This window comes from Budorcas taxicolor, chromosome 20 (genome assembly GCF_023091745.1).
Source record: "Budorcas taxicolor isolate Tak-1 chromosome 20, Takin1.1, whole genome shotgun sequence".
Lineage (NCBI taxonomy): Eukaryota > Metazoa > Chordata > Mammalia > Artiodactyla > Bovidae > Budorcas > Budorcas taxicolor.
Window position 1 is genome coordinate 74,511,066 of NC_068929.1, and position 61,320 is coordinate 74,572,385.

Consider the following 61,320-nt stretch of genomic DNA (forward strand, 5'->3'; position numbering starts at 1 on the left):
CTGGGTGTTCATTGGAAGGACTGATGTTGAAGCTGAAGCTCTGATACTTTGGCCACCTGATGAGAAGAACCAACTCATTGGAAAAAACCCTGGTGCTGGGAAAGACAAAAGGCTTAAGGAGAAGGGGGCAGCAAAGGATGAGATGGTTGGATGGCGTCACTGACTCAATAGATATGAGCCTGGGCTAACTCCAGGAGATAATGAAGGACAGGGAAGCCTACTGTGCTGCAGTTTATGGGGTCGCAAAGAGTCAGACACAGCTTAGCGAGTGAACAGCAACAATATTAAACTTGGCACAAAATGGATGTTTATTCCTTGTGCGCTTTTTGCTAAGGGACCCTGAGCAGGTGGTGCCTGCAGACCTGGCAAGGCCACCACGTCAGGCGTCCGGTGAGACCCGCAGGGCCCAGCCCCAAAGGTCCTGGGCCACGCGTACTCTGCGTCTACCCAGCATGGTGTCTGGGGCAGGGGTTCCCCGTGGTTCACGTCACCGCAGGGGCAGGACCCCAGCCCCAGCTCGATGGCTGACGGCTGGCAGCCTGGGGTCCCGGTGCAGGTGGGGGCAGGGCCAGGGGCTCACTCCGCCTGGAGCCTGGCCGCAGGTGAGCAAGGCGAGCAGCCCCTGGATGCACCTGAACAGCAGCGCCACGCAGGGCAGGCTGTCCCCAGGGCCTGGATGCCCTGGGCCAGGCGGCGCGCAGACGGGAAGGGCAGGACCCTCCACAGCACCGGGCAGCATCCCCAGAGAAGCCACACCCTGCTGGCTCCCAGGGGCAGGCTGGCCCTGCAGCCTGGGCACAGAGCCTGCCCGGGGAATCCCTGCCCCGGCCCAGCCCCCTCCCCTTCCTCGCCAGGCTGCCCTCTAACAGCCGTGTCTCTGAATCCAGACTCCCTCAGGCCAGACTCAGGCTTGTCCCCTTACTGGGGCTGGTCATGAAGAGCTTTGACCCTAAGCCCCTGACCACAGGCCTGGATACGGCAGACCAGCGGGCACCACGGCATTGCAGCTGAGCCTGGGGACGGGAAGCTCCCCTCCTCGGCCCAGCGGGGCCTGGGGCCTAGGGCCGGGACCGCAGCCCTGAGGGAGCTCGCTCTGCTGGGGTCAGGGCGGCAGGAGGGGCACCCGGGCCTGGGGAGGCTCTGGGGGCCCCAGGGCATGCCCTCTGCTTCCCAGGCCCCACGCCAGGCCCTCTCTTCCGCCCGGGCATCCTGGGTACCCCCTCCAGACGTGAGCGGGCGGGTGGCAGTGCGGGTGGGAACCGCGTTCTGGACCATCCAGGACATGCCAGGCCCAGCCTGAGCTGTAGAGACAGCGGCTGCCGGTTCCGATGCGGGAAGGTGGGGGCCGGCTGGCACAGTGCCCACACCTGTGACTCCGGGGACTTGACTTGTGGAGAGGGGCATCTCCCAGACCCACTCACTTGTCTTCTAAAAGCACAAGTACAGGCTGCCCTAGCCTGGAGCAGCATTACCCAGCGACAGTGACAAGGCACAGAGGCAACAAGGCGCAGAGGCAACAAGGCGCAGGGATGGTGACAAGGCCGCAGGGATGGTGACAAGGCCGCAGGGATGGTGACAAGGCCGCAGGGATGGTGACAAGGCCGCAGGGATGGTGACAAGGCCGCAGGGATGGTGACAAGGCTGCAGGGATGGTGACAAGGCCGCAGGGATGGTGACAAGGCCGCAGGGATGGTGACAAGGCTGCAGTGAGGTCAAGGGCAGAGGTCAGCCCAAGGCCTGCCGGGACCCCACAGGCCAGCCCCAGCGGAGGGTGCTGGTGGGTCACCGCCTGGGCAGGCTGCCTGCCACCTCCTGTGGCCCCCACAGCCTCCACTGTGGGAAAACCTCGTGCAGGCTCCTTGGGGTCAGGGTCACCCAGTGGCGGGCAGCAGGGCTGGATTTCCCGACAAGGCCCTGGCAGCCACTCCTGCTCTGGCAGGACAAAGTCACATGCCTGCACCACTTTCCCGGTACCTGCCCGGTACCTGCCCAGAGCTGCCAGCGGCCGTGGAGGCTGAGCCTGCGGGAGCCAGGAAGCAGCCGTGGGACTGTGGGAACATCCCACCTGCCCCCCTCGGGGTCCAGGGCTGAATCTGCAGGGTGGGGAGGGTGGCCCTCATGGCCTTGGGGGGTGCTGGGAGGCGGCAGCCCGAGGCTCTCTTGTTCTGGGCCTTCGTGGGGCTGGGGGCCCAGGGACAGGAAGGAGGCCTCTGTGGGTGGCTGGGGCTGCCGCCCGCCCGGGAAGGCCGGCTCTGCACATCAGCTACAGTAAGGCGGCAGGTCCCTGGGAGTAGCCGGCGGGTGGCCGTGCCAGGCTCTGTCCTGGAAGCCCTGTGTCCGATCGCTGAGCTACAGGCACTGCGCCTGCCCACCCGAGTCCAGGCAGGAGCCCCTCCCGCCGTCAGGAGGGGGCAAGCCTCCGCTCTGACAAGCTCCCAGCCCCGCCGCTTTTCCTCGCTGTTCGAACGACACGATGTCCAGCTCTGTCAACTGCTCCTGATGGCTCATCACTGCTCCTTGCTGATGAGGTTGCCATAGGCCACTCAGGGCCCAGGGCAGCACAGAGTCTTCGCAGAGCAGAGGCTTCAGGGCTGCGAGGGCAGGGGTGTGGCCAGGTCACAGTTCTTGGGGACGGCCATCACTGCCCCACACCCTTCACCCCTTAAGCACGGCCCTGACCACACTGGCTCTCAGGTCTGCTGGTGACAAGGCCCCAGCGAGTGTCCCCAGAGGAAGGTATGAGGCCAGGGGAGCAAAGCCCCTGGGCCCCTGCCTCCTCTTGCCCTGGCCCCACAGGCTGACAGCCCACCCACCTTTCAAAAGGCCAGCCCGGCCCCCTCCAGGCTAAGGGCCTGGACCAGACCAGGGAGGTATCACCAGCCCAGTGTCACAACCCTGCACGGCCTCAGACCATCGCCAAGTCCTGCTCATCCTCAACCCTAATGCATGTCCTGTCCAGATAGGACAGTGCTTTCTTTTCTTACTTTTGTTATCTTTTAAAATTTTTTAAGGCTTAATTTTTCTAGAGCAGTTTTGGATTCAGAGCAAAATTGAGGGGAAGGTATCTTTTTTGGGGTGCCTCCTGCTCTAACACCTGCCTCCTCTTCGAAGGGGGCTTGGCCAGCTGCCCCCCCCGGGACCCAAAAGTAGGGAGCAAGACTAGGGCCTGGCCCTCTCCTGGGGCCTGGGGGCCCATGGCGGCGTGGTGGGCCTGGCACACTGCTTTCTCTTTCTTTTTTTTTTTTTAAATTTATTAGTTAATTTTATTTGGCAGATAATTACTTTACAATATTATTTTTGCCATACATCAACACGAATCGCCCACAAGTATACTCATGTCCACCCCATCCTAAACCCTGTCCCCGCCTCCCTCCCCATGCTATCCCTCTGGGTTGTCCCAGAGTACTGGCTTTGGGTGCCCTTCATGCACCAAGCTTGCACTGGCCATCTGTTTCACATTTGGTAATGCACCTGTGTCAACGCTATTCTCTCAAACCATTCCACCCTCTCCTTCTCCCACTGAGTCCAAAAGTTTGTTCTTTACATCTGTCTCCTTTGATGCCCTGAAAATAGGTTCCACGTTCATCCACTTCATTAGAAAACTGACTCAACTCAAATGCATCCCTTTTTATGGCTGAGTAATACTCCATTGTGCCTCTGTGCCTCAGCTTCCGTATCCATTCATCTGCAGATGGACATGTCTTCAGTTCAGTTCAGTCGCTCAGTCGTGTCCGACTCTTTGCGACCCCATGAATTGCAGCATGCCAGGCCTCCCTGTCCATCAGCAACTCCTGGAGTTTGCTCAGACTTATATCCATCGAGTCCGTGATGCCATCCAGCCATCTCATCCTGGGTCGTCCCCTTCTCCTCCTGCCCCCAATCCCTCCCAGCATCAGGGTCTTTTCCAATGAGTCAGCTCTTCGCATGAGGTGGCCAAAGGACTGGAGTTTCAGCTTTAACATCATTCCTTCCAAAGAAATCCCAGGACTGATCTCCTTTAGAATGGGCTGGTTGGATCTCCTTGCAGTCCAAGCGACTCTCAAGAGTCTTCTCCAACACCACAGTTCAAAAGCATAAATTCTTCAGCACTCAGCCTTCTTCACAGTCCAACTCTCCCATCCATACATGACCACTTGAAAAACCATAGCCTTGACTAGACGGTAATGTCTCTGCTTTTGAATATGCTATCTAGGTTGGTCATAACTTTTCTTCCAAGGAGCAAGCGTCTTTTAATTTCATGGCTGCAGTCACCATCTGCAGTGATTTTGGAGCCCCAAACAAATAAAGTCTGACACTGTTTCCATTGTTTCCCCATCTATTTGCCATTAAGTGATGGGACCGGATGCCATGATCTTTGTTTTCTGAATGTTGAGCTTTAGGCCAACGTTTTCACTCTCCTCTTTCACTTTTATCAAGAGGGCACATTGCTTTTCAACTTGAACCCCACAAAAAACATGCGACTCCACCAGGACAGTAAAACTACAGCATTGCACCATGATTCCCCACAATTTACCCCCAATTTCAATCTATCTGCAGCTGAAGGGATGGGCACTGTGGGGTTCCGCAGCCGGGTCGAGATTGGGCTCGGCCCTGCCCAGACTCTGCCCCCACTCAGCCCAGGTCCCGCCCACTCGGCCCAGGCCCCGCCCTCTCCTGTGGCTTAGGGGGCGTTTCTTAGGGGATGGAGAACGGGGCCCTGAGAGCCCCCAGGACAGGGGACAAAGGGTCGAAAGGCTGGCACAGCAGCGCCTGGCTGACTGAGGGCACCAAGCTCCCCGCACCCTGGGCCTTGACTTGACTTGACCGGGGGAAGCCTGCTTGTGATGGGCAGGGAGGGGTGGTTTCCAATGCGCCCGTTGTCCCTTCTGCTGCCCCAGACCCCGGGTCTCATTGAGCTGATTCTCAGGCGGGGACGCCCCACCCTCCGAACTTCACCTCTCCAGCGCCCATGGCCCCCACCCCCAGCTCCAGCCTTCCTTCACCGCCGGCTAGAGCCAGCCTCCTCATCCGACCCCCGCGGAGGCCCCTTCGGACTCAGAAACAGGCCCCAGCTCATCCGGGGCCCCAAAGCCATCCCAGGTGGGGCTGGTCCACACCTGTCCCCCAGGTGGGCACACCCCGGGCCCGGGTGCCGCCCGGGACAGCTATGGACAGCGGTCCAGGGACAGGATATGCCTTTGGACAGACTCTCCAAGCCTGGGGCCTGTGCTGAGGCCATGCTGCGGACCCCATTGTGGTCCTCATGGTGGGTAAGACAGGTCTGGGTTGGCTCCCGAACAGGCGGAGGGAAGGGCAGGCAGGAGGTGATCTGGGCTGAGCTGGCTCTGGACAAGAAGAAAATGGAAGGTGTGTAGGTCAAGGCTGGCCTCTGGGGGTCCCCTGTGGCAGGAGGACAGAGGGCAGGAGACGCAGAGGGAGCCCGGAGCCCACGCTGAGTCTCAGAGATGGGCAGGGGCTGCTTCTCCAGCTGCAGGGCCTGGGAGACTGGCCTCTGGGCTCCGTGGGGACCCTCCCCAGTGCTCCTGCTGCTTTGGAGGGGAGGACAGGGGAGTGGCCAGGGTGGGGAGGGGGCCTCTGGCCTGGACCAGAGGGGAGGCTTTGTGGCCTGAGGGGCCATCTCTCCTTGGAAGCTGCTGTCCCACGGTGGACGGTGGTCTGAGCCACCCTCTGCTGTACACATTAATTAGCAGAGTTAATACGTAATCCTGCACCCCGTGGGTATCTCACCAGTGCTGGCACTATTGTTTGATAAGGATTTAATGAGAAGGAGGGAAAACACCTGATAAGAGCCTCCTCTCATTGTGAACCTCACCAAGGTCAAAAGGAAGGTCCAAAGGGAGGGTGCAGACTTGCCCCCCGGCCACCCACACGGGGCCAGGCACAGGGGTGGCCGGGGCCCCTGTGCTGGGACCCTTGGAGCTGGGACCCCGGGACCCCTGGCACTGAGATCCCCCCATGCTGGGACTCTGGAGCTAGGACCCCTGATGCTCCACCAACATCTGTGCCACCCCTGGGGAGCTGTGGGGCGATGCCCCCATGGCCGTCTGTATTAAAAGCTGAGGTTTCCCTGTTCTCACTACTTTGCGCCAACGGCTGCCCCAGGCCACAGCCCCGACGAGGGGCCGGTCACTCAGGTCACCCCTGGGAGCCCAGGCCTTCCCGTCTCCACGGGCTTTTCCCTCTTGGCTCACAGACAGCAGTGCTGGGAAGCAAGGCTGGGGTGAGAGGCTGTAAGGTGACCCATCGCCCTGCAGGCAGCTCCCTCCCGAGCGCGTCCCGGCAGCAGGTCGTGCAGAGCGCGGACGCCGGGGCTTCAGCAGGAACATGCTGCTCAGCAGGCGGGCTCAGCTGCGCCTGTTCCCGGCTGCGTGGCCAGGGGAGGGGCCGGTGACTGAGTGCCTGCTCCTGCAGCTCCCAGGTGCTCCTGCCAGTGGGTGCAGCCTCCTGGGGCACCTCCGGCCCTGCCCTCCACCCGGGGCCTCTGCCGTGTCCAGGCCTCACCTCCACCCTCCTTCTCGGGGCACACCCTGCCACCACCCTTCTCGGCGCACGTGGGAGGGAAAGGAGGCACGCGTGTCAGAGGGCAGTGTCCATGAACTGCTCTCAGGGGGCCCAGACACCGTTCCAAGTCTCCGAACACTCACACTCACACACACACACAGCTTTGTGGGCACGCCCAGCCCCGGCCGCGGGCAGCTGTCCGCACAAACGTGGGGGGTGGCCAGCACTGGGGACGGGGGCATCCATGCCACCGCAGAGCAGCGTGGCCGGCCCCTGTCCTTTCTGGTTCGTTTCCATAGATGCCAAACTGTGTTAAATAGAGGATGTGCGGTCCCAACCCAGAGGGAAGCTCAGGGGACTGAGGAACTCCCCACAATGTCCAGCCTGTGAGCTGATCGTGAGCAGATGGCATGCATTTGACACAGTGTCAGAATCGCAGGATCACTGAGAAAATACTGTCAGCGTCCACTCTTGTTCTCAGGCAGGTCACAGGGGAGGTGAGCCGGCTGGGAGGGGGCTGACCTGGCAGTTCTTCAGGAGGACCCTGAGCGAGCAGCCAAGAAAAACAGCCTTGTTTTCACAAGCTGAAATGCAAGAGCATGAAAGATTGATTTTTGAAAATATTATTCCTGAAATCTAAACTGCAGCTGGTGTTTCCTGGCAGTGGCTGTTTGGGCATCTCAGGTTTGGGGTACCAGGGTCCACCCTGGGCTTGGCTGGAGCCGGTCGAGGAAGCAGGCTCAAACTGGGGAAGAAAACCTTGAATTTCCATCCTGTCCCCAGCATCCCAAATCTAGGCGGTGACCTCTGCACCCAGCTTGCCTGGCTGGGGGGCTGCAGGAGGCATGGGGAGTTGCCTTTCCACACCCTCTCTGGAGCCACTAAGCATGACTCAAATAGTGCTGTTTTCCCAATTCTTCCACAGAATTACACACCATAAACCCAGCAAGCCTTGTTTCTGGAAAGAAGTCCCGTGGCCGTATCTCCTTTACAGCCCCCAACTGACCTCGGCCCAGCCAGGGCCGGCCCAGGATGGCCTGACCCACTGGCGCCCTCACTGCCTGGCCCTGGGCAGTGCCCAGCCCGGCTCCGGGTCAGGGGGTGCCGATGAGGATGGAGCAAGCCCTCCCCAGCGAGCCCCCAGGGAGGGGCCCCTGAGCTAGTCTGAGCTGCCTGAACCCGTGGAGGGCCGACGGCGCCCACCCCCGAGCTGCGGGCGGCAGGAGGGCCTCTCTGGGCGCTTCTCAGGTGAGCCCCCGAGATCCCGGGACTCAGCCCAGGGGTGTCGGCTCCCGCCCACGGGGCAGCCTGGGGCGAACCTGTGTCTCTGCAGCCTCCCTACCTCTCGTCCTCCCTGGAGCCACATTCGCCCTCGTCTCACAAGTGGGGAAACCGAGCCACCAGAAGCCCACGTGCCCAGCAGCGCCCCAGCCTCGTGAAGGGCCTGTGTCCCGGGAGCCTTGCACGCAGGGCTCCCGGCAAACCTTGTGCCCAGAGCCAGTCACCGGACACGGGCAGGACGCACTGGGGCCGGGCGGCGCCGCAGAACGCGTCCCACAGGCCTGGGAGGATGCCCACTGCTGGGCGGCAGGCCGACCTGCTGCCTTGGGATGCTGGCCTCCACCAAGGGCAACGTGGAGGCTGTCCTGACAACCCTGAAGTGGCATCCCTGGAGAGTCCCTGGCAGAGGTGACAGGTGATGAGGGTCCCGGGCTGGGATGCCTCAGGCCCTGAGTGGTGGTGCAGGGGAGGCATCTGTGCCCGCCGGGGCCCTAGCTACAGCCGTGCCACAGCCTCACTCAGGACAGTCCTGCGGGAGACACACAAAGGCAGGTCCTGGCTGACCACGGGGCCCGGCCAGCTCCCACCTGGGCTTCGGTGTCCCCCAGAATCCAGCACACCCCCGAGAGGGCAGCGGCCTTCCAGGGCCGAGGCAGGGGCATCTGGGAGCCTGGGGACAAGCGTTTGGAGACTGAGGGTGCCCTGCCCACCAGCTCCACCCCCTCACCAAGGGGGCCAGAGGCCCCAGCACCCCCCACCCTGTCCCTGTGGCTCCCCGGCCTGCAGGGAGACACCAAGGGCTTCAGGAGCCAGGTGGCCTTCCTGGGTCCTCTTCCTCCAGTGGGGCAGGCTCCTCCAGGAACCTCGTTTCAGTTTGGGGGGTCTCTCAGGGGATTCTGGGCCAACAGGGTTGGCCCCCTCAAAGAGGCCACAGGGGTCCCCAGACCCTGGGCTACGTGAAGTGCTTGTGGCCTGCAGCATCTCTACAGAGGACTGCCCCCTCAATGGCCCCCCTCCTGTGACCAGCGCAGATTCTGGGCCAGGACGCTCTGAAGGGTCCAAGGACTGGGTGCACGGTGGGTGCCAGGGCTGGGGTCTGCCTCCTGCCCGGACACGGATGAGTGCCCCACTCCATGCCGGCCCCTGCCCGCAGCTGGGGTCACGGCCTCTCGGAGGGTCACTCGGGACACCACGGGCACAGTGTGTCCCGGCCTCCCTGGGCAGGGCAGCAGCACGTCTGTCTTCAAAGCACCAGCAGAGGCGTCGGCCTGGGGGGACTGGAGCTCACGCGGCCTGCCCTGTGCTGACCGTTCATGGACAGCGCCCTTCGTCCCCCCACCATCCTCCCGGCCAGGGTGGAGAGGCCGTGTGGGGGCTGGCAGGGCCGCGGCCGTGCCCCGGACACCAAGGCCCCCAGGAACCTCCCTGTGCCGAGCAGTCTTGCGTGAGCAGCCTCGCCATCTAAAAGGCTAATTTGTGCAAATGAGTGTCCTGCTCACCGGCCTCCTCCTAGGAATGCACCTTCCCACCACGCCGCGCACATTCCTCTCCAGAAAACTTTCCATCCTCAGCCGGCCTGCTGGGGGCCCACAGCCGGCCTCAGGGAAGCCGGCTCCCTGCGTTGGGTCTGTCTGCCCTTGGGTCGCCGGTCTCAGGGAAGCCGGCTCCCTGCGTTGCTTCTGTCTGCCCTTGGGTCCAGGCGGCACCAAGGCCGATCAGGGCCACTTGACCAGGCGCTAGGGGGAAGGAGCAGTTCCGAGACCCAGGGAAGCAGGGCTCCAGGGTTTCAGGACTCAGACTCTGCTCACTGGTTCTTCCAGCGAGTCCCCCCTGAGCCCAGAGGGGGAAACCCCCACAGCAGAGCCCGTGGCACCCCTGGTAGTGGGTCAGTCCCACCGGGGGTGGTCCCAAGCTCGCCGGGATACCAGCCTGAGCCACAACAGGGGCACAGGGGTCCGGTCTTGTTCCCAGCGCCAGCAGCCTCTGCCACCTCAGGCCCCGCCTCGGGGGCCGTGAACTCCAGGCTCACAGAAGGCCTCTGACTCTGAAGCTGAAGCTGGCCACGCGGACGCTGCTCCCACTCAAGGATGCGGCCGCAAGGGCAAAAGCACGACCGTGTTCACAGGCCGCTCCCCCAGCACGCCAGCAGGCGTTCTGAAGTCACTCCCAGACGAATATCTCCAGGTTCTTTTCTTTCTCCTGTTTTTGGCCTTGCTGTGTGGCTGGCAGAATCTCAGTTCCACAACTAGGGACTGAGCCGCCCCCCTGGGGGTTTTTGAAGAACTGCTATCAGGAGAGAAAGTGTTTAAAAAGCTGACCCTTAGACAGAATGAAGGCAGAAAGAGAAACACCAGTACAGTATATTAATGCATATATATGGAATTTAGAAGGATGGTAACGATGACCCTACATGTGAAATGGTGATAGAGACAGAGATGTGAAGAAGAGACTTCTGGACTCTGCGGGAGAAGGCGAGGGTGGGGTGATGTGAGGGAACAGCGTTGAAACATGTATATTACCAGATGTGAAACAGATCGCCAGTCCAGGTTTGATGGATGAGACAGGGCGCTCCGGGCCAGCGCACTGGGACGACCCTGAGGGATGGGATGGGGAGGGAGGTGGGAGGGAAGGTCAGGATGGGGGCCACATGTACACCCGTGGCTGATTCATGGAAATGCGTGGCAAAAACCACCACAGTATTGTAAAATAATTAGCCTCCAATTAAATCAATAGATTAAAAAAAAAAGCTGACCCCTTCTCAGGGAACGGGGCTCATCCCCAGAGCGTGCGAGCTTGTGGCCCGCAGAGCATAGTGGCCTGTCTGGGAGCATGGAGCTCTCTTGGAGGGGACGCCAGCTCTGAGCCCCGGCCTCCCAAGTCCTCCGCACACGCACACACCAAGCCCCTGGGACCAAGCCCAGCTGGCCCGTCCCGCCATTGTCTCCTGGCCTTCCCGGCGAGGGTTTGCGCTAGGCCTGGGCTGACACTATTGATTGCCGGGCCGGGGGTGGGGGGTGGGGCTGAGGGTGGGGCCAGGCAAGCAAGGCGCTGAGGCCCAAGGGGCCCTGGTCCTGCGCCAGCAGCCCTGGGGGGCCCATGGGCTCCGGCACCCACGGCCGCCTGTGCCACATGCGGCCCTGGGAGGTTGGAGGAGCCATGCACGGCTGTCCCACCTGCCGCCATCACCGTCAGCTCCTGGGACAGGGGCCCGCCGTGGGGCATGGCGCGGGGTGCAGACACGGCAGGGTGTTTACTGCTGCGCTCCGGGCAGGAGGCCTCTCCGGGGACTCGGTCTGCTCAACACAAATAAGAGCTTGCCTGAGGCAGGTGGGGTCTAGGCCCAGCCGACCCCTCCCCCCCCCCAGGCCTTCTGGTTCCAGGGAAGTGTGAAGGTAGAGACCTCAGGAGCATCCCGGTTCCTCCGCCCCAGAGGGCGGAGGCACGTGGGGAGCACATCAGGGCCGATGCACACTCAGCCAACTCCTTTCCTCTTCAGTGATGTCCAGGAGCCGCAGTGACCAGGCCTGGGAGGGCAGAAGCCATCTCGAGCAGGGCCCAGCCCCGTGTGACCTGCAGGATCAGGCTGGCAGCTGCCCCCAGCCATGTTGAATGCCCTTTCACGCACGGTGGGCACAGCCCCATGGCCCCAGGGCTCAGCACCACGCTTCCTGGAGGATCAGGCGCCCTGCTCACAGATGGACTCCCAGGAAATGAATGAGTCCCCAAGGCAGGAGAAAACATTTGTGCGCACGGAGGCGTTTGAGCTAAGCCTGAGCAAACGACAGAACAGAGTGGAGCTGAGCCCCGGGTGAGCACTGTGGTGGCTGAGACACGGACGCCTGCTGCCCAAGCGCGGCAGGAGGCCCTCTGGCAACGCCTGGGCCCTGACCCACAGCAGCCGGTCACACACTGCTGGCTACAGCTACGTGCGTGAATGTAAACCCCGTCAGACCCGACGAGGAAACCAACGCCGCGCTCGGAATATAAAGACACAGGCTGAAAGCCAAAGGAAGGAGCAGGGTGCTCCACGCACACATTATCAAAAGCGTCTGCAGGGCGCCAGAGGAGACTCAGGCAGGAGCGTTAGCAGAGGAGGGGGCCTCCCCCAAGGACACAGCCGTCCTGCAGCACGGCTTGAACGGAGAGCAGAAGCTGACAGACTGATACACAGGCAATTCGCCTCCAGAGAAGAAGGTTTTAGCATCTCTCTCAGGTCCTGAAGTTAGTAAAAGTACAGACTTGAAAAACACAACTAATCAACTTGACCAAATGGACTAATAGTGGAATGCTACATCGTTCAACTGCAGAATCCACACTTTCATCAAGCGTCCGTGAGATGTTTACCAAAATAGCCCAGACTCCCAACCACAGACAGAGGCCTAGCGAATGCAGAAGGGCTGAGACGGCACAGTGTGTGCTCTGGCCATGCTGGGGTGTTTATCAGATTTCAAAGACAGAAAGACAGCAGGAAACCACCCTGCCCCCGAATATTTGGAAATTTAGCAACTGCCATGTGAGCCTCACACGTCTAAGTAGCCTTTGTCAAAGGAGAAATGACAGTGGAAATCAGAAAATATTTTGAACTGATAAGGAAAAGCGCAACATGTTAAATCCACCAGAATGCAGAAGAGCAGTTATCAGAGGAAGCGCTGCAACTTTTTTTTATTGGAAAAGTCATACATTAAAAAAGAGAAACACTGGAAATCAGTGAACCAAGGTTTCAGTTTAAGAAGCTAGACAGAGAGCATCAAGGAAAGTCAGAGAGAGAAGGAACGTGACAGCGGTGTCTCTGCAGCAGAAGGTGGACGGCAGAGAGCGTCAGCAGGGCCGGAGCCCAGGGCGCCGAGCAGGCCCTGGGTGTGGACAAGCTCCCAGCAGGACTCACCCCCACGAGGGGGGAGACGGACGTCACTAGCGCGAGCAAGCGGAGCGGCACGTCACCTGGAAATGCGCAGACTTAAAAGGGATCATAAAACCCGATGGGGCTCCCCAGTGGCTCAGCGGTGAAGGGTCTGCCTGCCAGTGCAGGAGACACGGGTTCCGTCCCTGGTCCGGGAAGACCCCACAGGCCGTGGGGCAGCCAAGCCCGAGAGCCGCAACTGCTGAGCACCGCGAGTCCTGGCGCCTGGGCTCCACCGTGAGAAACCGGCGTGCCGTGACGAGAGAGCAGCCCCACTGGGCGCGACTGCCAAAGAGCCCACGTGGCAGCTAAGGCCCGGCACAGCCGCTAATAAACCAATACCTTAAAAAACACTGCTGTGAGCTTTGCATCAAGTAAACACGATACTTTTGATGAAAAGGCAAAATCCTTGAAAATTCAATTTACCAAAATGGACACAGACGAAACACAAAGTCTGAACAGTCTGAGATTCATGGGTGAAATTAAATCTATAAAGCTTTTTCGCCTAGAACAGTCCCCGGAGCGTTCTCCCACAGCGGCTTGCGTATCTTGCACGTCTGGATTTTTCCCTAGGTATTTCTTATGTTTGATGTTGTGTAGATAGCACTTTTCAATTGGCTTTCACTCCCTACAGAATTTGCTGCTGGGGGCAGAGCTGGAGGCCGTCTGCAGCCGGCAGCCTCGCACATCCACTGCTTAATTCTAACCGTGTGTCCAAGTTCTTGGGACGTTGCCTGTGGGCAGCAATCTCACCTGCCAAGAGGGCCAGTTTGCTCTCCCCCGCTATTCCTAGCCCTTCTGTTCTCTCTCTGAAGACAGCGGGCAGGTGCCCTTGACAGGTCCTGGCCTCTCAGAGCTTCTCCACTAACAGTTCAGTGATTGCAGATATTACTTGCGATATCAGATGAGCAATGAAACTCACTCTGTTCTAAGTCTGCCAAGCTTTTCTTCTTGTCTTTCTCGGCCAGAGTGGATTTTCAATTTTAGGCTATTTTGGCCTCTGTTGGTGGTCACAGGGTGAGTCCAGAAGTCAGGCTGTCCTGGGCTCCGTGGGCCTCGGCGGGTGCAGCTCTGTCCAAAAGGCCACTGGGCTGGCCTGGGGGCTGGGAGGGCAGGTCACCAGGCATGAGGTCCAAGCGTGCCCCCAACCGAGGGGTTTTTTGAGGTCCCAGCAGCACGAGCTGCGGGCAGGGTCCAGGGTCATTTTTGTCCTCCAGGGAGTGGGGCGGATTGGCATGGCCCCTGGTCGAGGTCACGGTCTGCACTCAGCCCAGCCCCCGTAGCCCGGACTGTGCATTGCCCTGGGGGGCCCACGACCGCTGGAAACTCCATCCCACCCTGGACCCCGGCCTGTCAGTGGGACCTGGCAGTGATGGGAGTGTGAGTCCGACCCCAGGGCTGGGGACAGAATGTGCCTGCACAGATGTCCGAACGCCCCTTCCCTGCAAGCTTGGCCTGAGGCCAAAGGCTCCAGGCTCAGCCGAGGCCGCAGAGGCCGGCAGGCAGACCACACGGGTCGAACAGGACAACACACGCGCAGCTACGCAGACTTGGCCTGGACAGCCCCTGGTGCACGGCAGGCACTCAGCAGGCAGGCAGGCCGCGCGGGAATTACTGGGCAGCGAGACCTCCAGAGGAGCCAGCGTGCCCGCTGAGATGCGCGGGTGAAGCCTTCCACAGCCTCCTGTTTGGCCCTGGGCCTCTGCTGCCGCACGGCTTCCTCTAGCTGCAGCGAGCAGGGGCAGTGCCCGCGTCGGTGGCGTCTCTTGTTTGGAGCAAGGTCTAGGGCACACAGGCGTCAGGAGTTGTGATACACGGGCTTAGGTATGTGGGATCTCCCAGACCAGGGATCAGACCTGTGTCGCCTGCATTGGCAGGCGGATTCTTAACCCCTGGACCACCAGGGAAGCCCCCCTCCCACATCTTACAGTCACATCAAAACAGGACTCTCATCCCGGCGTATTGTCAGCAAAAGCGTAAGCCGGCGCTTCTTCATTCATAAGGTGCCTCTCGCCAGCCCTGTGAACGAAATTCGTAACCACAGGTACCACAGTGGGCTGGACGCGGTGCTCCTCCTGACGTTCTCACTTCGGGTGTCCAGGGTTTGGGCTGCTTCCTCGCGTTGCTGCCGCATTTCCGGCTATGCTGCGTGGCTGTGGCTCTGCCATGGGCGTCCCGGGCTGAGCCGCGTCCTTCCCCTCCAATTCCTGCGCTGCAGCCCCAGCCGCCCGCTGCGACGACACTCAGTGAGGGGGCGTCAGGAGGCAGTCATGGTGAGGTCACAGGACGGGGTCTTGATCCAATGGGGTCAACGCCTTACAGGAAGAGAAAGGGAGCGTGCTCCTCCGCTCCAGCCTGCTCAGAGGACAGGCCACGCGGGGGCTTGTCACCAGAACCAAGCCCCGTCGGGCTTGACCTGGGACTCCCAGACTCAAATTCTGTGAGAAAACAGGTTTCTGATGATTACCCCATCCCATCTGGGGTGCTTCTTTCTGAGGCCACGCGTCTGCAGGCAGACCCCCTGGTGACCCAGGCCGGAGGGGGGACGGAGGGGAGGGGGGCAGAGGGGGCGGCGGGGGGGACGGAGGGGAGGGGGGCAGAGGGGGCGGCTCACGGCTGTCTGAAGGCCGCTGTGAGCAGGGCGGTCATCACGGTCCTGAGGACACTTCTCAAGACGCCCCCCACCAAATGCAAACAGCCCTCTGGGTGCGCTTGGTCTTGCCACTTGTCCCTCTGTGGATGGCAGCCTGGGACCGGGGTAGGCTACAGCCCTGCCTGAAACCACACACCCGGTTAGAGGCTTCCCACCCACCCACGGCCGCAGTCCAGGGGGTGACGCTCGAGAAGTGGTCAAGGCAGCTGGGCGCGGGGTCGGGAGGGGTCAGGAGGGGACGGTGCACACCACACACCGTGATGCTGGCCAGGCTCGCTGGGGAGGCTGGCACAGTTCTCAGACCATCCACCCTGGAGACGCATTCATCGTGCAGATGCCCACAAACGCAGCCACGTAGCCAGGTTCCTCGCCCGGGCGCTGCCCGCCGCACGAGACGCCCCAGGGCTCACCCACCCCTGCAGGGGCTCGCGTCCCTTCCTCTGTCCCTGGCAGCCTGTGGTCACCTCTGCAGCACCCTGGCCGCGGCCAGCGGTGGCACTGGAGAATCCGAGTCCACACAGTGACGCTCTGCTCTTCTGCCCTTTGAACGGCTCCGTGGGTCTCAGACCAGCCCCTCTCAGGAGGAATGCCATGAGTTCTTAGGACGGGGGACCAAACCCCAGGGCTGACAGGACACGCGGGGCACGCCCCGTCCCAGCAGCGACGGGAGTGTTCTGTGTGAGGGGAACAGGCAGAGCCCCTCTTCCTGAAGGCTTCACCTGGAGCCCCACGAAAGGAACGGTGTGGGCTGGGCCGCAAGCACCCTGAGCTGGTCTGGTGCCTGTCTCTGGGACAGGAGGCTGAGGGTGGAGCTGGGGACAGACACACCGATATGGCTGAGCCGCCACAGCCCAGTGCTCGGACCGTGCTCCTGCTGCTGGGTGCCGCCCCCACCCTGCGCTCACAGCAACCTTTGAGGCTGGCCTTCTTCCCCCTGCCAGGACCCCCAGGCTACCTCAAAGCAGAGGGACACCCAGGGAGCACTGAGGCCCTCAGCAGCATCTTCCCAAAGAGCCAACCAGCTTCACCCACCGTTCAGAGCTCAGCCACTCAGCAAGCTCCCCCATGGAGCAGAATTTGAACTCGCTTTCTCTCCCCCACACCACTGGTGGCCACTTCCCACCAGCCAGAAACAGGAGAGGACCCAAGGATAGTCACGGTGTTCGAGTTTCCTGGGACCCTGACACAGACTCAGGTATTAAAAGATGCCCCCGCCCACCTCTGCACCCACGCATCTGCCCACCCGTCTGTCCTTGCATCCAACCAATCTCTCCTGGGGGCTCTGTGTGTCGGGCAGTTTCAGGGCCTTTTTGGAGCCCTTCACTCGTGGAAAGACGTTCCTACAGGGATAGCAGCCCTGCCCGGAGCCTGGAGGAGGGGAGTCCTGAGTCACCCCTGTGAGCTGAGATTAGCTGCGGCAGGAGGAGAAGGGCACCTCAGGAAGCGGAGGGGATGATGATGGGGTCCCCAGGGCAGGCACTGAGGAGCTCAGGGAGGGGCCAGGGCCCGTCCTCTCAGTGGGGGTGCCCACAGGAGCTGAAGGAGGCGCAGGGCTCTGAGCCGCTGTGGGCTGGCCACAGGCACTGAGCAGCCGGCAGGCTTGAGGGAGTTCTGAAGGTGCTGTGGACCGGAGGCTGGGGGCCTGGAGGCCAGGGGAACTGGGGGCTGAAGGACCAGAGGCCAGGGGCCCAGACAACTGGAGGCTGAGGATTGGAGGCTGGGGGCCTGGAGGCTGGGGGACCGGAGGCCAGGGTATTGGAGGCCGGGGGCCTGGAGGCCGGGGGACTGGAGGCTGGGGAGCTAGAAGCTGGGGGACTGGAGGCTGGGGGACAGGAGGCCGGGGAGCTGGAGGCCAGGGGATTGGAGGCTGGGGGACTGGAGGCCGGGGGACTGGAGGCCGGGGTATTGGAGGCCGGGGGACTGGAGGCCGGGGGCCTGGAGGCCAGGGGAACCAGGGGCTGAAGGACCAGAGGCCAGGGGCCCAGACAACTGGAGGCTGAGGATTGGAGGCTGGGGGACTGGAGGCCGGGGAACTAGAAGCTGGGGTATTGGAGGCCGGGGAGCTGGAGGCCAGGGAATTGGAGGCTGGGGGACTGGAGGCTGGGGGATTGGAGGCCGGGGGCCTGGAGGCTGGGGGATTGGAGGCTGGGGAGCTAGAAGCTGGGGGACTGATGGCTGGGGGGACTGGAGGCTGGGGCCTGGAGGTGGGCGCCTGCCTCTGAGTCCCGGGGAACTGCTGGCAGAGGAGCAGCGGTGGGCTCCGGGGGAGAGGGGGTCACGTGTGCCTCTCTCCGGGCCAGGTGGGCCATCCAGCTAGCAGCAGAGGCTGGCCGGGGCTGAGGCCTGGTGGTGGAGCTGGTCATACCCTGGGGGAGAAAGGGCCCCAGAGTTCCTCCACTGGAGGTCCAGGGGTGGGGGGCAGCGCGGAGCTCCCAGGTCAGAGGGAGGGGCCCTCAAGAAAGGAGGAGGGGAGCCCCCGGTGGGGAGGGCAGAGGGGCTTGGTTCTGCCCACCCGAGGCTCTAGGGGGAGGCCCGGGTTTTTCGCCCAGGGGCTCCCGTCTGGAAACACAGGTTCCAGGTGGACACAGGCAGGTGGCTGGAGGCCTGGCTCCTGCCGACGGGCAGGCTGCCGGGAGGCTCCGGAGGGCCCCTCGCCCAGCCTGGAGGGCTAAGGAGCGCCCACAGTGGTGCCCACAGCGGCCCGGGCACCTCTGGAGGCCGGTCAAGGGCCGCCGAGGGGCGCTCAAGGCACCGCGCCCCGACCTCGCCGCGGGGATCCCGGGCCCGGCCCCCAGCCCCTCCCGCGCTGCCCTCCCCCTCAAGGCGAGGCGGCCAGCGAGGCTGCGCCCTCCACCCGGGAACTAGGAGGGCGGGAGCAAGAGCCCGCGGGGCGAGGACCGGGCGGCGCCTGAGGGGCCGGGGGTGCGCGGGTGGGAAGCCGGGCCCGGGGGCCGGCCGGGCCGGGTGGGTGTGCGCCGGCGGCGGGCGGGCCGGCGGGGAGCCGGCGGCTGGGTCTGCGCTCGCGTGAGCGCGGGGCGGGCGGGAAGGCTCCGCCCCGGCGCGGGAGGGGGCCGCCGGATTAAAGGCCACCCGGGCGGGCGGGGATCCGGACAGCAGCCTGAGCCCGGAGCGCGCTCCGCTCCGCTCCGCGCAGCCCCACGCGCGTCCCGGAGCGTCCCGCCGAGCGCACCAGAGCTCCCGCGTCATGAGCATCCGGACAAGGCGCTGAGCGGCCGCGGCGATGTCGGGGCGCTGGGCTCCGGGCCGCAGGTGGGGGGTCCTGCTGGCGCTGCTGCTGGCGCTGGGCGAGCTGCCGCGGGCGCGGGGCGTGGAGGAGGAGCCCGGCGGCGCGCACGGGGAGGCCCAGGGCTTCCAGGTGGTCACCTTCAAGTGGCACCACGTCCAGGACCCGTACATCATCGCGCTGTGGATCCTCGTGGCCAGCCTGGCCAAGATCGGTAAGCTGCCCGGGGCTGCGCGGGCGCGGCGGCTGGCTGCGGACTCCGCGGGCCCCCTCCTGCGCCCCCAGGGAACAGCTGGCCTTCCGCGCCGCCTTCTTCCCGGCTCCGCCGGCTCCGCGGTCTTCCCTGGGGAAGGGGAGCGTCTCGGCCAGCTTCCGGGAGGTCAGGTCGCGGACCGCAGCGGCCAGTCCCGGGCCTCAGGTAGCGCAGGCAGAGGTCAGAGACCGGCGAGCCTGGCCGGACCCGGAGCGCGGTGCGCGTGGCCGCCGGTAACCTGGTCCTGTCGGCGCGGGCGCAGCCTCTTCCCGTCCCTGGCTGCCCGGTCTCCGCAGTCCCGGCTCCTTCTGCCCGCAGACGTCCACGGTTGCTCCGCGCTGGGGCTCCGGCAGCCAGCTTTTCTGTGTGTTGGGCTTGTCTGGGGCGTTAGTGGAGGACGGAGGGAATGTCCTTGCCTTCCAGCGCTGGAGCACTCCGTGCCCAGTGCAGAAAGAAAAACGGTGCCGCTCAACATGAAGCTCAGTGAAATCCTATTTATAGGAGCGAGTTTTCCATTGACAGTGTTTCTCTACTCAAAGTCCTGGTCTGAAAGACCGCTCTTCTCTTGACTTGCTCCACTGAGCCGGCAAAGTAGGGATTGCAGGAAACTCCAGGCAAGGTGACAGGAAGGTCAGCTTTCTCAGGAGCAGCTGAGGACCAAAGTTTCCACACCAGGGAGGGTCTTCCGGGGTGGTGGACGTGTGATGGTGTGTGTGTCTTAGCAAGTGGAGAGGGGGAAACTGTCCACGGGGGGCTGAGGACACCCCCACACACTCACAGAACAGCCGAGACTGGGACAGCTCAGCAGTGGTTTCCGAATGGGGGGTCTGGGGCGGGGCACGGCCTCCTCAGCAGGATGGGAGGGGCCGGCTCTGGGGAGAGTCTGTCCGAGGACTCTGGACCCGGCTTGGGGGATTCCTGGTGGCGGCTGGTTACAGATTGCTTCTGCTTCAGCCCCGCCTGCCAACCAGCTCCTTTTTAAGTCCGTCACGTCTTTTCTATTTCTTCAAGCTCTCTGGTCTCCTCCTTGCCACTCAGGTGTCTGTTCAGTTCCCTGGCCATGCCTGCCTGGCCCCGAGCGCCCCCGACTCGCTGGCTCTTTGTGGGAGTTCCTGATGTCAGAAGTGAAATGTGAGCAGGGGGATATGGTCTCACATGCTATGTCTGCCCTGGATGTCTCCGCCTCGGGGGACCTGCCAACACTGGTCACTTGCTGGGCAGGTCCAGCCTCCCCGGGGCTCTAGAAGCACCCTGACCTGAGGCTCCCCTGGGAGCAAATTGCACAAAGCTTTCTGTGCAAGTCCAGCCCGGGTTCAGACGCGGGGCATGCACGTGGAGGGCCGGTGTTACTCTCCAGGAAGAGCCTGCCCCCTGTCTCCAGGGCACTCCTCCCGAGGGGACCTTCTCTGGGGAGGTGCTGCCTGCTCCAGCCTGCTCCGTCCTGAGTCTTGAGGGGGGTCTTCCTGCCCCACCCCTTGCCCTTTCAACAGCTCCACCTGAGGGGAACTGCTGGTTCCACTTGAGGGGAGGGGTGAGGCAGACGTTGGGGGAGGCTTGGGTAGACACGCCAAGGAAACTGAGTGGGTCCCCGGGGAGACCTGAGGGGCTGCCTTCCGCCCTGGGCCCCCGTGCTGCCCTGCATTTGGCGGCTCCTCTGAGAAGGTGCTGGGGCCCCCCTCCCCGCTTTCTCATCGTAGAAGGCAAGCCGGGCCCCACCCCGCCTCGCCCTGTCCTCCAGGACCTGCTGCGCTGACTCCCGTGGGTCCCCAGGGCCCGCCCGGTGGCTCAGCCTGGGCGTCCTGTGACCCCTGCTTCCGGAGCCCCCCCAACCCCTCTCTGTCCCCTCCTGGCCCCTCAGCTGGTCCCCTCCCCTCGTGGCACCCCCAGGTCTCCCCACCTGCACCCAGCCACCTCCGAGTACCCGTGTGCTCGGGGCCCCCGCTGGGGGCAAGTCCTCCTTCTCAGCCAGCCCGGGGCCCTGGGTGGGTGACGTGCTCCCTGGGGGTCTTGAGTCTGCAGCCACCGACCAGGACCCACTGGGGCCTCGGAACAGGCTGGACTCCTTCTTCCTCTTCCCGTTCTGCCTCCTTCGCTTCCCCTGGGGGCCAGCGCTCCGTGGGCCCACATCGGCAGAGCTGGATCCTGAAGCTGAGGCCACACTGGGTGGGGGTCCACCCGGGCTGGGGTATCCGGGCAGCTTCCGGAACCGAGGCCTAGAGGGGGGCAGAGGGCAGGACCCCCCTCCCCTGCCCTCCTCCCTGGACGTGGCGTTCCCAGGACGGGGGCGGGGGCGGGGGCGGGGGGTGAGGGCAGTGCTGACTTTTGGCCAGAGCTGCTGGGAGGTGTGATTTCTCCTCCTGAGCCAGGAGCCACAAGGGCAGGTGGGGATTCACCACCTCCCTCCCCCCTGCCTCTCTCAGGGCGGCCCCCAAGCCACCCCCCACCCTGGGCCCAGCAGAAACACTCCAGGGAAGACGGGTGCCTATGAGCCCTGCTGGCTTCAGAGGAGGCGGCTTGGGTGGGGGGCTGGCAGAGGGGGAGGCCCCAGCCGTGGTGGCCCTCGAGGCCTTGGCCCTGCCCCCGCGGCCCCTGGGTTTGCAAGGGGCTCAGTCACCTCCTCCCTTTCCACCAGCCTGGGAGGGAGGGGCTCTGCGGGGGGTGCAGGGGGCGTCTTTCCTAATCCGAAGGGTCCCCAGGGCACCCTGAGGAGTAGCTGGGGGCCTCGGGCTTCAGGTGTGACCCTCTTCACACACACCCCCGCCCAGCCCAGACCTGGGACTCGGAGGCTGCAGCAGCCTGGCCCCTGGAGACGCAAGCCCCTATCCTGGCCGTGTGCGCGCTGGACTCCAGTCTTGGGGGTCACAGAGCCTCACCCGCCCAGGCTCTGCTTCCCGCGCCCTGGCGCCTGCCACTTGCAAAGCATTGTCTCTGCGGCTTCTCATCGGCTCAGCAGGACTGCGGTCCAGCCCAGCCCTGGCTGGGGGAGGGGGCACAGACCTCCGTGCTGGGACACCCAGGGCCTCTGTGCTGACTGGGTGCATCGTCAGTGGCTTCTGTCAAGCGCAGCCCCCGGGCGCCGGTGTGGCCCCTGGGTGCTGGTGTGGGCCCCGGGCACCAAAGTGGGCCTCTGGGTGCCAGTGTGGGCCCCGGGCACCAATGTGGGCCTCTGAGTGCCGGTGTCGGCCCCGGGCATCGGTGTGGCCCCGGGCGCCGTTGTGGGCCCCGGGTGCTGGTGTGGGCCCCGGGCGTCGGTGTGACCCCCGGGCACCGGTGTGACCCCCCGGGTGCCGGTGTGACCCCCCGGGTGCCGGTGTGGGCCCTGGGCACCGGCGCGGGCCCTGAGGCATGCTCCTGGGCTGTGGGGAGCGGCAGACAGCGCTGACCTCCTGGAGTCGAAAGCAGGCGCCTGTGGGAATTCCCCGGGGGCGCAGTAGTGAGGACTCTGCTCTCACGGCTGAGCAACCCCCTGCCGTGTCCAGCCCCTGTTCCTCTTTCCTGTGGGAGCGCCCTCCTCCTGTGGCTCCCACTGAATTTCCCTCGCACCCCTGAGGGGGTCTGTGAGAGGGTCTGGAGGAGGGGGTGACCGGGAAAGGCCGGGTGAGCCGCAGGACGGCTTGGTGGGCGCTCCCTGGCGTAGACGAGTGCGTGGGCCCCAGTGGACTCCAGCTTGGCAGGACAGATGGATCAAGGCCCTTTGGCCAAGGCCTGGGACCAGGGCCGCTCCCTGGAGTCGCCACAGGAGCGGCGTTCCCGTGCTGAAGGTATAAAGTCTCCCTTCTCAGGAACCGCCTGCAGAAGAATTACTGTAGCTGTAAAACAATTGGCATTTGGAGCTAAGGTGTCTCTCTGGAGTGTCCTGGGGACGAGGGGCAAAGGTTGGGAGGTGCTGACACCCCAGTCCTGCCTGCTCGGCAGACGGGACGCCCTGGGGAGCCGTCTGTCTGGCAACTTCCCACAAGGGCGTCCGAGAGAACCACACGGGGTTCTAAGACAGGGGCCTGAGCTCGCTGACCCTTCTGCTGGGCCCTCCCAGCCCCGTGCCCGACTGGACCCCGCGTCATCTGCCTAGCGTCCAAGCGCCCTTAGTGGGAGCATGGAGCAGGCAGGGTCCCCGTGAGCCAGGGCCGGCTCCCCCCAGCCCTCCTCCGCCCACCCCGCCATCCCTCAGGGGAGGGGCTCCTCCGTCTCCACCCCCGCCGGGCCTGGGGACTGACTTCCCCGCACTGGGGCCCAGGCTGTGGGGTCCTCCCCGGGCTCAGCTGGGGCCCTGCCCCCGCACCAGGAAGCCTTGGGGGTGGCCTGGGTGCACTCCTGAGAGAAACCCGCTTACCTGCGCCTGCTCCGTCCAACCCCTCCTCGCCGACCCTGCCCGTGGTCTCCTGTCCCTGCTCCATCCCCTCTCATGCTGGAAAGTCTGTCTCCTCCATCTGTTCAGGGCGGGGGGTCAGAGGGGCGCCAGGGGAACCCAGGGGCCTGCGAAGGCCGCTCTCCCCAGCAGCTCTGCCTGCAGAACCCATCAGATGGGCCCTCAGGTCACCCCTCAGCACCCAGGCCTTCTGTCTGAGGCAGGGCAGCCCCGCAGAGGCGGCACAGAGCCCCAGGCCTGGAGGCCAGCCCGCCCAGGCCCTGCTCCTGCAGGTCTGCACAGACGCGTGTGCTTGGCCGGGCAGTGCCGGACAGTGAAGGGATGGACACGGCAAACCCTCCAGGTGCCGGCCCAGCAAGAGGCTCCCGAAGCTCCTCAAATTCTTAACCGAATTATCACACAGCCTCCCGTGAGGGGTGCATCCGGCAACCACCCCGTGGGCTTGCGAGGCCGGACCTGCTCAGAGCCCCGTGGGCGTGGCAGGGTTCTGGGGTTCTGCGGCGGGGGCAGCTCACCCCTGAGGCCTGGCCCGCAGCAGCTCCCCCATGAGCTGAAATTCTGTGCATTCACACCCAGCCCCGCCTTCTGGCACAAGACTGGACAGGGCAGACCCACAGGCTCAGACCTGCCGGCCACAGCGCCTGCACGGTCAGCTCATGCGCCCCCGTGAGAAACCTGGTCCGGGGTGCACGGACAGCGACGACCTCTGGGCCTGAACGTTTGTTTATTACTGAGGCCGACACGCTGGATTCTTAGCAGCTGCAGCTCCTAGCGCTTGTTTAACATTCGTTTTGCCAAAATTAATGCTGCCACATGCCTGGTAGTGCCACGGCTTCCCTTAAAACAGACCAGACCTCCCTCAGGGTGTGTCAGTCCCTGGGGGCAGGCGAGGTCAGCCACGGGACACAGGGCACCATGTGCCAGCGAGAGCAGGGAGGGTGGGTGGGCGGGGGCCTGGGCAGGAGAGAGCCCGTGGCTGGTGGGCTTCCCCAGGGTCCAGGTGGCACGCAGGTGGCCCAGGGTCCAGGTGGCACCCAGGTGGCCCTCAGGTGGCCCAGGGTCCAGGTGGCACCCAGGTGGCTCCAAGGTCTTACGAAGGCCCTGAGGCGGCTGTGAGGGGCGTGTTCTGGCCTCCAGGCCCCTTGTGCCCTGGGGCAGGGTGAGGAGCCATCTCACCTCTGCCAGCCTGACCAGCCTGCGGAGCCAGGGCTGAAGCCCCAGGCAGTGCCTCAAGGCCGTGGGGTCTGTCCTTGGAACTGCTGTGTCTCAAGTCCACACCTGCAAGCCAAGTGTTTACGCGCTCGTTCTAGACAGAATGGAGAGGCCCCGGGGCTTGCTGGACATGGGGGGTCAGAGTCCAGGCTGAGGGGTCAGGTGGTGGCCAGGGTGCAGGCTTCCCGTCTGGGGGACAGTCAAGAAGGGCCGCAAAGGGTGGGGCTGGCAAAGCGAGAGGGGCTGGGGAAGGTGGTCTGGGCGAAGGCACCAACGAGGGAGCAGGGCGTTGCTGAGAGGGGAGGCCGTCGGGGCCCGGGGAGCCTGCGGGTGTCAGTGCGGAAGGGGACAGGCTGGAGGCGTGGCCTCGGGCAGCCTTGCGCCCGGTGGGCCAGGCCCCAGTCAGACTGCGCTTCAGGCGCAGACGTGGCCCGTGCACGGGAGGCCGGGTGTGGACTCGCGGAAGAGGGCAGGGCAGGCTCCCTTTCCTCCTGGGTAAGTTGGGAAGCTCCAGGGAGCTCGCCACCTGCAGAGATACCCTGCCAAAGTCCAGCCAGCTGTGAGCTCTCAGCTGGGAAAGAGAGGTAGGACGTGGAAGCTGGAAACGTCTGTCTCCAGCAGCTTTTGGGACAAGGAGAAGGGTGAGGGGCCACCAGCTCACAGGGCTCGGCTCCTTCTCAGACTTAGCGAGCCTGGACATCGCAGTGGAGTGGACATGGGCCTGCAGCCTCCACAGCTGCTCTCCCAGAATGTGGCCCTGCGCGGAGGAGGCGTGGCGCTGCTCAGTCCCCGCCCCCGCCCGACGTGGGCCCGGCTGCACAGGGCCACCCCGGGGCCGTGCGCTCGTGCCCGTGGGTTGAGGGTTTCACCTGTGGCACCAACTCAGATCTAGCTTTCGTGTGGCGGTGGACCTGGGGACCTGAGGCCCCCTCCTGTGCCTCTGGGTCCCAGCTCTCCCTGCCGGTGCCCGTGAGAGGTGTGTGAGACCGGCTCGGGGTCTGGTGCCTGCTCGCCTTGCTTTCACCCCCAGGCCCCGGTGGCCCAGCGGAAAAGAGCCCACTTGCCACGCAGGAGTCACAGGAGACGTGGGTTCAGTCCCTGGGTGGGGAAGACCCCCTGGAGGAGGGAGTAGCTGCCCACTCCAGGAGTCTTGCCTGGAGAATCCCACGGACAGGGGAGCCTGGCGGGCTGCAGTCCATGGGGCTGCAAAGAGTCGGACACGACTGAAGCGACTTAGCACGCGTGCACATACCCCAACACAGTCAGGAGCGTTGGCCTGGACAAGAAGCACCGCCCCCCACCCCCAGCAGGAGAGGCCGGCCCTCAGGGAGGGCTGCTGCAAGGAGCCTGTTGTCGGGGGGAGGTGGGAGAAGGAGGCTTGGCCCCTGAGAGTTGTCCTGGGCTCACAGAGGCCTTTCCAGCCGGAGTAGTCACTGGACACCCCCTCCAAGGGCGGGACCCCAGAGCTGATGTCAAAGACTTAGCTTTTCCCGGCACCAGAGCCCAGTCGAATCTCAGAGTCTGCGGTGAAGTAGAAAAGGAGAGCTTTATCGCTTTGCCAGGCAAAGGGGTCCACCGTGGGCTCCTGCTCCCAAAGCCATGTGTCCCCACTGGGGAGGACAGTGACAGGTTTCACAGTAATTGTTCAGAGGGCGTGATCAGCTCATGGACATTCTTCTGACGGGTGGGTGGTGAGGTAAGCAGGAGTTCACACTGTCAGCCTTCAGGTCTGACTGGTCTGGGGTCTGCATGCTTGCGGGCAGCATACAGTTAATCATTAATGCTCCCACCTGGAGGGGTTTCTGTATCTGCAGAATGGCTCAGAGACACCGGTGTGTGTCCCTTGATGGGAAAACAGGACCTTGCCCCAAGGCTGCTCTTGATTGTCCCTCCCTGGTCTCTATCCCCTCCCTTCCCTAATGAACAACTGCTCGAATCTGCCCCTTAGAACTCAGGGAAGGTCATAGAGGCGGAATGAAGGCTGCTTCCTGTAGCCAGAGAGTGGGGGACACAAGGCCTTGTGCCGGGGGCGCTGCAGAGCCCTGCACAGAGTCAGGCCTGCTGTCGTTCTGCCTGTGGGTGGGGTGGGGGCCCATCTGCCTCCAGCTGCTTTGCAGAGCCAGTTCGGACGGAGGCTCCAGGAGGCCATGTCCTACCCTGGCCATACTGGCAGGGACTCGGGAGCCAAGCGGGGTGAGCCCAGGAACGTCAAGTGTGCCTGCCGCCCCTTCCACACCCCGAGGTGGCAAAGCCGTCCTCCTGCTCCTTCCCTGACGGTTCAGACGGGACCGGCTGCCCTGCAGCCCGGGGTGGGTGTGTCATGGCCTCAGACTGTCTTCAGCTTCTGGGAAGCCGGTGAGACCCCTGGTTCTCAGGCCAGTCCCAACAGCTCACATCAGAGCTTCTGGGGTGAGGCTGGGGCCAGGCCCAGGCTCATGGGGCTCCAGGCTCACAGGGCTTCGGGGTGGGCAGTGGGCACTGCCTTGAGCAGGCACGGCTGGGCTGAGCTCCTGGAGGCTGCCTTCAGCCTCACAGGACTTGAGGCTCCGCAGGGCCCCCCACGCCTGGCTCCTTTGGGCTGTCACTGCACGTAAGAGGCCTTGTGACAGGCGAGAGACCTTGCTGCAGGCAAGCTGCTGCCCCCTCTTCACCCCAGAAGCTCTGATGTGGAGGGTTGGGGCTGGCCTGAGAACCAGGGGTCTCACCGGCTTCCCAGAAGCTGAAGGCAGTCTGAGGCCGTGACGCACTCGCCTCGGGCTGCAGGGCAGCCAGTCCCGTCTGCACTGTCAACTGTCAACTTCAGCCTCCTCGGCGGGGACACGGCCATGTCCAGCATCTTAACAGGTGTTTAGAAGGTGCCTGGTGGACATTCCGTGAACTCGTAGCCCCCTGCACAGCGCCCAGCTTAGTAAGAGTTCAACAAATAATGGCTGAATGAAAATGAAAATGCCAAAACAGACACAAAGGCTCCAGACACTAAATCTGAGGTCAGTAGTGGGAGGCAGGACCTCACAGTGGCGGCCAGGATGGGGCCAGGGCCCTCTAGTGTGGGTAAGGGGGGGGCGGTCGGACACTCCTGCCCCCGCTCCTGTCCCTGCAGCTTCGGCCCCCCTGGTGGGGGTGGGGATGATTTAGCGGCCCCATCAGAGCGCTGGCTTTCACCCACTGAGTCTGCGGCTGGAGAGGGTGTTGCATGGAGCCAGCCGGGTGAGGACAGACCTCTGTGTGACCCGCGTCAGCCCCACGCAGGGGCACCTCAAACCCCAACTACTAGTGACCGTCTCCGTGCTGGGGTCTCTGGTACCCTGTTGCTAGGATTTGGGGGGAGGGGTCAGCTGACTGCCATTTAAAAATACAGTTAGTGAGCAGGCCTCAGGGGTGAGCTTGTGAGGTGGGGACTGTGGACACACCCCCACATCCAGCAGTCCCCGGCCCCCCCACACCCTACCTTCAGGGGATAAGCTGGTAAAGGAGGGTGGTTTTTCCGGGCAGGCCCTGGGATGGAGAATGTGGCACCCCTTGTGGAAATCTTTTACTCATTAACTCGACAGAACCAAGAACGCTTTGCAGGTTGGGCGCTCTCAGCTCCGAGTCCGGCCTGCGCATGGGGGCCAGAGGCCTTCCCGGCTCAGCACCCCCTCTGCCTTCCCCCGGGCACTCGCAGGGCGCATGGGAAGGTGCAGGGTGGGCGCGTATGGCGGCCGCCCAGGGGGACAAGCCCCAGCTCTCTCAACAGACCAGGGGAACGAGTTCAAGTCCTGGTCTCCCGCCCTGGAGCTCTGGGACCCTCTTCCCAACATCTCCCCGCCCCCGCCCCACCGCGGCGTCCAGCCGGTGCGGGGGATGGGGACTCCTGCACTGGTCTCTGCAGCGCCCCAGAGGGCACCCAGGGGACTGGCTGTGAGAGGCACCCTGAGGCTTTCCATGGGGACCCCCGTTTTCCCCGGGACCCTTTCGGAATCTCTCTAGGCGAATGTGACGCCTCGGAGCCCAGCGCGCATCCCCCTGCACGGAGGGAGGCGGGCCCGCGGGAGAGGGCGGACACGGGGCGGGCAGGCCGCGCGCTCTGTCCCTGGAGGAGCCCTGGCCCTGCGCCCACCGCCGCGGTACCCGCGTCCCAGGGCGGGCTGCCCGGGGCGCGTGGGATCCCCGCATCACCGCCCCAGCGTGCCCCCGGGAGCCGCGGGGCCAGGGTCGGCTGTTCTCAGCCACATCCGCACGGGCCCCGGCCTTACCGCGGGCAGTTAAAGTTAAACGAGACGCACCGTCCGGGAGCAAGGTCCTCGGCCCACGGCCACGCCCTGGTCCGCGCTCCGGGCCCCCTTCCGTCGCGGCCCCTGAGGTGTGTGCGGGGCGGGGGCCACAGCCTCCGGCCTGGTGTCCAGGCAGGGAAGTCCAGGGTCGGGCGGCAGGCGTGCACGCTGGTCTGGGCCTCAGGGGACCATCTCCTCTGGAAACCTGCTCGCCCCGGTCCTGCCGAGCGGAGCCCCCGCCCCGCGCCATCCCGAGGAGGCCCGCGGCACAGACTTCAGCCCGCGCGCTTGGAAGGTGGCTATGGGGCGACACGCACGCTGTTCTGGCTCCTGTGGGCCCGTCCGTTTTCCTGAAGCCGGTGCCGTCCGGGGTCGGCGGTGCAGTTTCCTCCGAACTGACACTGAATGTCCTATTTATGCCACCCCCCCCCCCCCCCCCCCCCCCCCCCCGCCCAGGCTGCCGGCCTCCAGCCCCCTGCTCGCTGCTTCGCCCCTTCTGCAGGGCCAGCACCTGCCCTCAGCCTCTGCCTTCCACTGGCATCTCACCTGGCGCTCCACGCCTTCGGCCTTGGGGAGTCCCCTTTGTGTGGACTATTGTCCACCAGACTCGACTCTCCCATTGCTCACGGCCTGGCTGTGCAGTGGAGGTGACAGAGACCACCCCCAGCGGCCTGTGACCCACGGGGTTCACGCTGGGGACCCCCACTCCCCAGCCATAGTGCACTTCAGGGGCACGCGTCTGCCTCGAAGTGCCGGGCCCCTGCGGGAAGGTCACCCGGAGCCCGCGGCAGCCTCCCTGCCGGCTGCCCTGAGAGAACGTGTGCGCCTTCTCCTCGACTTTCCTCCCCTGCGCTGGTGCCTCCTCTTCGTCCTCTGTCTTCTGAGAGGACTCTTAATTTCATCTTCCAGCTCCTCCGTTGAGTCTTCAGTTTCTGCTCCGGTATTTTCTCACATTTAACAAAAGGTTTGTAATCGCTGAACGCACTTTTTGTCGAGGTTGCAGCTCCTTTTCCCGCAGGTTTCCTCACATCATCCGGCCACTGGCTTTCGGGCCCCAGACCTCCCATCTCCACCCTCAGCAGTGGCCAGTGGGCTGTCCTTGCCCGCGGGCAGCCAGACCTCATGGGGCCCAGTGGGAGTTTGTGGGCTGCATGGGTCAAGAGCTGGGATGCCAGCATTTTCAGGTCCTTCCTTCCTGCTGGCCCCGCCAACAATCTAAGCATAAAGAAAATAAATGACACCATCACCCTTTTATTTTTTCCTGGCTTGGGAAAGAAGCATTTAATCCACCTTCCTTGCAGGAATCTGACTTTCATCTTTATGGCTGCTCAGAAAGGTCTAGCCTTATTCTCATACGATGAGGAAACCTAGTCTACAAGGGATAAAACAGTAACGTGCTAGTGACCTCAGAACAGAAAGCACTCGAATGTGCAGAAACCCTGACTCTTGATCCCTCAGACAGGTGGGGCTCCATTGAGCAGCCCCAGCAGGGGGGGCCATGGGCCCCTGGGGGCCAGCAGTGGTGGGTGGGGGGCCATGGAGGGTCCTGGGGACCAGCAGGGGGGAAGCGTTGGTGGGGGGTAGCATCCAGGGAAGGGTCCTGGGGCAGCTGCATGCTGGGGTGCAGAGTGGTCCCAGTGAGGGTGTGGGCAGTACTGTTCTCCAGGGATGAGAACCAGCTTCTCACTCCAGCTTCTCTCACAACCTGGTACCCATGTGGGGTCCTCTGATGGCCTCCCCGCCTTGGGAACCCTTTCCCCCCTGCAGCACAGTGTCCATATCAGAAATCGATAGCCCCACGTCTCCCTGCTGCTCTGGCTCCAGGCAGTGGCTCGTGACAAAGTCCTGGCTTTGGGGACCACACTGGGAGCACCCTGATAGCAGTGGCTACAGTGACGGAGCCGCCACGTGAATGGCAGGCGCGGTTTATGACACCTTGGAACATTGACCACACACTTTATCTGCAGAAAACATGTCCTTGGAGAAAACACCTTGCTGAAATTTTTCACATGAAAGTATAAAGGTCGATGGAGGGCTTCCCTGGCGGCTCAGATGGTAAAGGGCGATGAGATGTAATCCTGCTCCCCTACAGGAAATCTGTTTGCCGATTCTCCAAGCCCAGCACCGCCCCGCCCCCCCCCCCCCCCGCCCCCAGCAAAGTGAAGCGTCCTGTGTCCTGGCTCCAGTGGACTTCAAGGCAAATCTGATTGTCACCCTCAGTCTCCGAGCCGACCACCAGCCCGACTGAGGTTGGCTCGTCTCCTCCCATGACGGCTCCCTGTGACGTAATTAACTTTCTGTTCTTGAATCTTAGAACTTTGAAAAACACCTTTTCTGGTTTGTTTGGCCTCCAGGGCACCAGCCTCCAGCTTCCTCATTCTGTAATAGCAGAGTCACTGAGTACATGCCATTCTGGGCCCTTTTCACATCTCGTGCAGAGAGAGGGTTTGTGTGGTGCTGGGGTCTGTGTGACCCTGATGGAAACCTCACTTCTTCCTGCCTTGGCTGTTTTTGCTGGTGTCTGCCTGTCATAGCTCGTGTTCAGTGAATCCTCTGTGGAGTAAGGTCTCGGTGACCTGATCACCAGCTACTCCGGCAAGCACGCCCTGTGACTGTCTGCGTGACCCGCCTGCACCTGGCCTCTGCCACGGCTCCCCGCTCGGGCCCAGCCAGAGCAGCTCCTCAGCCCCCCTCGTCTGAGGCCCCGGCCCCTCGAGCTTACCTGCCCTGCCCCCTAGTTTTTCTCACACCTGCTCCAGCTTCACTGGAAGACAGATCAGTAGAGCTCATCGAATCTGAAGTATTTCTGAAGTCTCTAAGTTTATATTTTCCATCAAATCAGGGACACTTTTGGTCAGCATCTCTTCAGGTTTTTCTACCCCATTTTCCTCTCCTCTCTCTAGGGCTCCAACTTTGCATACGCTGTATCTTCTGTTATCATCACACTGAGGCTCTGTCCGCTTTCTATCTTCTTCTTTGTACTTTGGGTAATTTCTATTGTTGTCTCTGTTTGCTGCTAAGCTTGTCCGTTGACTTTTTTTGTATCGGATATTGGGCTCTTCAGTTCTAGAGTTCCAGTTCAGTTCTTTTAGATATATTCCATTTCAAGGGCCAGCTGATTACACCGATGGGCTGGCCAGCTGTTTTTGTAAATAAAGGCTTATTGGGGCACAGTGGTGTCCGTCTGTTCATGTACGTCATGGCTGTTTTTGTGCTATAGTGGCAAACTGAGTAATTGAAAATCAGAATGTATAGCCCACAAACCTAAACAATTTACTATCTGGCTCTTTTAGGAAAAAGAAAAGAAAAAAGTCAAATCCTATTCTATTCCACTGCTGAGATTGACTCTTTGTTAATTCATTACAAACATGTTTTCCTTTACATCCTTGAGCATGGTTGCAATAGCTTTTTAAATCCTTGTCTGCTACGAAGATTTAGCAACATCTGGGTCACCTTGAGGTCTCCACTGGTCTGTGGGTCCTGTCTTCCTGTTTCTTCACATGTCTAGTAATTTTTGCATTGTTTCCGGGACACTGTGACTGAGGCATTGCAGAGAATCTATTCTGTTCTTCTGGAGAGCACTGATTTTTGTGGTTGCTGTTGGTCGCTGTTGTTTTGCCAAGACTGGGCTGAAACTCCAAGTGTGTCTCCCTGTGGTGACAATAGCTGAAACCTCTGGATTTTTAGCTTCTGCAGGCATCTCAAGACCTGCCTCTTGTGTGTGATTCAAGGGTCAGCCAGATATTTCAAGAGTTCACCCAGAACTTGGGTTTGGCCTGTCAAGCTCTTTCCTTGCTGGGATCTGCCTCCTCCCTTTTCAGTTACTGTGGTCACCCTGAGCTCTGATTTTTCAATCCAGTTAGGCTATAGGCTTCTGTTTGAGTGTCGGCTACTCTGCATGACCCCCGGTAAGACCTGCCCTTTGGAAAACAGCCAGAAGGAAACACGGAGATTGATTCATTCTGGTCTCTTCCTCAAAGTGTAGGTCCCTCTGGTTTCTGTCTTTGGGCTCTCTTCAGTGTTGTGGGTGTTCATTCCAGACCTCATGGTCATTAACCGGGGGACAGGTGGCTGGACAACTCTTGACAGCGGTTCCTTTGCTGGGACAACGGGAGCAACTCCACTGGTGCCGTGAGGTGTAACTGTCACAAACTCTAAGTTGGAGCCAGTCATGACATCATGTGAAAGCAGAGCTTAAACTTGTGCCTCCGTATGCGGAGCTCGCAGAGCAGACTGATGTGGAAGACGGGTGAGAAGGCTCTTGGGGAGAAATGTGGCGTGTGGAGAGGCGCTGGCGGCTGCAGACCCACCTGTAGGCAGGGACGAGGCTGCTCACGTGAGTTCATTTGAAAACACTTATGTTTATTACTTTTAATATGGTGCTGGAGAAGACTCCTGAGAGTCCTTTACACTGCAAGGGGATCCAACCAGTCAATCCTAAAGGAGATCAGTCCTGAATATTCATTGGAAGGACTGGTGTTGAAGCTGAAACTCCAATACTTTGGCTACCTGATGCGAAGAACTGACTCATTTGAAAAGACCCTGATGCTGGGAAAGATTGAGGGCAGGAGGAGAAGGGGACGACAAAGGATGAGATGGTTGGATGGCATCACCGGCTCAATGGACATGAGTTTGAGCAAACTCCAGGAATTGGTGATGGACACGGAGGCCTGGCGTGCTGCAGTCCATGGGGTCGCAAAGAGTCCGACACGACTGAGCGGTTGAACTGATTCTGAGTGTGGATAATTATATGTGACATTACCAGTCACACTACCTTGTGGTTGCTGCCTGCCCTGTAGGGGACGGCATCAGGGTGGATGCCTCTGAAGACAGAATGAGCGTCCTTGGGCCAGTGTCTGTCTAGGAAGGGGCCCCAGGGAGACCACAGCATGGCTGTAGAGAGGACTGGAGAGTCAGAACTGGGGCCTGTGTGGGTTTGGGTCACAGCATGTGTGTGTGGGGTGTCCCTGTGTATATGTCTGGGTGTCCTTGTGTCTGACTGTCCCTGTGTACATGTCTGGGTGTCCCTGAGTGTGTCTGTGTGTCCCTGGGTGTTTATCTGGGTGTCCCTATGTCTGGGTGTCCCTGAGTGTGTCTGTGTGTACCATGACTGTGTGTCTCCGTGTGTGTCTCTGTGTCCTGTGTGTGTGTCTGTGTGTTTTTGCCTGAGTGTGTGACATCCCAGGTCCCACATGGACCCGCTTGTCTCCTGGAGCAGGCAGAGCCCCAAGCCTCCCACCCTTCTCTCTGGAAGCGTTGCACTGTCTGGCTGCTCTGAAGCAGGTCTGGATGCTGCTCTGAAGCAGGTCTGGATGTACACGTTAAAGTAAAACCAAGGGATTTACCGTGCCTCTGCACTGCGAGGACTCAGCTGAATCTGTGTGAGATCCTGGGGGAGGTGGCCTCGGACAGCCTGAACCCAGGCCCGAGGTCTCAGGCCACGTTCCAAGGGGGCGTGAAGATGGTTAGCAGTAACTTCCCAGCGCCCGCCCTACTCGGGGCCCCTCCAGAATGGCTGGCTGGCGCGGGTGCCTCTGACCTTTAACATCAGTCCGAGGGTTGTAATTACAGGTCGAGGCACGTGTCCCGTGCTGTGACCATCGCGTGGCTGAGCTCAATTAGCTGTAACTCGCCAGGCCTCCGCCGTCAGTGACCTGTGGGCTGGGAGGTCCCTGTGGAAGGCCGGGCTGCCCCAGGCCAGCCTCACACAGTTCCTGGGGACCGGCCTCCATGAGGCCCCCGGTCTGTCCTGCACAGAGAGCCATCCTGTCTCCCTTGGGCCCCAGTGCTCTGCGTGGTTCTGGCCATCCCCGTAGCTCCTGCCCATGAGGCGGCCTGTGGGTCTCGACCTGGCCCTGGCCCCACAGTGGATGCACACTCGGGCCCCGTGTTGGCCCTTGACACACAAGGTGCTTGAGTCCTGGAAAAACCTAGGGCAGTCTCTGTCCTCCCAGCCAGTGGGCTTCCTGGCAAACTCGGCTCTGATGGGGAAGGCTGCCCCCCACACTCGCTTCCCAGGGCACTCCCCTGGGACAAGGGCCCTCCGTGTCCGCGGCCCAGGCTCCGGGGTGCTGGACGTGGAGACTGCGCAGTGCTGCGGCTCGAGGAGCCAAGGTCACTGCTCTGACTTCCTTTGTGGGCCCTTCTGTCTTCAGAGTAAAGGAGATGAAGGTTAGGAGGCTGATTGGGCCCTTGGCCACTAGGCCCCACTCAGGTCCCCCCACTGCAAACCAGGGTGTTGGGAGGCGGTGGGGAGGGGCAAGTGGCGATCCCGTGACTCCCCAACCATCCTCCCGGCTTCCCCAGGAGACCCAGCCACCTGGGGCCTCGGAGACTGGAAGGAGAGGGCCCAGCAGGTGCTCTGGCCGCCGGTCGTCCCAGTAATCTCACGGAAGCTGTGGCAGGAGTGTCTGTCCTAACCACACTCAGGCCGAGGCTGAAGGGAGGGTCTGGCCCTCGGGGACACGGCCCCACAGGGAGTGGCCGCCCTCCTGGCGGGTGGACAGCATCTCTGGGCTGGCCACAGCAGGTATGCCTGCCCAGGGCGCTTGGAGCTTGGCCCACTAGCTCCTAAAACGCCCATTATGGGCTTAATGGCTGAGCCTCTCACAAATTGCCGTTTAAAATCAATCAACTCTTCAGCTTAATTAGCTCATTACCATGCAGACTGCTGTCTGGTGGTCACGGGAGAAGGGGAGTGCCACCCGCAGCCTGACTGCTGGGTAGGAGGATTGCTCGCAAGGAATTCCCATCATGCAGAGACCCGGAGCTACAGGCAGGGACAGAGAACAGGAGCCCCACACCCACCCCAAAGACTGTTGCTTCCCCTCCCCCAAGACCAGAAAGACCAACTGGGAACCAAGGGCCAACCAGATGCCGGAGCCCTCAGACCACAGGGAGGGACAGCACTGCCTGCCCCGATCGCTAGCTCCAGGCACGGCCTGTGGACCACATGGTGGCAAGCCTGCCTCAGGGCGGCCTCCCGCTCCTGGGGACAGTGGGGCGGACAGAGCCACGTGATGGGGTGGGGGTGGGGGCAGGGGATTGAGGGCTACCCCGGAGAAAAACGTCAGCGAGAAATGGGAAAGGTCCTGCGGGTTTTGACATCACAGACACAGTAGGGCAGGAGCTCACACTGAGAGTGTCACAGTGACGAAGGTAAAGACTGGAGAAGGGCAAACGCAGTGAGATCCTAGAAATAAACTATATACACTAGAAAAGACCCTGATGCTGGGGAGGATTGGAGGCAGGAAGAGAAGGGGACAATAGAGGATGAGATGGTTGCAGGGCATCACCACTCAACGGGCATGAGTCTGAGAAAGCTCCAGGAGTCGGCTATGCACAGAGAGGCCTGGCGTGCTGTGGTCCAAGGAGTCGCAAAGAGTTAGACACGACTGAGTGACTGAACTAAACTGAACTGACCTTTGAAAGTGAAAATGCACCCGTGCACGTGCGTGAAGAGCCGCCCGTTGATAAGAAAAGCCTGATAACTCAGTAACACAGTAGCAAAGACCACGATACACGGGTCACAGAACAGGAAGAAATGTCTCCCAAATGAGATCAGACACTCAGCCTCACTCACAATGAGACAGTCAGATTAAATCTCCAGGAGATGCCCTTTCCCACCTGCCTAGGATGAGGGACCAGTGTGCCCCCCACCATGGGCAGGTGAGGCAGGTGTCTGTTCAGGACACGGATGAGTGCTTAGCAGGCGCTGCCCTGCTCAGAGGCGCGTATGCAGTGCCGACGGACGCAGAAATGGGAATAGCAGGCCCGTCTGTCCACGTCGTGTGTGTGTATGTGTGTGCGTGTATATATGTGTGTATGTGTCTGTGGTGTGTATACGTGTATGTGTGCAGTGTGTGTGCATGTCTGTGCGTATGTGTATGTGTGTGCGTGTGTATATGTGTGTCTGTGGTGTGTATACACGTATGTGTATAGTGTACGTGGGTAGTGTGTGTGTGCATGTCTATGTGCATGTATGTGTGTGGGTGTATGTGTGTATGTGTCTGTGGTGTGTATACATGTATGTGTATAGTGTATGTGTGTAGTGTGTGTGTGCATGTCTATGTGCGTGTGTGTGTGTGTGTGTGTATATGTGTGTGTATTTTTTCTCAATAGGTGAAAAGTTCAGATCACTTTTTCTGTGGGTTTTCAGGGCTTCCTTCCAAGCAGGAGCATTTGGTCAGAGGTCAGCCTGTGACTTATCCACGCTTTGTCCAAATTATTAAGGTTTTCTAGTAACCATACAGGAATGTGGCAGAGGATTAGGACTCTGAGTCCCAAAGGGCAGAGTTTTGTTGTTGTCGTCGTTAAGGGTCACCTGGCTCCTTGGCACCTTCCTGCCCCACTGGCCCCACAGCTGTGACCTGAGACCCGCCGTGAACATCTACTCTGGGGAGATGTTTGGCTGAAGAGCAAACTCTGAGCCTGAGCTGAAACCAGCCTGCTGTCTTGGCAGGGGGTGTGCGGGGTCGGCTGGCACTGGCCACACCTGGCCCTGGACCTGACGACCCTGCAGTGCTGGCCTCTTCAGAGGGGAACCCGACCAGTGGTCACCAGATGTGGCCCCTAGGAGCCTGGCACAGGTTTCTGGGAACAGCAGCTGGGGCTGGCAGGGCGGCCCTCCACGCAGCTTACTCGGGGCTCGTTGTGGGCCTTTGAGGCGCAGGAGCGGAGGCCATGTGCAGCCTGGGAGAAGCGTGGCCTCACAGCAGCCCAGCAAGCAGGGAACTCAGGCGCACCGTGGTTCTGGCTCTGGGCGTACTTTCTAACTCAGCTCCCAGACGCCAAGCGGCAGGAGGGAGAGGAGAGGACACACTGCCATTTGTGGACTCAGTGAGCCCCTGGGAGGCCAGGCGAGAGCCCAGGCCTTCCTGTGACGGCATCACTCGGAGGGACCAGCGCAGACTCCCGGGTCCAGGCCCACTGAGCCTGGCCTCCAGGTGGGGCCCGGGGCCTGCAGGGAGGGCTCTGGGACAGGCTGAGGCGTGGGAGCAGGCCGTGAAGGAAGACACACATCCCTCCGTCCACGGTGGGCAGCCAGCTGGGCACGTGCATGCAGGGAGCAGGTGCGGCAAGGCCTGGGCTCCTGGGCTCCTGCCTGTCTCCCCGTCAGGGACCCTCCTGTGCTGGGCTCGGAGGGCCCTCCAGGGGGTCAAGAGCCTGCAGACCTCAGGGAGGCCAAGCTCAGGCCTCCTGCTGATGGGCAGGGCGGGGCTGGAGGATTTCCAGGAAGCACGGCCCCCACTCTGGGCCCCCACCCCGAGCTCACAGGCAGCCTCCCACGTGGGCACCTTGGGCCGTGCAGCTGGCAGCCCCCCCGTGGGCTGGGAACTGTGTCCCGTGGAAACAATGAGGCGCCAGCCTCCTGGCCTCTGAGATTGTCCGTGAAGGCGGGACCCCACAGCTGGCTTCCTGGGTGGCTGCCCTCACAGGACTCCCGTGAAAACCATCAGAGGAAGAAGTGGGACCTCGTCCTGACATCCAGATGACCCGCTGCTGCCGCAGTGCCTGAGCCCAGGAGGCCTGAGGGCTCCTGGGGGGCACCCAGTGGGTCCTCAGGGCCTCAGGGCCCACTCTGCCCCACTGGCTGAGACCTGACGCTCCCTGGGCTACAGAGCAGCGCCCACGCCTGCCCCACTGTGCCTCAACCAGACCCGGAAAGGACTGTCCTGGGGAAGAGAGATAGACCTTCTGAGAGCCAGCATCTAGCCCCCAAATGTCCCAGGTCGCCAGTGAGGAGTCAGGCCGAGGACAGGGTGTGGGGCTCCGGGATCGGAACCCAGGTCCCGGGGGGTAGGGCGCGCCGGCCAGGCTCAGTTTACCGGCCGGACCTCACGGGCCACGTCCTGTGCTCTGCCTCCTCCCTGACCCCGCCGCTCCTGGGTCCTCGCACCTCAGGAGACCATCCTTAGAGTACAAAAGAAGACTTCTTAATAAACAGAACTTTGTTTTCTAGTCACACAGTCATGTCCAACTCTTTGCCACCTCATGGACTTAGCACACCAGGCTTCCCTGTCCATTACCACCTCCTGGAGTTTACTCAAGCTCATGTCCACTGGTCAGTGATGCCAAGCAACCATCTCCGCCTCTGTCGTTCCCTTCTCCTCCTGCCTTCAATCTTTCCCAGCATCAGGGTCTTTTCCAATGAGTCAGCTCTTCTCATAAGGTGGCCAAAGTATTGGAGTTTTAGCTTCAGCATCAGTCCTTCCAATGAATATCCAGGCTTGATTTCCTTTAGGATTGACTGGTTTAATCTCCTTGCTGTCCAAGGGACTCTCAAGAGTCTTCTCCAACACCAAAGTTCAAAAGCATTAGTTCTTTGGCACTCAGCCTTCTTTATGGTCCAACTCTCACATCCATACATGACCTCAGGAAAAACCACAGCTTTGACTAGATGGACCATTGTAGGCAAAGTGATCTCTGCGTTTTCACACACTCCCTAGGTTTGTCATAGCTTTCCTTCCAAGGAGCAAGCATTCTTTAATTTCATAGTTGCAGTCACCAACTTCAGTAATTTTGGAGCCCAAGAAAATAAAGTCTGTCCCTGTTTCCACTGTTTCCCCATCTATTTGCCATGAAGTGATGGGACCAGATGCCATGATTTAGTTTTTTGAATGTTGAGTTTTAAGCCAGCTTTTTCACTCTCCTCTTTCACCCTCATCAAGAGGCTCTCTAGTTATTCTTTGCTTTCTTCCATGAGGGTGGTGTCATCTGCATTTCTGAGGTGATTGATTTCTCCTGGCAATCTTGATTCCAGCTTGTGATTCATCTAGCCTAGCATTTTGAATGATGTAAAATGCATATACTTTAAATAAGCAGGGTGACAATATGCAGCCTCCATGTACTCCTTTCTCAATTTTGAATCAGTCTGTTGTTCCATGTGGCAGGTTCTAACTGTTGCTTCTTGATGTATATACAGGTTTTGCAAGAGGTAGGTAAGGTGGTCTGGTATTCCCATCTCTTTAAGAATTTTTGTTTGTTGGGATCCACAACAGTTTGTTGTGAGCCACACAATCAAAGCCTCTGGTATAATCAATGAAGCAGAAGTAGATGGTTTCTGGAATTCTCTTGCTTTTTCTATGATGGATGTTGACAATTTGATCTCTGGTTCCTCTGCCTTTTCTAAATCCAGCTTGTACATCTGGAAGTTTTCTGTTCATATGCTGTTGAAGCCTAGCTTGGAGAATTTTGAGTGTTACTTTGACAGCATGTGAAATGAGTGCAATTGTGCGGTAGTTTGAGCATTCTTTGGCATTGCCTTTCTTTGGGATTGGAATGAAAATTGACTTTCCAGTGCTGTGGCCACTGCTGAGTTTTCCAAGTTTGCCGGCATATTGAGTGCAGCACTTTCACAGCATCATCTTTTAGGATTTGAAATAGCTCAACTGGAATTCCATTACCTCCACGAGCTTTGTTTATAGTGATGCTTCTTAAGGCCCACTTGACTTCACATTCCAGGATGTCTGGCTCTAGGTGAGTGATCACACCATTGTGGTTATCTAGGTCATTAAGATCTTTTTTGTACAGTTATGTGTATTTTTGCCACCTCTTCTTAATATCTTTTACATCTGTTTGGTCCATACAATTTCTATCCTTTATTGTGCCCATCTTTGCATGAAATGTTCCCTTGGTATCTCTAATTTTCTTGACAAGATCTCTAGTCTTTCACATTCTATTGTTTTCCTCTATTTCTTTGCATTGATCACTGAGGAAGGCTTTCTTATCTTTCCTTGCTATTCTTTGGAACTCTGCATTCAAATGGGTATATCTTTCCTTTTCTCCTTGCCTTTCACTTCTCTTCTTTTCTGAGATATTTGTAAGACCTCCTCACATAACCATTTTGCCTTTTTGCATTTCTTTTTCTTGGGGATGGTTTTGATCACTGTCTCTTGTATAATGTTACAAACCTCCATCCATAGTTCTTCATGCACTCTGTCTATCAGATCCAATCACTTGAATCTACTTCTTGCTTCCACTATATAACTGTAAGGGATTTGATTTAGGTCATACCTGAATAGTCTAGTGGTTTTCCCTTCTTTTTTCAATTAAAGTCGAATTTTGAAGGAGTTTATGATCTGAGCATGAGTGAAAAAGAGAACTATCTCAAACACCCATCTCTTCTGTCAATATTCCAATTATTTTGAAATCAGACTTAACACAGGATTCTTACCACCTTTTCCTTGGAGTCTTAAAACAAAGGAGAAGTGGCCCCAATAGTGGGACCTCCCTTGAGGTCCTGGCAGGGCTAGGGGTGAGGGGGCCTAGGGGACGGACTGTTGGTGCTGTCCTCAAGCACACGACTGTTGTGGTGGGGGTGATTGCGGCTGGGGCGCCCTGGGACGCCTGGCCTTATAGGCTGTTTTCCTGGAGGGCAGGGGGGACGTCCTGCATGGGGGCACTCCCATGTAGATACAGTGGGGCTTCAGGCAGGGTGGGGGTCCAGGGCACCAGATACAGCATGAGGGGTGAGGTCAGAGGGGGTCCGTGGGGCCTGGGGCGTGGGGGCTCTGCTTACCTGGCCTCTGTCAAAGCAGCCATGCAGCCCCTCCAGCCTGACTCTACCATGGGGACTCCCTGCAGAAGGGGGCCATTTTCTGAGCAGGAGGCAGGAGACCTCTGAGGAGGGTGTCCCAGGGCCGGGTGGACTGGTAGGGCCTCTCAGCTGCACGAGTAGGGGCGGGAGGGAGGTGGCCACAGCCCCAGGTCGGGGGCCTTGTTTCCCGAGCTCAAGTTCTCTTTGTGGAGCCAGGCTGGCCCTCTGACTTCCGCTCCCCCCGCAGGCTTCCACCTGTCCCACAAGGTCACCAGTGTGGTCCCTGAGAGTGCCCTGCTCATCGTGCTGGGCCTGGTGCTGGGCGGCATCGTCCTGGCGGCCGACCACATCGCCTCCTTCTCACTCACACCCACGGTGTTCTTCTTCTACCTGTTGCCGCCTATCGTGCTGGACGCTGGCTACTTCATGCCCAACCGGCTCTTCTTTGGCAACCTGGGCACCATCCTGCTGTACGCGGTCATCGGCACTGTGTGGAATGCGGCCACCACCGGGCTGTCGCTCTACGGCGTCTTCCTCAGTGGCCTGATGGGTGAGTGGGCACCACCACCTGGCGGGGCTGGGGGGCTCCTGGAGGGTCCCGGGGGTCCTAGGGTAGGCTCCCAGAAGCTGCATCTAAGAAAGCACAAGCCAAAAACACAGGCTTAAAAGGAGAGTGAGTGTAGGGGTCATCCAGAGATGTCACCAGTGGCCACTTAACCCTCCTGGGTTTTAATTCATCAACAGCCAGTCCACGCCCATCCTCAGGCTGAGGCATGTGTCCTGCTTGGGAATGAAGTCTGGTCCGACCAGGTTGGCTGGTGGGTGGGGTGTCGGGAACGAGCCGGCTGCTGTCCCTCCCCCTTGGCAGGGAGGTCGGGTCCAACCTCAGACCCCAGGGAAGGAGGCGGCGGCCTCTGGCACAGGGCAACACCTGAGCCCCACACCCGTGGAGCCCAAATAAACCTGCCCCTGCACAGAAGGTTGGGTGTCGTTTCTACTCAATCCAGCAGGGAGAAGGCGGGCAAGCCTCTCCTCCATCACGTGGGATCTGTGTCTGAGGCTCTTCCCCTGCCCGTGTTTCCTGCCAGTTGGTTACTAACCTCAGCCCTGGCGTACCTCTGAGGTGCACCCCACCCACCTGGGAGTCGGTCATTATCCACCCGGGGAAGCGAGCAGGTGGGGCCCTGCTCACCGAGGCCGTGCATACGTGCCGGATGGCATGGCCTTGAACTCAGCCTGCTTTCCCCGTGCCTCTGTGCTCCACAGGCTGAGCTCCCGGTGTTGGGGGCGACGAGGGAGGTGGGGCTGCTAGCACCTCCCTGGGCAGCAGTCTCAGCTCAGCTTCGGCTTCAAACACTTCCACCAGCAGAACCAGACAAGGGACAGGCCCTCTGACAGAAGAGCAAGCACCCCCAGCCCCCCCAGTGGGGCTCACGACCTCCCTTGAAATCACAGTGACAAAGAAGACACATTGAGAAACACACTGAGGGCTAAGGCACCCCATCTGCAGGAGTCACCTAGGACCCTGTCCTCACCCCTGGACAGTGCGGGCTTCCTCAAGCCCCCACAGCCATCCGGCACCATCCCCAAGCCCAGCCCTGGAAGCCCCCTGAGGCTGGCGTGGTGCCAAACACACCCGGCCAGTTCTCCCCAACGCCCGGGCCACAGGGCCCACGCAGGTGACATTAGACTGCCATCCCTGGTGGTGCCCTCAGGTAGTTGGGACAGTCTAAGGCCACTTCTGGCCCCCAGGCCCAAGGGAACGTTCTGGGGTTTGGCTCCCTGAGGGGCCATGGCCGTCTGAGGCCTGTGCTCCGTCCTTGGGATGGAGTGGTCATGGCTGGGTGTCAGCCAAGGTCATGGAGCAGGGCAGTGCCCAGGGGACACCCAGAGCCCGGCCCTGCAGCCGGCGGACAGGGATTGGTCTCTGCTGTCAGCCCGCTCCTGGCTCTGAGGTCTGCCCCAAGGCTGGGGGACACCGCCAAGGAAGGGTCAGCCTGGGTGGCCACAGGTGGGCCAGGCAGCAGACGTCCTGGGGACATCTGGGCACAGCAGCCCAGCACCCAGAAACCCCGGGCCATCAAGAGGCCCCGCGGGTGGGCAAGGCCAAAGTTGGGGAGGGTCCCGGAACACACAGTCCAGCAGCCACAGTCCTGTCCCTGGGACCTTCCTGGCATGGCCGGCGCGGGGAGGACTGGCCCTCCAGGGAGGAGGGCTCCCCCTGACGGCCCACTGGTCTTCCAGGAGACCTGAACATCGGGCTACTGGACTTCCTCCTGTTCGGCAGCCTGATTGCCGCCGTGGACCCGGTGGCCGTGCTGGCTGTGTTTGAGGAGGTGCACGTCAACGAGGTGCTGTTCATCATCGTCTTCGGGGAGTCCCTGCTCAACGATGCTGTCACCGTGGTGAGTGCCCAGCAGGATGCACCTCCTGGTCCTGTTCCAGGGTCTCACTGCTGGCATCCCAGCTTCGGCTGCAGGCCTGGTGTCTGCCCTTGACTGTGGAGTTGTGGGTGATCACGGTGTTGTGGGGATTGAGGAGGGGAACTCAGCCAGGCCCAGTGTGCCCACGGCCTGAGGGCTGGCGGTCCACATCGGCTCTGGGTAGCCCAGAGAAAAGGGCGGCCCGTTTGGATATCAGAGGCCATCCTCCCCACACCGGCCATGGGCTCTGGAGCAGCGAGGTCCCAGGGGCAGCACAGAGGGCTGGTCAGCAGTGTGGCTGAGCACCTGCCTGGGGTCTCCTCAGCCCTGCAGTTTCGCAGACGTAGTGGGCGTCCAGTCTTCTCTTTGCCCCTCCATGTCCTGTAAACGCGTGAACTTCTGCCCAAGCCAGGAAGCTCCTCCCTGGCTCCTGTGAGGCTTGTCTTCCTTACGAAGGAGGCGGCGGGAGAAGCAGGGCGCTGTGCCCTGCTCCCCCAACCTTCACAGCTGTGCCATCCCTCCGACGCAGTCCCCATGCAGCAACACCACCAAATTTCCTTCCATAAACACAGCTTTGCGATCTGCCCCATGAGGGCCTTCTCCCCCCTGGAAAGCACAGACCTGGAGACACAGAAACACTTATTCCCAAGGGCCCCACAGCCCCCCCCCCCCCCCGACCTGGGTGGCCCCCAGGCCCCTCCCCTGGACGTGGAGCCAGCACATCCTTCAGGAGCTTCGCTCAGAGCACAGCGGGCACCTCCCACACACACAGCCCTGCAGCCTTGGATAAGGTGTTAGGCATTTATCACCACGTCATAGCAGGATGTGGAGAAGGAAATGGTAACCCACTCCAGTACTCTTGCCTGGAGAATCCCATGGAGGGAGGAGCCTGGTAGGCTACAGTCCATGGGATCGCAAAGAGTCAGACTTCACTTCATAGCAGGATGAGGTTTGAATGTCAACAGGCAAAGATGCCAGGGGTGCGTCCCCACTGACGGGGGCCGCATAACGGCAAAGTCGCAGCAAATGAAACTCTGGTTGTGTCTTGGGAAGCAAACTAAAGATCATCACAGCAGGCTGGCTTTGTGGCCGCCCTGCTTCACTGAGGGCGGGGAAGGCCAGGTTTTCTCTGAGGGTTCTTGTTCCTTCCAGACTGTCCTCCCACCCCAGACCCCACACTACTGCTCCAGATGAGTTTGCCCTGGCGGTTTTCAGTTTCCCTTCAGATTGCTGCCATGGTCTCCTCACTTGGCCCAAGTTTCACCAGGCCTGGGGGGCCGAGACGGGGAGGAGTCAGTGCTGACCGCAGGCTGACAGGGTCCTGTCTGTCTGTGTCCCCGCAGGTCCTGTACAACGTGTTTGAATCTTTTGTGACTTTGGGTGGTGACAAGGTGACCGGCGTGGATTGCGTGAAAGGAATAGGTGTGTGGCTTGCCAGTTGTGTTCCAGTGGGGAGCCAGGGCCAGTGTCTTCTCCGGAACATGGACCCCGTGGGGCAGCATCTGTGCCAGGCTGGAACCCACAGCCTGTGCAGGGAAACATGCTTCCATTTCAAAGTCTTGGTGACAGGCCCCCGCCCTCCCTGGCAGGTTACACTAATCTGGTTTCCCAGGCCCCAGCCACCCTGGGTGGCGAGGATCATTGCCCCCACAGACCGACGGGAGGACGTGGATCCTGTATCTGGGGTCCTGGGAATCCCTCTGGGCAGGGACAGTTACAGTTGGCATTCCTGGGAGCCCAGAGCCTGGTCATTGCTGTCAACCCCCCACCAATGCTGCTGGTCTCAGTGCTGCCCCCGCAGTGGGGTAGCCGGGCCTCCTTTGGTGCAGTGCTCTCCTCTCCCCGTGGAGCCAGAGCCTCTGTCTGCTGAGAGAATCAGCCTCTTGTTTGCTGAGCTGCTGGTGCCTCTGGGGTCACCCGGGACCTCAATGGGGAACAGTCAGTCAGTCAGGCCAGCTCGCCCACGCCGCGGCCACAGAGGGCCCCTCAGAGGCCAGCGGCACTCCTTGTCCTTGCAGTGTCCTTCTTCGTGGTGAGCCTGGGGGGCACGCTGGTGGGCATCGTGTTCGCCTTCTTGCTCTCCCTGGTGACACGCTTCACCAAGCACGTGCGCATCATCGAGCCTGGCTTCGTGTTTGTGCTCTCCTACCTGTCCTACCTCACGTCTGAGATGCTGTCCCTGTCGGCCATCCTGGCGTGAGTCCCTCCTCACTGGTCGGCCACCCACCAGCCCCCGCACACCCGGCGGACCTGCCCTGGGGAGGCCTGGCCACTTCCCTGGGCGGGGCGGGAACTCGCTATGGGGGAGAAGAATTTGGTCTATTTAGTCTTTTAATTAAGGAGTTGGCGTCTTCATAGAGCTCTCCAGGGGCTGCAGCACCTGCTCTGCCCCCACGCAGCCTTTCCCAGGGCTCTGACCCGCAGAGCTGCCCCCCTCCCCTCCAGTGTGGGACCCAGGCCCCCAGAGGCCCACAGACAGTGTCAAGGTAGCCAGACCAGGGCACCAAGCCCCTAGGAGGAGCCCTGTACTCACAAAGAGGAGTGCTGATGAGTAGCGGGGGATGCTTGCCCAGGATGCAGGGGCCCCAAAGTGCTGCCTTCTGGGAGATGGGCTTGAGCCCCACGGGGTCTGGTGGGAGCTGAGCCCTGGCTTGAACGCTCATGGCGGGCTGTCCCATGTGCAGTATCACCTTCTGTGGCATCTGCTGTCAGAAGTACGTGAAGGCCAACATCTCAGAGCAGTCAGCCACCACAGTGCGTTACACCATGAAGATGCTGGCCAGTGGGGCCGAGACCATCATCTTTATGTTCCTGGGCATCTCAGCCGTGGACCCTCTCATCTGGAAGTGGAACACAGCCTTCGTGCTCCTGACGCTGCTTTTCATCTCTGTGTACAGGGCCATAGGTGAGGGTGTGCGGAGTATGGGGGGTGACGGAAGGACAATGGGGAATGATGGGGGGATTATGAGGATGATGGGCAGATGAGGGGATGAAGGAGAGTGATGGGGGTGGTGAGGACGATGAGGGGATGATGGCGGGATGATGGGATGAGGGGATGAGAGGGTGATGGGATGATGGAGGGTGATGGGATGATGGAGGGTGATGGATGGGGGATGAGGGAGGGTGATGGGATGATGGAGGCTGATGGGGATGATGGAGGGTGATGGATGGGGGATGATGGAGGGTGATGGATGGGGGATGAGAGGGTGATGGGATGGGGGATGATGGAGGGTGATGGATGGGGGATGATGGAGGGTGATGGGATGATGGAGGGTGATGGGATGATGGAGGGTGATGGGATGGGGGATGATGGAGGGTGATGGGGATGATGGAGGGTGATTGGAGGATGATGGAGGGTGATGGGATGATGGAGGCTGATGGGGATGATGGAGGGTGATGGATGGGGGATGATGGAGGGTGATGGATGGGGGATGATGGAGGGTGATGGGATGATGGAGGGTGATGGGATGATGGAGGGTGATGGGATGGGGGATGATGGAGGGTGATGGGGATGATGGAGGGTGATTGGAGGATGATGGAGGGTGATGGGATGATGGAGGCTGATGGGGATGATGGAGGGTGATGGATGGGGGATGATGGAGGGTGATGGATGGGGGATGAGAGGGTGATGGGATGGGGGATGAGAGGGTGATGGGATGGGGGATGATGGAGGGTGATGGATGGGGGGATGATGGAAGGTGATGGATGATGGAGGCTGATGGAGGGTGATGGGATGATGGAGGGTGATGGGATGATGCAGGGTGATGGGATGATGGAGGGTGATGGATGGGGGATGAGGGAGGGTGTAGGGATGATGGAGGCTGATGGAGGGTGATGGGATGATGGAGGGTGATGGGGATGATGGAGGGTGATGGGATGATGGAGGATGATGGGGATGATGGAGGCTGATGGGATGATGGAGGGTGATGGGATGATGGAGGGTGATGGGATGGGGGATGATGGAGGGTGATGGGGATGATGGAGGGTGATTGGAGGATGATGGAGGGTGATGGGGGATGATGGAGGGTGATGGGAGGATGATGGGGGGTGATGGAATGATGGAGGGTGATGGATGGGTGGGGGGATAAGAGGGTGATGGGATGGGGGATGATGGAGGGTGATAGGATGGGGGGATGAGAGGATGATGGAGGGTGATGGGGATGATGGAGGATGATGGGGATGATGGAGGGTGATGGGAGGGTGATGGGGATGATGGAGGATGATGGGGATGATGGAGGGTGATGGGGATGATGGAGGATGATGGGGATGATGGAGGGTGATGGGGATGATGGAGGATGATGAGGATGATGGAGGGTGATGGAGGGTGATGGGGGGATGAGAGGGTGATGGGTTGGGGGATGATGGAGGGTGATGGGGATGATGGGACGATGGAGGGTGATAGCGATGAGGGGGGCTGAGAGGATGATTGAGGGAGACAGAGGGGTGAGGGGACATAGTCAGCCAACAGCAGGGATTGGCCATGGGGAGTCTGCAGAACCAGCAACACACATTGGCTCCCAGCCCCCAGCCCCGCAGCACAGTGAATGACAGACTCAAGAGACCTTGGGGAACCTAAGGCTGGCCAGGACATTAGTCACCCTCAGTGAAGGGACAGGCCTTCTCAGTCTTATAGCCTCATCACTGAAATAAGACCACCTTGAGGTACAAGTGGAAGGTTCCAGAAGCCAGGGGAACCCATGTGGCTTCCCACCGACTTACTCTGGATGTGGTCACTTGGGTGACATCTCAGTCACCATGGCACGTGAGAAGCAGGAGCCGCTGTGGCCCCACTCAGCCCTGGTCACTGGTCCCTGGTGTGCAGTGCTAACCCAGGGCTGGGGAGGGGAGAAGGCAGTCGGGTGACCCCCACCTGCTCTGCCTGCAGTCGCTGGACTGAGGGCTCAGGAAAACAGAGGCCCTGTGGTTGGGTGGCCTCTTGTCCTGGAGCTGCTGGGCAGTCACATATGTGGTCATACTGAGACCTAGGAATTTCCAGAGCGGCTGGAGCACAGCTTGGGGGTGCAGAGGCAGGCGGGGCCCAGAGAGCTCCAAAGAAGTCGAGGGACCTGCAGGCGGGGCTACAGTGGTGCCTCTTGCTCGCTTGCTTGCTCGTGGGAGGAGGCAGCTTCCCAGTGTGACTCCTCCCCCACTGCGGCTGCAGGGGGTGCTGGCAAGGACAGAGGGGCTGCATCTCCCCCAAGTGCTGAGTGCATGCGCACCCCACAGGGGTCGTCCTGCAGACCTGGATTCTGAATCGGTACCGGATGGTGCAGCTGGAGATCATAGACCAGGTGGTCATGTCCTACGGCGGCCTTCGAGGAGCTGTGGCTTACGCCTTGGTGGTCCTCCTGGACGAGAACAAGGTCAAAGAGAAGAACCTGTTTGTCAGCACCACCATCATCGTCATCTTCTTCACCGTCATCTTCCAGGTACGGGTGGTGGAGGGGCCTCATCCTCCCAGGTGCCAGGCCTAACTGGGTTGATAATTTTAGTAACTAGGTGCAGTTTTGTAGGTTTTCATGTGGCCCCACAGGGTGCAGCGCGATTTGGCCTAGAAACCTCCTTCCTTGGCTGTTGCTGGTTAACAAAGCCCCAGTTAATGTTTCATTGACCAGAAAGGAAAAGGCCCCGCTTTGCCTGGCTCTTGGCTACTCTAAGGAGCTGGCCAGGGGCGTCCAAGGACGTCCAATGACCCACAGGTGGCAGGGCCTCCTCTGCCAGGAGATGGGCACAGATCACCTGGGTCCTGGCCAAGGGGTGGCCCCTTCCACCCCGTTGGGGTGTGTGGGCTCGGGATCAGTGGGCCACAGTGGGGTGTGGGTCTGGGGTGAGGCCTGGCCCAGCCTCAGTGTCAGGGTGTCTATCTTCCAGGGTCTGACCATCAAGCCCCTGGTGCAATGGCTGAAGGTGAAGAGAAGTGAACAGAGAGACCCCAAGCTCAACGAGAAGCTGCACGGCCGGGTAGGTGGAAGGGCTGAGGTAGGAGGGAGGAGGAGGAAGGGGCTGTCCAGGTGATGCTGACCCACTTGCCTCTCCTTCCAAAGGCTTTCGACCACATCCTCTCGGCCATCGAGGACATATCAGGGCAAATCGGACACAATTATCTGAGAGATAAGTGAGTCGCTGCAGTGGCCCCTGACAAACTGAAACAAGAAAATTCAGAGGCACGTTCATCTCAGTTGTTAGTCCCCTTCTTTAACCAGCGACTGTAGGATCCACAGGGTATAGAGCGAATCTCTGGCATCACCATGACCCTAACCCCACTGAGCCCCAGTGACCTCAGAATACTGCCCTCGGAGGACCCAGGGCCACTCACCACCTTGTTCAGGTCCCCGCTTCTCCCCTCCTGTCCCTGGGGTCCCCCCAAGCCCCTTCTCCTAAATACCTCTGCTTCTCCTCCTGGGACCCCCCCCTTCTGCCTTCCTGCCCCTGGAGCCCCTTAAGCCCCTTCTCCTCCTAGAATCCTACTTTTCCTCCTGTGACCCCCTTCCCCGCTTTAAATCTCCACCCGCCACCCCTCACCGACCCTACCCCCCCCAGCCCCGTCCTCCCATCTTCCTACAGGGTTATGCAGTCAGAGGAAATCTGCATGACCGCATTACAGGAGGTTAATCCCATTTTCACGCACACACCATGACCCTGCCATCGGACAGGAAGGTAGAGCGGCCGCAGGGCCATGAGGCAGCATTCAGCGGCACGTGGAGAGTCATCTCTTTCACTTCAAAGCTTGCCTGTGTGGCTGTCACAGTAAATAGAAACTGAGTATCCCACCCAGCAGCTACAACACTGTGTCCATCATGAGTCTAGATGTCGCCAGGGTTCCATCCCAGGGCTTCACCCAGACCCCACCAAGTGCTGACCACTATTGGTTTGACCCACCCGTCCTCGCAGGTGGTCGAATTTTGATAGGAAATTCCTCAGCAAAATCCTCATGAGAAGGTCAGCTCAGAAGTCTCGAGATCGGATTCTGAACGTTTTCCACGAGCTCAACTTGAAGGATGCCATCAGCTATGTGGCCGAGGTACTGGCCGTCTCATCTGCTCTTTTGTAGGAGTGTGGGGGGAGGGCGGGAAGAGGTGAGACAGACCTGTGTGTGGACAGTGCTGGGGTCTGCACCCTGAGGCCCGGGCAGGGGTGGGGCAGCTGGTGAGCGACACACAGTCTTCTTGTTGCCCCAGCCGCAGTTCACCTGAGCTCAAGGGCCCTCAGGCACCCTGAAAGTGGGGTTCACCACAGCTCCCGCTCTGCGGTGCTGGGTCTGAGGTCACAGACCCCAGTGAGCACAAGCTCCAGGCTCCAGCCGGGGCGAGGCCATGGGCGCAAGGCCTGTCTTCTGCACCTCCGACCAGCTGAGGAAGTTCAGAGCAGGAATCCCAGCCCCTCTGACCGTGAGCCTTTGAGGCCTCGCTGCCTCCCTGGGGCTGGGAAGGTGGGTGGTGACCCCTGCTGGCTGCCTCCTCTCCTGGGGACCCTCTATGGCCCCCAGTTCCCACTGGTGACAGGCTCCCAGCAGGGCACCAGCCTCCCTTCCCCCCTGCCGCCTGCCACCTTTGTGCCTATGATGCAGGCCTGTGGGCTCCTCTGCACCGCGGTTGTGCCCGTGAACAACGCCCACAGCACCAGCTTTGCCATAGCAGGTTGGCCCTCAGCTGGCTGCCCTCCCCAGCTCCACCCTCTCCCTGGAGGGCCAGTTGCTCTCCTAGGGCACCTCACTCAGCAGTGTGACCTCCATGCCTGTGGACTCTACTCTGCCTGGTTTTCGCCTGACTCTGGAGGCTGGGGTTTCTCTTCTGGGGAAAACTAGGGCAGCTGGTTTGGAGCCCCTGTGGGGACAGGGCCTCTTCCCCCATCCCGTGGGGATTCCCCATGCTCCCCGAGGCACCAAGTCCTTTGCCCAAGCCTCCGTGAGCCTCCCAGCTCCAGCGGGGCCTCCACCGTGGTTTCTGGGGTCTTGGCTTTCCCAGGTGCCTCGGGGTCAGTGCACAGCACCCCAGGGTGGGGCTCCCTGGGGCCAGGCCATGACTGACAAGGCCACCTCCTCTCGCAGGGAGAGCGCCGTGGGTCCCTGGCTTTCATCCGTTCTCCCAGCACGGACAACATGGTCAACGTGGACTTCAGCACCCCACGCCCCTCCACTGTGGAGGCCTCTGTCTCCTACCTCCTGTAGGTCCCCAGAGCTGCTGTGGGCCAAGCTCTCTCCAGGCTCCCCGACCAAGCCACAGGCATGACCAGCGGGCCTCTTGGGGCTGCCCACATGGGAAACAGGCAGAGCCAGTGGCGTCTGTCACCTGTCGTGTCAGTTGGCTGGCTGGAGTGTGGCAGTGAGCCAGGGCCCAGCAGCCCGCTTAAGGAGCGCCCCCTCCCCACCACCAAAGACAGGGGTGCTGGTCGCAGATTCCAGGCCTCCAGCCTCTGCCCTGTCAGTGCAGGGCGGTTCTGGGTATCACTGCTGGCGCTTTGGAGGGGCAGGTGCACTGTGGGGTCAGTCTTAAACCAGAGGCAGAGAAGGTCTCACCGGGATGACCCCAGGCCCCAGGGGTGCAGGCGGGAGGGCAGGTGGTCGTGCCCACTTGCTCACCAAGGCCCTCGCAGGAGGGAGAACGTGAGCGCCGTGCGCCTGGACATGCAGTCCCTGGAGCAGCGGCGGCAGAGCATCCGGGATGCGGAGGACATGATCACCCACCACACGCTGCAGCAGTACCTGTACAAGCCCCGGCAGGAGGTGGGTGCGCCCTCCAGAGCCAGCGCCCTGCCCGTCCTGCCCCAGGGCAAAGCATGTCCCTACTTAGTGCAGGTTGCTCCTGGGGGGGCAGCCCAGGCCCTGCGGACACGACCAGCTAACCCTAACCACCCCTCCCATCGCCCCCCCCCCCCCCCCCCCCCCCGCCTCCCCGCCACAGTATAAACATCTCTACAGCCGACACGGGCTGACCGCGGATGAGGACGAGAAGCAGGACACCGAGATCTTCCACAGGACCATGCGGAAGCGCCTGGAGTCCTTCAAGTCGGCGAAGCTGGGGATCAACCCCCACAAGAAGGCCGCTAAGCTGCTCAAGAGGGAGCGCACCCAGAAGCGGGTGAGAGGGCACACGTGGGCAGGCACCACCGAGGGGGCACCCTGGTGGCAGGGCAGAGGCCTCCCTGGGGTGGACAAGCGGATCAGGCAGGACCCAGAGCTGTGAGCGGTTTCCTTCTGCTCCTCAGAGAAACAGCAGCATTCCCAACGGGAAACTGCCGATGGTGAGCTCCCTGCAGGACTTCACCATCAAGGAGAAAGGTAGGCTGGGCTATGGCTGGACGCTGGTCAGCAGGAGCTGAGGGGCACCTGAGGGCAGCCGGGTGCAGATGGCTGTACTTCCAGGAAGCCCATGCCCTGGGCACCAGGGCCCTCCTCACAGGCTGCAGCCACTCTGGGGGCAGGGCTGCGACCTGGGCTTCCCATCCCCTTCCTCTGTGGCCCGCCCCCTTCTCCAGTTGCCTCCCCCCCTCCTCGAGAAGACCGAGTGTGGTCCTCTCTGCCCAGCCCTATCCTGGTGTGGCCAGGTGGGCACCACGGTCCACTGAGCTGCCCAGAGGCCGCTAAGTGGGGGCGGCAGACATGAGGACCCTGGGCGCGGCGGGGGTTGGGGGCGGCGGTGAGCGGGTCCGGGGCAGTTGGTCAACGGCTCAGACGAGGTCATCTGCGCTTCCTGCCTGTCCCCTTACGCTGTCCCTTCCCTGTCACCAGATTTGGAACTCTCAGACACTGAGGAAGCCCCCAACTATGATGATGAGATGAGTGGCGGGATCGAGTTCCTGGCAAACATCGGGCAGGACACAGCGACAGACTCCCCCTCAGGTGAGGGGGCACGGCCCTCCGCTACCCACAGGCGATCCCTGGCGGGAGGCCCAGGCGGTGGAGCGCGGTTCCCGCGGCCGCGCAAGTGCGGGCACGGGCAGAGGCCTCCGCTCTGAGAGAGGCGAGCGAGAGCCGGCGCAGGGCCTGAACCCCAGAGGCCCGAGACCTTCCAGGTGACCTTCCGTGTGGCCGAGGACGAGCTGCTGTCTGACCCAGGGCCGCTGCCTCCCTCTCTGCCCTTCCGGTGAGCGAGGGAAGCTGACGACCGCCGCCCTCTCTCCTAGGAATTGACAACCCCGCGTTTTCCCTGGAGGAGAGCCCCGGCATCCCCTCTGGGGTGCCGCCCTGGCTGTGTCCCGGGGAGGCGGTGGTGCCCTCCCAGAGGGCCCGCCTGCAGATCCCCCACTCCCCCGGCAACTTCCACCGCCTGGCGCCCTTCCGCCTCAGCGGCAAGTCCGTGGACTCGTTCCTGCTGGCCGACGGCCCCGAGGAGCAGCCGCCCGCCGCCCCGCCCGAGTCCACACACATGTAACTGGCCCGCCGGCCCCCGCTCCTCAGCGCCGCCTCAGCCCCGCGCGTCGCTCTCTCTCCACCGCCGCCTCCCCCTGCTCTCACCAGCCTCAGCCTCTCTTCCAGCCGCGCTTCTTTCTTCAGGCGCATCTGATTTCCTGCTTCTCCCGCGAGCGGGGGCGGGGCGTCTCCGCTGAGTGAGGGTGTGAGGGTCCCGCTGAGTGGGGGTCCCCGCTGAGTGAGGGTGTGAGGGTCCCGCTGAGTGGGGGTCCCCGCTGAGTGAGGGTGTGAGGGTCCCGCTGAGTGGGGGTCCCCGCTGAGTGAGGGTGTGAGGGTCCCGCTGAGTGAGGGCCCCGCTGGGTGAGGGTGTGAGGGTCCCGCTGAGTGAGGGCCCCGCTGGGTGAGGGTGTGAGGGTCCCGCTGAGTGGGGGGCCCCGCTGAGTGGGGGTCCCCGCTGAGTGAGGGCCCCGCTGAGTGAGGGCCCCGCTGAGTGGGGGTCCCCGCTGAGTGAAAGTGTTAAGCTCCCGCTGTGTGAGGGTCCCGCTGGGTGAGGGTCGCCTGTTCCGGGCTGTCGGTTAGGAGAGCGCCGACTCGGGGACCCTGGCACCGAAGGGCACGAACTTTTCTCCCTCAAGGCCCGCGACCCCGGGAAGCCCGTGGAAGCGGCTCGGCAGACACCCTCACTCGGAGGGCAGTGCAGCGGGCGGGGCAGGGAGGGGTCCCCGAGGCCCGGCTCGCCGCCTCAGGCAGGCGCCCGTCTTCTTCCCGCAGCTTCGCCTCGGGGCCTCGCACCCGCCTTGGGCCTGGGGCGTGACCCCCGCTTCCTGCCCAGGCGGGGGGCGTCGTGCCGCCCCGCGCTCACGCCGGCTCCTCCCGCAGGTGACACCGGCTCCGACGCGCCACTGACCGGACGCTCGTCCCCGCCCGCCGTCGAGAAGCCCCCGCGCGCGCGCGCCCCGAGCCCGGCCCCGCCCAGCCCGGCCCCGCCCAGCCCCGCGCAGGCCCCGCCCACCCCGCGGAGCCCCGCGCCACCGCCCGAGCCCGAGCCCGAGCCCGCGGCGGGGCCCGCGCAGGGGGCGGGGCCGGAGCGCCGCGGACCGCTGGGCGCGCACGCGCGGTCGGCGGCGGCGCGCCGCGTACACAGCCGGCGCTCGTTCCAGCGGCCCCGCGCGCGCCGCCGCCCCGCGCTGCTCAAGCTGGCGTCGCTGCCGCCGTCGTGCCACGCGCCACCGCACGCGCTGGAGCAGGAGGAGACTCCGCTGTGACTGCAGCCCCCCGAGGTCTGCAGACTTGACGTCGCCCCCGGGGGTGACCCCCACGGCCGCCCTCCGGGGGTCTCCACTCCGCCACGGCCACGCACCCTAGGGGTCTCCACTCCACCACGGCCGCGGATCCCGGGGGGCTCCACTCCGCCACGGCCGCACACCCCGGGGGGCTCCACTCTGCCACGGCCGCACACCCCGGGGGGCTCCACTCCGCCACGGCCACGCACCCTAGGGGTCTCCACTCCGCCACGGCCGCACACCCCGGGGGGCTCCACTCCGCCACGGCCGCACACCCCGGGGGGCTCCACTCTGCCACGGCCGCACACCCCGGGGGGCTCCACTCCGCCACGGCCACGCACCCTAGGGGTCTCCACTCCGCCACGGCCGCACACCCCGGGGGGCTCCACTCCGCCACGGCCGCACACCCCGGGGGGCTCCACTCTGCCACGGCCGCACACCCCGGGGGGCTCCACTCCGCCACGGCCGCCCCCACGGGTCTCTGCCCCTATCATGGCCACCCTCCTAGGATCTGCACCCATTACCTCGCCCCAGGGGATGACCTCGACCCTCACGACCTCGCCTCTTAGGGGTTCCCACCTGCCCCTCCCAGCTGAGCCACCGTCACTGCCTGCCCCCACGCATGGTCTCCACTCCCGCCACAGCGGCCCATCTGGGGGTCTGCTCGCCTGGCCGCAGTTTCTTAGGGTTGTGCCCTCCGTGGCCTCCCTCCCAAGGGGTCTTCTGGTGACCTGGAGTAGCCCTGGACACTCACCGATCCGGTTAGGTGCTGGGATGTACAGGAGCTGAACTTGGGACCAAATGAGCTGCAAGATCTGAGCCGAGGCATTCTCTGGGGTTCCTGTGGAGAGGCCTGCTGCGGGTGGGAGGTGGGCATGAGCCTTCCCCAGTCTGGGAGGCTCCCTTGCAGGCCCTCTGTCCACCTGTCCTGGACTTGAGCTGAGCCGGCATTTTTGAATTGCTGTTGCCACCCCTGACTCAGGGACAGTTTGTGCTTCAGTCCCTGCCACCTGTGTCCATTCTCATCAGCTCTGCTGGGGAAACGACCAAAACCAGATGAGACTTGCCCACCGTGATACCCACCCAGGCTGGCCTCTCCCAAAGCGCCCCCTGGACTGTCAGCCCCAGGGTGGGGGGAGCCCTTACCCCAGGGTGGGATGTGGCCACTCACCAGGTCTTTGAACCACCTGTCACCTTAGGGACCGTAGGCACGGCTGCAGAAGCATCTTTTGTTTGCTTGTCCTTTTCGTGTTGAGATTCCCAGAGCCTGATGCTTGCTCACCCTGCACAGACCCAGCCTCAGAATGGGGGCCTCTGGGCACCAGGCTCTAAACTTCCCCAAGCCCCTGGTCTGTGGCCTGAGCGGCCTCACCTGATGCTGGACGATGGCCCAGGCTGGGTTAGGGGTTGCAGTGACCCAGTGGACAGGCCCACACAGCCCCAGCAGACGTGTGGGCCTGCCAGGAAGCAGTCCTCTTTAGAGTCACAGCTGGCCCTGCTCACCACAGAGAGGGGATGAGGGGGATTGGCCCCCCCCCACGCCCACCCCACCCTCAGGGGCTCAGGAACGTGGCCTTGGACAGAGGCCTCGGTCCTCACCCACTCCTCAGGAGGGTTTGCAAGGCAGTCAAGGAGCAGAGGGTCAGGGGCTCCCGGAAGCTTCTGTGCAGCAGCTCAGCCCTGCTCAGGGAATTGTCCGCTGTGCTGTGACCACATCCTCTGTGTGTCCTTGCAGCGCCCCCGTGCCCCCCGACTATGGCAATTCGCAGGTCTCCAGTGGCCCTGGTGGAAAGTCTACACTGAGCTGCTGAGAAGCGGGGAGCAGCAGGGAGGGTGGCTGTGGCCCACGTCACCCAGGGATGGTCCGTGGGCTGATGTGCAGGCCTGCTCACCACCCGAGTTGCTTGCTCAGCTGTCACCAGGACAGGAGTGACGTGGTTTGCAATGCTTGTTCTCACATTCACAGCCACTTTGACCCATTCTCTGAGCACAAGAGCCAGCCTTCGTCTGTCCCACAAGCCTGGCGGAAGGCACATTCTCCATCCACTCTGCAGGGGTGGTTCGTCCCGAGCAGGCGGGCTGGCCCAGGCGCCACAGCCCAGCTGTCCAGCATCTCCAGCTGCCTTAACAACTCTCCTGGACCGCTGGACCCAGATCTGATTCCTCACTGCAGGGCCAGAGGCTGAGACACCCACTTGACACTGTAGACACTGAACTTCTGCGTGGCCGACCTCCCCTGGGCCAGCTGTGCCGCGGAGAGCAGGCATTGCTTGTTGTCAACCTGCACAGGCTGAGCAGTGTCCGAAGTTCCAGCGAGACATCCAGCCCAAGAGACTGTTCGGTCTGTGACACAGCGTTATAAGCCGTAGTACTGTAGACACGTTTCATAAATGAGAATCTGAGCTGTTCTTGTCATTGTAAAACAGAATGTAAACAGTCTTATGAATGTATTTCCTTAGAAAAACTGTTGTAAAATTTTTTTATTAGGAAGATTCTTATTTATTTAATACTGAACATTGGCCGACTTTGTGATATAAAGCACACAAATCTAGGAGTCATTCTCTCACTTCTACATTTTCTTGGAAATAATTTTAGTGCAGTGCTCAATGAACTATTGATTTCTATTGTTAGAGATTTAATGGAGGAATTTCATTGAAACTGGAATGGGAATGTATTTTACATTATGAGTGGTGAAAACTGTGGATGCTGGTTTTGTGAATGTAACCCTGTCAAGCTGTGTGACCCTCATCATGACCATGTGCCTTAAAGCACTGCCCGTGTGCTGTCAACAGTGTCTGGGCGGAGCCCACCACAGACCCTGCAGCAGCCTGATCAAGTCTATTAAAAATATTACAAGACACTTTGGGTGAAAACTTTGTTTACAAGTGAGATCGTATCAAGGAGGTCTTGAGGGGCCGCCTCTCCTGCAGGCATAGTATTCTGGCACTAAAATTAACATGGATGCGCCTCGTGTGTGTGTGTGTGTGTGTGTGTATGAGTGAGGGTCATGTGGATGCATGTGTGTGTGTGTGTGTGAGGCTCAGGGTTAGTGCAGAGGCTGAGGGCACAGGCTGTGTGTGTGTGTGGCGTGTGTGTATATGAGTGACGGTCATTTGGATGCATCTGTGTGTGTAGGTGAGGCTCAGGGTTAGTGCAGAGGCTGAGGGCCCAGGCTGAGCACCGGATACGTGTGTGTGTGTGGCTCGGGTCTGGTGCAGAGCCTGCAGGCAGAGCCTGAGCCCTGGATGTGTGTGTGGGGGTGGTAATCATGTGGACCTGCCTGTGTGTGTGTGTGTGTGTGTGTGTTGTGTGTGTCTGTGAGGCTCAGGGTTAGTGCAGAGTCTGCGGGCAGAGCCTGAGCCCTGGGAACCCGCTCCCACCCCACACCCCTGGCAGAGATGGTGGCCACCATCACTGGCTGCCGGAGTGGGAGGACCAAGCACCTGCCACACAAGAGGGGCCCAGAGGGGGCAGGCCTGGGGCTGGAGAGGCAGGTGGGCACAGCTGGGTCCAGAGCTCGGGGGACAAGGCTGGTGGGAAAGACCCTAGTGTGTGCAGTTCAGTTCAATCACTCAGTCCTGTCGGACTCTCTGCGACCCCATGGACTGCAGCATGCCAGGCTTCCCTGTCCACCACTAACTCCCGGAGCTTGCTCAAACTCATGTCCACTGAGTCGGTGATGCCATCCAACCATCTCATCCTGTCGTCCCCTTGTCTTCAGTCTTTCCCAGCATCAGGGTTTTTCCAATGAGTCAGTTCTTTGCATCAGGTGGCCAAATTATTGAAGTACTGGAGTTTCAGCTTCAGCATCAGTCCTTCCAATGACTATTCAGGACTGATTGCCTTTAGAATGGACTGGTTGGATCTCCTTGGAATCCAAGGGATTCTCAAGAGTCTTCTCCAACACCACACAGTTCAAAAGCATCAATTCTTCGGCGCTCAGCTTTCTTTACAGTCCAACTCTTACATCCATACGTGACTACTGGAAAAACTATAGCTTTGACTAGATGAACCTGTTGGTAAAGTAATGTTTAATATGCTATCTAGGTTGGTCATAGCTTTTCTTCTAAGGAGCAAGCATCTTTTAATTTCATGGCTGAAGTCACCATCTGTAGTGATTTTGGAGCCCAAGAAAATCAAGTCTCAGTTTCCATTGTTTCCCCATCTGTTTGCCATGAAGTGATGGGACCGGATGCCACGATGTTTTCTGAATGTTGAGTTTTAAGCCAACTTTCTTCTCTCCTCTCTGATTTTCATCAAGAGGCTCTTTAGTTGTTCTTCACTTTCTGCCATAAGGCTGGTGTCACCTGCATCATTTCAGTTCAGTTGCTCAGTCGTGTCTGACTCTGCGACCCCATGAACTGCAGCACACCAGGCCTCCCTGTCCATCACCAACTCCTGGCGTTCACTCAAACTCACGTCCATTGAGTTGGTGATGCCATCCGGCCATCTCATCCTCGGTCATCCCCTTCTCCTCCTGCCCCCAATCCCTCCCAGCATCAGGGTCTTTTCCAATGAGTCAACTCTTCCCATGAGGTGGCCAAAGTACTGGAGTTTCAGCTTTAGCATCATTCCTTCCAAACACCCAGGACTGATCTCCTTTAGAATGGACTGCTTGGATCTCCTTGCAGTCCAAGGGACTCTCAAGACTCTTCTCCAACACCACAGTTCAAAAGCATCAGTTCTTCGGTGCTCAGCCTTCTTCACAGTCTAACTCTCACATCCATGCATGACCGCAGGAAAAACCACAGCCTTGACTAGATGGACCTTTGTTGGCAAAGTAATGTCTCTGCTTTTGAATATGCTGTCCAGGTTGGTCATAACTTTCCTTCCAAGAAGTGTCTTTTAATTTCATGGCTACACTCACCATCTGCAGTGATTTTGGAGCCCCCCAAAAAAAGTTTGATATTTTTTCCCCACCTATTTCCCATGAAGTGATGGGACCAGATGCCATGATCTTAGTTTTCTGAATGTTGAGCTTTAAGCCAACGTTTTCACTCTCCTCTTTCATCAAGAGGCTTTTTAGTTCCTCTTCACTTTCTGCCATAAGGGTGGTGTCATCTGCATATGAGGTTATTGATATTTCTCTTGGCAATCTTGATTCCAGCTTGTGCTTTTTACAGCCCAGCGTTTCTCATGATGTACTCTGCATAGAAGTTAAATAAGCAAGGTGACAATATACAGCCCTGACGTACTCCTTTTCCTATTTGGAACCAGTCTGTTGTTCCAAGTCCAGTTCTAACTGTTGCTTCCTGACCTGCATATAGGTTTCTCAAGAGGCAGGTCAGGTGGTCTGGTATTCCCATCTCTTTCAGAATTTTCCCGTTTATTGTGATCCACACAGTCAAAGGCTTTGCCATAGTCAATAAAGCAGAAATAGATGTTTTTCTGGAACTCTCTTGCTTTTTCCATGATCCAGTGGATGTTGGCAATTTGATCTCTGGTTCCTCTGCCTTTTCTAAAACCAGCTTGAACATCTGGAAGTTCATGGTTCACGTATTGCTGAAGCCTGGCTTGGAGAATTTTGAGCATTACTTTACTAGCGTGTGAGATGAGTGCAATTGTGCAGTACTTTGAGCATTCTTTGGCATTGCCTTTCTTTGGGATTGGAATGAAAACTGACCTTTTCCACACCTGTGGCCACTGCTGAGTTTTCCAAATTTTCTAGCATATTGAGTGCAGCACTTTCACAGCATCATCTTTCAGGATTTGAAATAGTTCAACTGGAATTCTATCACCTCCACTAGCTTTGTTCATAATGATGCTTTCTAAGGCCCACTTGACTTCACACTCTAGGATGTCTGGCTGTAGGTGAGTGATCACACCATTGTGATTATCTGGGTCGTGACGCTCTTTGTCGTTTCTTGACCTACATACAGATTTCTCAGGAGACAAGTAAGGTGGTCTGGTGTTCCCATTTCTTGAAGAATTTTCCAGTTTGTTGTGATCCACATAGTCAAAGGCTTTGGCATAGTCAATAAAGCAGATGTTTTTCTGGAACTCTCTTGGTTTTTTGATTCAGCGGATAGTACAAATTTGACCTCTGGTTCCTCTGCCTTTTCTAA

The 61,320-nt window shown here is 60.7% G+C and overlaps 1 protein-coding gene across 1 annotated transcript; it reads left to right on the plus strand.

Moving 5' to 3' along the window:
* The first annotated feature begins 18,576 nt into the window (after positions 1 to 18,576).
* Positions 18,577 to 53,994, plus strand: SLC9A3 (solute carrier family 9 member A3). Its single transcript, XM_052659227.1, has 16 exons — positions 18,577 to 18,793; positions 41,449 to 41,751; positions 43,446 to 43,606; positions 44,968 to 45,046; positions 45,643 to 45,820; positions 46,309 to 46,529; positions 48,851 to 49,053; positions 49,496 to 49,585; positions 49,669 to 49,739; positions 50,516 to 50,645; positions 51,672 to 51,787; positions 52,217 to 52,346; positions 52,525 to 52,701; positions 52,829 to 52,901; positions 53,352 to 53,462; positions 53,747 to 53,994. Exons 1-16 carry the CDS (start codon positions 18,577 to 18,579, stop codon positions 53,992 to 53,994), a joined length of 2,508 nt encoding a protein of 835 aa, XP_052515187.1.
* Positions 53,995 to 61,320: the final 7,326 nt, after the last annotated feature.

Excerpts from the sequence above, each read along its gene's own strand:
- SLC9A3 (XM_052659227.1), top strand. The coding sequence starts at position 18,577 with ATGTCGGGGCGCTGGGCTCCGGGCCGCAGGTGGGGGGTCCTGCTGGCG. Across the intron at positions 45,047-45,642 it reads GGATTGCGTGAAAGGAATAG|TGTCCTTCTTCGTGGTGAGC; the intron begins GTGTGTGGCTTG and ends TTGTCCTTGCAG. Across the intron at positions 45,821-46,308 it reads TCCCTGTCGGCCATCCTGGC|TATCACCTTCTGTGGCATCT; the intron begins GTGAGTCCCTCC and ends TCCCATGTGCAG.